This window comes from Protomyctophum parallelum (genome assembly GCF_964188405.1).
Source record: "Protomyctophum parallelum genome assembly, chromosome: 17".
NCBI classification, from domain to species: Eukaryota; Metazoa; Chordata; class Actinopteri; order Myctophiformes; family Myctophidae; genus Protomyctophum; species Protomyctophum parallelum.
In genome coordinates, this window is record NC_139719.1 from 39711538 (window position 1) to 39783626 (window position 72089).

The 72089-nt window shown below is 42.9% G+C and overlaps 4 protein-coding genes across 6 annotated transcripts; 1 reads left to right on the forward strand and 3 right to left on the reverse strand.

Annotated features, from left to right (window-relative positions):
- Positions 1–7318: 7318 nt before the first annotated feature.
- LOC310874758 (uncharacterized protein) lies at positions 7319–32010 on the reverse strand (the record flags this gene model as incomplete). Its single annotated transcript, XM_083787621.1, has 12 exons — positions 7319–11669; positions 12348–12598; positions 13810–13939; positions 15272–15472; positions 16936–17095; positions 18412–18600; positions 21300–21465; positions 26860–27023; positions 29243–29293; positions 29895–29945; positions 30734–30809; positions 31934–32010. The coding sequence occupies 12 exons, from the start codon at positions 32008–32010 to the stop codon at positions 11329–11331; spliced, it is 1857 nt and encodes a 618-aa protein (XP_083643747.1). The 3' UTR covers positions 7319–11328.
- Positions 32011–32562: 552 nt separating this feature from the next.
- LOC310874398 (OX-2 membrane glycoprotein-like) lies at positions 32563–38849 on the forward strand. The gene is made up of 6 exons (XM_083787177.1): positions 32563–32668; positions 36194–36532; positions 36714–37013; positions 37541–37579; positions 38088–38193; positions 38311–38849. The coding sequence occupies exons 1-5, from the start codon at positions 32614–32616 to the stop codon at positions 38090–38092; spliced, it is 738 nt and encodes a 245-aa protein (XP_083643303.1). The 5' UTR covers positions 32563–32613; the 3' UTR covers positions 38093–38193; positions 38311–38849.
- A 2223-nt stretch (positions 38850–41072) lies between these two features.
- LOC310874759 (butyrophilin-like protein 10) lies at positions 41073–50833 on the reverse strand (the record flags this gene model as incomplete). The annotated part of the gene is made up of 5 exons (XM_083787622.1): positions 41073–42409; positions 44815–44930; positions 45485–45769; positions 47644–48003; positions 50797–50833. The coding sequence occupies 5 exons, from the start codon at positions 50831–50833 to the stop codon at positions 42287–42289; spliced, it is 921 nt and encodes a 306-aa protein (XP_083643748.1). The 3' UTR covers positions 41073–42286.
- Positions 50834–65682: 14849 nt separating this feature from the next.
- LOC310874209 (butyrophilin-like protein 2) lies at positions 65683–71531 on the reverse strand. Of its 3 annotated transcripts, XM_083786917.1 has the most exons (6): positions 71406–71531; positions 69861–70229; positions 69469–69528; positions 68304–68363; positions 67640–67789; positions 65683–67134 (listed from the first exon to the last, which is right to left on the reverse strand). In XM_083786917.1, the coding sequence occupies exons 1-6, from the start codon at positions 71464–71466 to the stop codon at positions 67115–67117; spliced, it is 720 nt and encodes a 239-aa protein (XP_083643043.1). In that variant the 5' UTR covers positions 71467–71531; the 3' UTR covers positions 65683–67114. The 3 variants fall into 3 exon arrangements, with proteins under 3 accessions (XP_083643043.1, XP_083643045.1, XP_083643044.1); XM_083786919.1 differs by lacking the exon at positions 69469–69528; XM_083786918.1 differs by lacking the exon at positions 68304–68363.
- Between the last annotated feature and the right edge of the window lie 558 nt (positions 71532–72089).

Consider the following 72089-nt stretch of genomic DNA (forward strand, 5'->3'; position numbering starts at 1 on the left):
TAGATCTGCTATCTTTAGTCAAATGTTTGCCTCCAGAATACAGGCCCAGCCTTTTTGTTAATTCATTATCAATACAGTAACAGACTAAACAACTTAATCAATAAAGCACCTACAGATAAATCAAATAAGCAGACCCTTTTAATTTCTTTTTTATAAATGTTTCGGGGAAGAGAAAGTAATAGACGAGTATTATTATTTTCTAATTTGCTGCTTTCTTACATTTTAGCGATTTTAGGTCATTTTGACAGGCCGCGGGGGCATTCGAACATGGGGCTAAATATGTCTTTTTTTTTTTACACAATTTTATGGCGATTTCTTTATTATTATTATTTACTATTGTTCTACTAGACCTGAGTAAATTACATCTGGCCACAGTAGCTGATTTCCGTGTGTCTGAACATAGAACTGACTACTGGGCTGCCAGACTCAAAGTCACTTTGTCACCTCCTCCTTCACATTCAATAGATCCTGTGATCTTTTGTAGCCAAATGTAATTTACTCAGGTCTAGTAGGACTATAGTAAATTATCGCCTTAGCCCCATGCTCGAATGCCCACGCCCCCCTGTCAAAAATAAGCTAAAATGGCTAAAATGAAAGAAAGCAGTAAAAAAAAAAGAAATTATAGGCTACTCATCTTTTACCTTCTCTAATAACAACCTAAAACATGAACCTTGGTTGAAAAACACTGTTCACTTGTACGATAGACAACCAGAGGCGTATCTACAATAAGGCCTGTCCAAATCCATTTCTGGCCAAAATCCATACAATGAGAAAAAAAAAAAAAAAAAGAGTACAAAAACAAGACCTGAGAACTATTAGTGGACAGCTGATTGTCCGTTGCGGTAGAGTGCGACCCTCAATCACCCATTGGAATGTAAATGCCTTTCAGCCTTTGTTTCCTACTCGTCTGGCAGGTATATCTCCTTTAGTGCTTCTGATTGTGTGCGGGGAGACGACAATTAGCACATCTTGCCTGCCCAAAACGTGGACCACCGTAGACAACACCATGTGTTCAGGTGAATACAATGGGATCTTATACTTTTCTCCTGTAGCCTAAGACAGAGATATAGACAACACTGTGCTAAGGTGCATAGACTTACTTTTCTCCTGTAGCCTAAGACAGAGATATAGACAACACTGTGCTAAGGTGCATAGACTTACTTTTCTCCTGTAGCCTAAGACAGAGATATAGACAACACTGTGCTAAGGTGCATAGACTTACTTTTCTCCTGTAGCCTAAGACAGAGATAGGGGAGGATGGGGGAAGATGAACCGTCGGGTAAGTTGAACCACCCCCTGTATCTTTAAAACTACACACATGAGTTGTCATGTGACCTCAAAATCAGGACACACCCACCATTTCAACCTGACTGTGAAGATGAGAGACACATGGACAAAGTGGAAAGTACATTTATACACAAAAAAGTGTTTTTTGCTGGTCAAAGTAAAAAAATTAACTTTTCTGGAATAATCATTTTTATATTAAAGCAAAAGCACCCAGGTCTAAACTTATATATCATGCATGTTGGTGATATACCAATGTATAAAACCCATGTGAATAATTTATCTAAACATTAGCCTGGAGCATTAAGCTAGCCATGTTTTGTCAAAAAGTGGCCATGGGGCAAGTTGAACCAATTCCTTGGGGTAAATTGAACCAATTTTCTTAATGTGAATCACCATTCATATTTTTGTATTAAGTATTAGCTACTCAAATTATACTGAATGACCTTTAATTTGGATGTTTGCAAATGTTTGCAAATTTGCTATATTGTATTAACAATATTGCAAATATTATAAGGTTCTGAATAACAAACTTTATTTAATTGTCTTTATATTGTTTAAATAATAAATAAACAGATAAATAAGACTATTTGCAAAAGGGAAAACTGTTATTAAATTATTTTCAATACGTGAATACATTATCTGTTCAAGTTTAAGCTCTTTACATTAAAATATCATGTGGTTCAATTTTGGATCAACTTACCCCTTACCTGGGGCAAATTGAGCCACTTTTTTCTTTTTTTTTAAAAGGTCATATTTTCATGGCCCTTTGTCATAGCTGCTTACTCATCATTTCAATTGATAGAGGACATCCTGAAATATGTGTAGATCATTAGATTTGACTGCCATCTCATTTTGCCTTGCTTCCAGGACAACTTAAGTAAAAAGTGGTTCATCTTCCCCCATCCTCCCCTATAGACAACACTGTCGGGCGGCGGTGGCTCAGGGGTAGAGTGCCTGGATGGTAACCGTAAGGTTGTCAGTTCGAACCCGGGCTCCCCCAGAGTTACTGTCGAAGTGTCCTTGAGCAAGACACTGAACCCCTAATTGCTCCCGATGTGCTAGTTGGTGCCTTGCATGGTTTCCGCTGCCATTGGTGTATGAATGTGTGTGTGAATGGGTGAATGTAATGCACAATCTCTGTAAAGCGCCTTGGATAGCCTTGAAGGCGCTATATAAATGCACCATTTACCATTTACTGTGCTAAGGTGTATAGACTTACTTTTCTCCTGTAGCCTAAGACAGAGATATAGACAACACTGTGCTAAGGTGTATAGACTTACTTTTCTCCTGTAGCCTAAGACAGAGATATAGACAACACTGTGCTAAGGTGTATAGACTTACTTTTCTCCTGTAGCCTAAGACAGAGATATAGACAACACTGTGCTAAGGTGCATAGACTTACTTTTCTCCTGTATGATAGACAACACCGTGTTCAGGTGGGGTTTGAGTTCATGTTCGATCAGTTCGATGCTGCCCAGGACTCTGATGGAGCCTAAAGCGTTGTTCAGCTCGTCTGTGGAGGAAGAAAATAAATCACACCCATGTGAAGTGAGGGGGCGCTTTTATCATCATACATCATACATCATCTCATTCCGGCCAATCACAATTTGCGAAAATTGCGTCCTCACTTTTGTCTTCAATGTTTGTGTTTTAGAAAAACACTCAAAACGCACTATTCGTTGTCAATGGCATTCAAAGTTTGTGTTTAGGACAAATATGTTTGTGTTTACACAAAATCTCAAAGCTGAACAGCCCTCAAAAATAGGGGGAAGAAATAAGCGGTGCCCCGTGCAGGGGTCTTATAGATCGGTGCCCCGTGCAGGGGTGAGAACATGAATGAAATAAAGCACTACTTTGATAACACATTATTTTAAAGTAAACATAATCTATCTGTCATTGTTCAGATCATCTGTGCAACGGGGGAAGAGACACATTATCAGACAAACACTGGTTATACACACAAAGTCCACAAGGTGGCAGGCACACTGTACTGCACTGTGTTCACTGGTGAAGCACAGCTCATAAATCGACTTATAGATTAACAGCATTCTCCAACTTTTTATCTCCCCTCCTATATTCAGCTATTAGTGTAGATCTTCGTCTTACACAAACATTACATTCCCATTGATAATGAACGGAGAATTTACATCATACTAGTAGAGCGGTGCCCGTTGGAGCCTCTACAGCGCTGTTGGAACGATGCAAGTTGGAAATGCATGCCCCACCCAGATATTATGTCCGTGTCCCTTATATGGAATTCTTTGTCAGGCACGCCCAAATATGGAGTCTATGCAGACGTCAGAATGATGTCAGAACAGGCCAGCTCCATATATGGACCCTAAGGGGCCCGGTCCAGAGCCCGGGCAGAGGCCTTTTTGGGGGGGGGGGGGGGGGGGGGGGGGGGGGGGCGGTTCTGGACAACCGTGGGTCCGACCGACTCGACACCAGGCACTGCACTCCCTGCGGTGGGATGGAACTTGTGTGTCCAATTTGAAGTCGGTGGGGTGAACGGTTATTCTTTTTAACCCATTCTGACCTGAGATCAGATTCATACGAGGTTTCCGCCCGACACACACTGGTCCGATGAACCCATTCTGACCTGAGATCAGATTCTAAAAATGTCAGTCGCTCTTCGATTTTTCAAAAATAGCAGACCTACAAGCTCGTATCGCGCCACTCGGTGGCGCGATATGAGCTTGTAGATCTGCTATTTTTAAATAGCTAAAGCATAACATGATGCTGACACCAAAATGGGTGCCCGGTCAGAATGGGTTAATGTCAAAGACCCCCAAATTGACACTAATCAGCCCACGGACCCCCATTAGAAAAGATATGCCAGGGAACTCAATAAGAGAAGATTTTCACGGCTCTAGCAGTGATTCTCAACCCGTTTAATTTCAAGGACCCCCAGTTTGACATGCATTAGTCTACGGACCCCCCATTTAATAGCATTTCTATCTCTGGGGACCCCCAATTTATATTGTAGAATCAATGCTAATTTAACTCTGAGAGCGTACAAATGGAACCAAATGGACCCGTTAGAATAGACCCATAAGGGTCCATTTGGTTCCAAATTATCATTTAGCTGGGTCCCCCCCTGGAACTCCCTCAAGGACCCCTGGGGGTCCCCGGACCCCACTTTGGGAACCACTGATATTATATACTTTGGACCCGAGTTGTAGCACTTGCTCCCGTTTACACGTAAAGATAATGTTCTCCCCAGAATATGGATGCAGGGTGGAGTTATAATGGAGTGAATATGGATGCAGGGTGGAGTTATAATGGAGTGAATATGGATGCAGGGTGGAGTTATAATGGAGTGAATATGGATGCAGGGTGGAGTTATAATGGAGTGAATATGGATGCAGGGTGGAGTTATAATGGAGTGAATATGGATGCAGGGTGGAGTTATAATGGCGTGAATATGGATGCAGGGTGGAGTTATAATGGAGTGAATATGGATGCAGGGTGGAGTTATAATGGAGTGAATATGGATGCAGGGTGGAGTTATAATGGAGTGAATATGGATGCAGGGTGGAGTTATAATGGAGTGAATATGGATGCAGGGTGGAGTTATAATGGAGTGAATATGGATGCAGGGTGGAGTTATAATGGAGTGAATATGGATGCAGGGTGGAGTTCAGGTGTTTAGAAAACACTGACGTAAAAGTATCCCTATAGTCCAGGTGTGGGCAACTGGTGGTCCGGCGGCCACATGTGAAACATGGACTCACTCCCCACCTTCAAATCCCACCTCAAAACTCACCTATTCAGACAAGCCTACTCCCACCTTGAGCAGAAGTCTGCTGCAGGCCTTTGTGTGTATTTTAAACTTGCTGTTTTTTAAACTTGCTTTATTGTATTGTATTTCTTTTCTGTTTTGTTAGGCGACCTTGAGTGACCTGAAAGGCGCGATATAAATAAAATGTATTATTATTATTATGTGGCCCCCACCTTCACTTAATGCGGCCTGCATGTTAATATTAGAATACTGATATAGTATTGATTTCAGCTGTTACAATTCCAAACTCGCTTTCATTACTTCATGACTAGTAATAAAAATGACTAGTATTAAAATGTTAGTCTTTTTGTGTCCAATATAGTTATGTTAACAGTTCATAAAGTTAACATAACTATAACTAAATTAAATTGAAATTCATTAAAAAGGTTACTTTTCAGGATTCCAATTCAAAAATGGCAAAAACTTTGATCTACAAGCTCAAAACGCAGCGCGACGCGTTTTGAGCTTGTAGATCGGCTATTTTTGCTACGACAGTAACATGCACTGTGGCCCCTCTGGAGTGAGTGTGAAAATATCATCGTCAAAGTTGCCCAGCCTTGCTATAGTCTGACTCTACACAGTGGTATACCGTCTGGGATGTAGGGATCCAAGCGTTTGTCCACCCGCAGCGCTGTGGGGGTGACGGGGCGGTCAGGGTGGCCCATCCTGTGCGGAGCTCTGCAGCGGAAAAACAAGTGTTCACATCCATGATCCACACACTAACCAACACAGCACCTTTCACCCACTTTACAATCTGCATTATTTTGGTAGTTTAATTTAGATCATTTTGCTGATTGGATGAAATTGGTGACAGTATGGCATCCCCCTTCACATTCAGTAGATCCTGTGATCTTTTGTGGCCAGCTGTAATTCCCTGGGGTCTAGAAGGACTATAGTAAATAAAATAAAATGCTAACAAATTGTAAAAAATATAATCATATTTAGCCCCATGTTCGATTGCTCCCACACCTAATAGCTAGAATAATTTCCTGGGATCGCTAAAACGAAAGAAAGCAGCAAATGAAAAAATAATAATAATAACACTCATCTTTTACTTCCTCTAATGACAACCTAAAACATGAACATTGGTTGAAAAAAAAAAACTAAAGTTGCCCTTTAATATAATATAAATGCCGTTACCTACCTGGTCTTGTATATAGTGGTGAACACAGCAGGTCCTTTCATGGATGGAGCTGGAACACCATATTCTTGTTGTCAGTGTAAAAACTGTGCAGTGTTTTCTTTCTGTTTAGCATCAGACTGCCTGGCTGGAGGGGTGTTTACCTGCTGGTCCAGCTGGCTGCCTGGCTACTTCTGTCTAGGCTTTACGCGGATTACATCTTTTCCCAAGCTGGGAAAAGCTCTCTCTCGTGCATCTCTCATCTCTGATCCTAGACGGTGAACAACAGGTGTGTGTACGGGATTTAGGACCGACGACTCGGCCCGTGAGAACTGTCCGAAAGAAGATCCCCCACAAAGTGTTTCAGCTTTCTAGACTCCAACCTTCCAGTTGGTTTGGAAGGCCTTCCCTCTGGGCGCCATACCTGGCAGAATGGGTACCTGTTTTAACCTGAACGGGAACACCTTTTGCTGTTTCGAGGATTATGTAAATACTTTAGCTATTGGAAAATAGCAGATCTACAAGCTTGTACTGTAGGTCTTCTATTTTTGAAAATAGCAGATCCTCACTAATAATCATGAAAAACTGGCACAATTGTTTTCTACCGAGTCTGTGTCTCATAGGAGGGCTGTGGGCAGTTCAGAAACCCGTCCACCAGTGATAACATCATTAAGCAGATTTTTTTTTTTACTTATTACTTACTTTATCGTGAGAACGATGGTTTCTGAACTGCCCATATCCCTATGAGAGACTGGTTTCTGAACTGCCCACAGCCCTCCTATGAGACACACTGAGTAGAAAAAAATTGTGCAATTTTTATCATGATTATTTGTGAGGACCTCACAATATGAAGATACGTTGAAAAGTGGAAAAGTGGTATTTAATTTAATTTAGTCTACACAATTAGAGAATATAGTAGAATTGTAATTTTGATCGTTTGATCAACAAGGTCACGCTAAACAATCTACTACAAGCTTAGCTCACAACAACCCATTAATGTAGAGTTTACTTTAACCCATTCAGTCTATTTAGGCCTGATGTGGAACAACATATTTTCAGATGGGGGTCGGCTGGGGGTCCTTGACATGAAATATTTGAGCACCACTGATAATATAGAAACATGGGTTTTTCAGAAAACTGTCAGGCGTCCTCAGGTCTAAATGGGTTAAAGTGGTCCAATCTCTCTGTGCGTTTTATAAATATTGTACTAAATGAAAACAAGAGCTTAATTAATTGTGACTAAATATAAGGACTATACTGGATCCATCAGAAACATTATGTTCTTTTCCATTTCCTGAAAAATAGAGATTTTGACCTTAACTTTTCAGACATACAAGGTTGGACAAACAAGACTTCTGCCCGACATTGATACTTTACTTTTGCATTGCATTGAAGGACACCCTACTTCTTCCACAATTAATAACAGAAAATAATGACCAATTAAAACATCAAAGACAACAGTCAACTATTCAACTAAAAGAATAATTTCTCCTACTGGTATACCCTGCAGTGCCACATCAATACACCATGGAATTGTGGACACAATCCAACAATATCAAAACAATGCTTTAGTTTGGGTCCGACGTCTTGAGACTAAAAAGTCATCAAATGGTGGTCTGTGGCTCAAATAATGCAGAATAAATAATGGGCCTTGAAATGAAAAAGGTTGAAAACCACTATAGTAGGACGTTCATTTACAAAAGAAAACTCACAACAAGTGAGAATATGGAGGAGATAAGAGGTTTCTGCCCGACAGCAACGATATAGATATATAGAGCACCACGTCACTGTCAGTAGAGGGCGCCAGTCCCCAGGTTTGTGTACTTTTTATTTGCATTGAAATCCCCATAGGGGGGGGGGGGGGGGGATTTTAGAGCTCTTCATATAAGAACTGTTTGAAAAATAAACCGATCATCCCGGCCTTTTCACTCATGTGGATATGAAGCATCGACTGAAGGTGGAAATGTACCCCCCTGACAGAAAGGCCGGGATGATCGGTTTATTTTTCAAACACAGTTCTTATATGAAGCGACCTAAAATCGCTTCATATAAGAATTCCAATGGGGATTTCAATGCAAATTAAAAAAGACATGAACCTGTGTACTGGCGCCCTCTACTGACAGTGTTCGGTGCTCTATTGTCCAGCCCTAAGATCTGTAGACCTTCTTCAATACAGTACCTGAAACAGGTACATGATATGCAGGAAGCCCACCTATCGCATCCGCCGAGCATCAATATAAACGACGTGGCAGTGAGAGTCCATTCTGGACAGGAACCCCTTTTGGTGTTTTAAGCATTATGTTATACTTTAGCTGTTGAAAAATAGTGAAAATGTTATTCTTTCAGAGCGACTGTTTTCAACTCAAAATCTTTGCTTCTGGGGGAGGTCCCTGGAACTACATATTTTCAGATGGGGGTCCCTGGAACTACATATTTTCAGATGGGGGTCGGCGGGCAATTACATGGTCCTTGACATGAAAATGTTTGAGAACGACTGACATAGAAACATAGGGTTTTTCAGAAAACTGTCAAGATTTAGAAGACATTTGTAGAACCTTTGTAGACCATTTTGTAGACATTTGTAGAATATCACATCCTCCATTCACACATGGGGTTCGGAACGGGCCAACTCAACTCTTCCGTCAGTCTCTTTTTGAACACGTGGCCTCTCTATAGAACCCTAAAAGTTCCAAGAGTCTGTCATTGTAAAAGTTCCAGCGGTCACAAAGGGCTCGGCTGCGTTGAGCACACTGTAGTCTCTCCACACATTTCAAATGCTTCCTTCCTTCCTTCCTTCCGCCTAAACAATCTGTGCATTGGACGTCTGCCCCTCTCACCCACTTAACCCATTCTGACCTGAGATCAGATTCATACGAGTTTTCCACTGGACACACACTGGTCTGATTAACCCATTCTGACCTGAGATCAGATTCTAGAAATGTCAGTCGCTCTTCGATTTTTCAAAAATAGCAGACCTACAAGCTCGTATCGCGCCACTCGGTGGCGCGATATGAGCTTGTAGATCTGCTATTTTTCAATAGCTAAAGCATAACATGATGCTGACACCAAAATGGGTGCCCGGTCAGAATGGGTTAAGGGTTTCGTCTTTGCAGACACATACATGTGTCCTACGCTAAATCTAAAGCCAGATCCCGAAAATCTACCTATATCTTGGTTGCCAAATGTGCACGTGAGCACAGCTCTCACACACACAGTCACACACACACACACACACACACACACACACACACACACACACACGTTTTGCACTAAAGTATACTTCTTGTCCAATGAATAGCAATCTATCTAATATATAGCGATCTACAAGCTGCCTGGTTTGTGCCACTGTGAGCTTGTAGATCTGGCTATTTGACTTTATTTATTTTTGTTTTAACCACTTTTGGAAACTATATTGGAGTCGGGACTACTTTTGACAATACAATGAACCCCGAAAATGATGCGAGTTGATTGAAAGTAAAAAGGGTGCCAGTGCCATGTTATCATTGATGCTAGCCTGTGGCATAGCGTTCTACAGAGAGACCATGTTGTCATTAATGCTAGCCTGTGGCAGAGCGTTCTACAGAGAGACCATGTTGTCATTAATGCTAGCCTGTGGCAGAGCGTTCTACAGAGAGACCATGTTATCATCGATGCTAGCCTGTGGCAGAGCGTTCTACAGAGAGACCATGTTATCATTGATGCTAGCCTGTGGCAGAGCGTTCTACAGAGAGACCATGTTATCATCGATGCTAGCCTGTGGCAGAGCGTTCTACAGAGAGACCATGTTATCATTGATGCTAGCCTGTGGCAGAGCGTTCTACAGAGAGACCATGTTGTCATTAATGCTAGCCTGTGGCAGAGCGTTCTACAGAGAGACCATGTTGTCATTAATGCTAGCCTGTGGCAGAGCGTTCTACAGAGAGACCATGTTGTCATTAATGCTAGCCTGTGGCAGAGCGTTCTACAGAGAGACCATGTTGTCATTGATGCTAGCCTGTGGCAGAGCGTTCTACAGTGAGACAGAGGCCAGTGCTATATGTGGGACGCATACGTTGTGTCCGACGTACCAACAGTCCCGACAGGCATTAGTCCGACAGATGCGTGGCTGCGTGGTTAAGAAGACTCACCTGCGGCATCCCGACATGCGTTGCCGGTTAAGACACACGCGTGGCTTCCCTGTGAGGTTAGCATTAGGTTAGGGTTTGGGGGCAGGGCAGTGTTGTTTTTGGCAGAACATTTTGATTTGAGTTTTTAGTCATAGTCTCTTGAATTGTTTTCATTTAGTTTTAGTCGACTAATATGCGTGGGCCTTGATGCCGTCGTAATAATGACTGTTTTTACACCTGCTGAAAATGGCCGATCTACAAGCTCACAACGCGTCGCGCTGCGACACGTTGTGAGCGTGTAGATCGTCAATTTTCAGCATGCAACCGATTGTAAAATGACTGAAACTAGATCTCTTGTCCACTAGTCCCTTCCTAACATTTTAGGTTTAGGGTGTCGGAGTAATGCCTGTCGACTAGTTAGTACGTCGGAAAACCAACACATGCACTTGTGCTGTTAGTCAGGGGATATTAATACAATCTGGGAATACATTTCTTACCAAGAATTTTCTTCACCAATGTGTGCAAAACCAATGCTTGCAATGGATTCAGAATGATGAAACCCCCCCTAGGTTGACACGTCACATGCTATTTAAAGCATAATGACATTTAGAACATTTTGCCATATATTGGCTGTTGATGGTACCCCGACTTTCAGCAGCTGTCAAAACTTCCCCATGTTCGAATGCCACCGCCCGTTAAAAATAGCTAAAATCGCTAAAAACTAAAGAAAGCAGCAAATGAAAATAAAATTAAAATAACACTCATCTTTTACTTCCTCTAATGACAACCTAAAACATGAACATTGGGGTGGTTGAATATAAACCAATGTGGGATATGTTAGTACTAGACACCTTTACAAAACACACTGGTGAAGAAAATTCTTGGTAAGAAATGCATTCCCAGATTTGACATTAATACTGATAATATTCCCTGACTACCTGTATATGTGTAATTATTGACGTTGGCCTGTCTGAGGCCAGTGCTATGTATCCCCCATGGCAGCGCTCTGGGCCGCAGTGAGACCCAGGCCAGTGCTATGTACTGAGGCCGCTGGAGATGGCCTCGTAGCCGACGGACACCAGCGTCATAACGCTGTTCTCCATCGTCTCCTCCTCCTCCTCCGACTTGCTGTGCGTCACCGTCGTCATCGTCGTCATCATCTGGGACGGTCCTCCTCCTCCGGCCGCCAATTCCGCCGCGATGGCCGCGGTGGATCTGTTTCCGCCTTCTCCCGCGCCGTCCAGCCGGGCCTTCTTCTTCCAGCTCTTCCCCCCTCGGCCGCGCCCGCCCATCACCTTGGCCGTGGTCTTGGCCAAGCCGCCTCCGGAGGTCGTTCTGTGCAGCTTCATGTCACCAACGCCGCCAATGTCCAGGGCTGTCACCGTTAAAAGAATATATACGTTGGGGTTTTTTTTTACCATTAATTGTCACACAAAGTAATTTGCCCATTAACAACCCATTTAGGCCCGAGCAAAGATTTGAGTTAAAGGTTTTATGACATTCATTTTAATTTATTTTTCTTTTTTCTTTTAGGTTTTATGACCTCAATTACACCCAAAAAAACCTGAACTTTGAACATTCAGTGGATTTTCTGTGGTCTGAAGTTTTCTTTGGGGTTCTTTGGGCCTTTTGAGCTACAATGAAAACAGGCAACACAGTGAAACAGTGACATCTGCTGGCAAATCCCATTGACATATATGGGATTTGCAGTAAGTGATGTCACTTACTGCCGGCAAATCAGAGCACCTGTTTGAGCCAGAAAACCCCAGATCACAGAAAATCTACTGAATGTTAAAAGTTCATGTTTTTTGGGTGCAATTGAGATTAGAAAACCTAAAAAAAACAAGATACAATAATCATTTCTTCTTCTGTTTTCTACAGTTAAATGCTGCAATTTGTAAAACAAATGGCAAAAATATGACTATGACACGTTGCTAACCCTAACCCCCCCCCCCCCCCCCCCAAAAATAATAATAATTGTGATTAAGATTATCTCAAGTGATCGCGATTAGACTATATAGGGATTATGTAACAATAACGGAGACAGTCCTACCGCCGTTGTCGCCGCTCCCGTAGGGGCGTGGCTTGCGGTGGCGCCTGCGGACGCGCCTCATGGGCGGGCCCGAGTCGGCCGGGTCGGAGGCGGCCGCCCCCGACAGGATGCGGATCTGCCGGTCGATCACCATGCCCACCATGTCCAGGGCCACGTCCAGCATGCCCAGGCCCAGGCCGTGGGTCACGTTGTGGAACGCTCCGCCGTGCTCCGGGTCCCGGAAGCATTTCCTCATGTCCTCCAGGTGGTTCCTGGTGGGACGCACGCGCACACACACACACACAAACACACACACACACACACAGTATTTTAGACAGAGGGCCGAGACAGATTTTTTTATTTTTTTTGCCCATTCTGACCTGAGATCAGATTCTAAAAATGTCTTCTACATCCTGACCGTTTTCTGAAAAAGCTATGTTTCTATGTCAGTGGTTCTTTGATTTTTCAAAATAAATAGCAGACCTACAAGCTCGTAGCGCGCCACTCGGTGGCGTGCTATGAGCTTGTAGATCTGCTATTTTTCAATAGCTAAAGCATGACATAACACCAAAAGGGGTTCCCGCCTAAAATGGGTTAAAACAGGTGTTTTGGCCTGGGCCGTGGCTCAGCGGTCCAGGCACTTTGGCTGGTATAATCCAGTCTGGCAGTGTGCCGCGGGTTCGACTCCCGATCCCCACGGCCTTTACTGCATGTCACCCCCCCCATCTCTCTCCCCATTTCCTGTCAGCCTACTGTCTGTCCCTCCATTAAAAATATATATCAAATAAAGGTGAAAGCCACAAAAAAGCAGGTGTTTTAACCCATTTAGACCCGAGAGCAGCTTCTACAAATGTCTTCTAAATCATGACAGCTTTCTGGGGAAAGAAAGCCTATGTTTCTGTATCTATTTCATGTTAAGGTCCCCCAGAATTATATGTAATTGGCCGTGGATCCCAATCTCAAAATATGTAGTTCCAGAAGAAAAATATTTGAGTTAAAAACATTCGCTCTGAAAGAATATTATATATTCAAAGATTGTTCAGGATTGGAAGAAAAATAAATAGCAGATGTACAAGCTCGTAGCGTGGCACTCGGTGCCGCGCTACGAGCTTGTAGATCTGCCACCAGTATTTCTCAAGTATGACATAATGCCTTAAGACACCAAAAAGGGTGTCCAGAATGGATTAGCTGCATAAAAGGTGGTGAATTTGGTAGGCCAAAATATAAGACGGCAACAGGACTATATAGTGCGGCGGTTAAGCTCATATATGGAAGGTATTGTGCATTTTATGACTAAAGCATGAAACTTTCAGGATATCATATACACACCCCAAATGTTTGATTTCAGACGCGGAAACACTTTCTGACTGACGTCTGGTGACCTCAGAATTGCATTTTTTGCACGTTTTGCTCCATTATTTTCCACTATAATAATAATGTTTGTTAAATGGAATAATAACGTATAACAGACACACAGACATACTTGGTCTCTATGATCTTGGACCAGTGCTGGACCGTGTTGGTCTCTGGGATGAGATGCTTGGCCATGCTGCCGTAATCCACGTAGTCCTGAGCAAAGTCCTTCATGTCCGCACACAGCGCCTTTGTGTCTCCTATGAACACAATACAATACAAAGTCCTTCATGTCAGCACACAGCGCCTTTGTGTCTCCTATGAACACAATACAATACAAAGTCCTTCATGTCCGCACACAGCGCCTTTGTGTCTCCTATGAACACAATACAATACAAAGTCCTTCATGTCAGCACACAGCGCCTTTGTGTCTCCTATGAACACAATACAATACAAAGTCCTTCATGTCCGCACACAGCGCCTTTGTGTCTCCTATGAACACAATACAATACAAAGTCCTTCATGTCAGCACACAGCGCCTTTGTGTCTCCTATGAACACAATACAATACAAAGTCCTTCATGTCAGCACACAGCGCCTTTGTGTCTCCTATGAAAACAATATAATACAGAGTCCTTCATGTCCGCACACAGCGCCTTTGTGTCTCCTATGAACACAATGCAATACAAAGTCCTTCATGTCAGCACACAGCGCCTTTGTGTCTCCTATGAACACAATACAAAGTCCTTCATGTCAGCACACAGCGCCTTTGTGTCTCCTGCAAGAACACCAATACAATTAATAGAAGATTTGAGAACAGATTAATCTCATTAGAGAGAAAAAACATCAGTTGTGCTGATTAGTGATTAGACAGAGTTTTGTCAGAGAAAGCAGCAGCATATTATTGGCTTATATGGAACGAAAAGGGCATGTATGAATGTGCGTGTGAATCCATGTAAAGCGCCTTGGATAAAGGATAAAGGATGAAGGCGCTATATAAATGCACCATTTTAGTTATTACCTTCAGTGAGCTTGGAGAAGGAGGAGGACACAGCCGTGGTGGTGCTGGGGGTCAGGCCCTGTGTGTGTGTGTGTGTGTGTGTGTGTACCTTCAGTGAGCTTGGAGAAGGAGGAGGACACAGCCGTGGTGGTGCTGGGGGTCAGGCCCTGTGTGTGTGTGTGTGTGTGTGTGTGTGTGTGTGTACCTTCAGTGAGCTTGGAGAAGGAGGAGGACACAGCCGTGGTGGTGCTGGGGGTCAGGCCCTGTGTGTGTGTGTGTGTGTACCTTCAGTGAGCTTGGAGAAGGAGGAGGACACAGCCGTGGTGGTGCTGGGGGTCAGGCCCTGTGTGTGTGTGTGTGTGTGTGTGTGTGTGTGTGTGTGTGTGTGTACCTTCAGTGAGCTTGGAGAAGGAGGAGGACACAGCCGTGGTGGTGCTGGGGGTCAGGCCCTGTGTGTGTGTGTGTGTGTGTGTGTGTGTGTACCTTCAGTGAGCTTGGAGAAGGAGGAGGACACAGCCGTGGTGGTGCTGGGGGTCAGGCCATGTGTGTGTGTGTGTGTGTGTGTGTGTGTGTGTGTGTGTGTGTGTGTGTACCTTCAGTGAGCTTGGAGAAGGAGGAGGACACAGCCGTGGTGGTGCTGGGGGTCAGGCCCACGACGTTCAGAGACTCCAGAAGGCTCTTCTTGCTGGCCGGACCGCGGCTGACGCGCGTGTAGGCCGCCAGCGAGCGCAGGGACATCTTCTCTGGGCTCTGCAGACGCCGCTTGATCTCCTCGTACGAGATCAGGTACTTCCCTACAGGAGGGGGGGGGGGGGGAGGGGGAGGGTGGGAGGTTAAATCAATTAACCCATTTAGCATTTAGGCCTGACGTCGAAATAATTTAAAAAAAAAGTCTTCCGAAAGAATATATGGTTCAAAGATTTGTGCCGCATTTTCACGATTAAAAAAAAAATAGCAGACCTACAAGCTCGTAGCGCGCCACTCGGTGGCGCGCTATGAGCTTGTAGATCTGCTATTTTTCAATAGTTAAAACACCAAAAGGGGTTCCCGTACGCGTACAGAATGAGTTAAAATAATAATAATAAGTGTTAACACCCTGAGCGGCAAGGACGGAGTTCTCCGCCCTATCAATTAGTAACGCCCAGTGCTCAGGACGGAGATTGATCAAAAGGATACATGTGGACTACATATTGTCCCAGTAAGACAGCCCTCCGCTATCCACAAGGAGGAGCAGTGCACCAAAGCATTATGGGAATTGTAGTCCAGGGAAGGACGTGAGCCCAGTGACGATGACATCATGGATCTAAAATATCTAAAACCACATATTGCACGCATAAAGACTCCCAGGAAAGTGTTCAAAATCTTCTAAACGTCATTAACATGGTGAAGTGTCCCTTAAATGAGAGGGATTTTTTTTGGCTTTATAGTTTAAGCCCTGCATATAGCCACACAACTGACTGACTGACTGACTGACTGCCTGACTGACTGCCTGACTGACTGACTGACTGCCTGACTGACTGCCTGACTGCCTGCCTGCCTGACTGACTGACTGACTGCCTGACTGACTGACTGACTGACTGACTGCCTGACTGACTGACTGACTGACTGACTGCCTGACTGCCTGCCTGACTGCCTGACTGCCTGCCTGCCTGCCTGCCTGACTGACTGACTGACTGCCTGACTGCCTGACTGACTGCCTGACTGACTGACTGCCTGACTGCCTGCCTGACTGCCTGACTGCCTGACTGGCTGACTGACTGACTGACTGACTGACTGCCTGACTGCCTGCCTGACTGACTGACTGGCTGACTGACTGACTGACTGACTGACGGCCCTCAAACACTTACGAGCCTTGGAGCCCTTCATATTGGGGTCCAACAGTACTTACGAGCCTTGGAGCCCTTCATATTGGGGTCCAACAGTACTTACGGGCCTTGGAGCCCTTCATATTGGGGTCCAACAGTACTTACGGGCCTTGGAGCCCTTCATATTGGGGTCCAACAGTACTTACGGGCCTTGGAGCCCTTCATGTTGGGGTCCAACAGTACTTACGGGCCTTGGAGCCCTTCATGTTGGGGTCCAGCAGTACTTACGGGCCTTGGAGCCCTTCATGTTGGGGTCCAGCAGTACTTACGAGCCTTGGAGCCCTTCATATTGGGGTCCAACAGTACTTACGGGCCTTGGAGCCCTTCATATTGGGGTCCAACAGTACTTACGGGCCTTGGAGCCCTTCATGTTGGGGTCCAACAGTACTTACGAGCCTTGGAGCCCTTCATGTTGGGGTCCAACAGCGATGACACCTCAGCGAAGGGCATGACGTGCTGTGCTCCCTGTGGGCTCAGGGAGGCTGCCATCATCATGTCCCCCTCGTCCCCCATGGTGTCTGCGCTCTGCTGCACTGCCCCCGGGTCAGACACCTGCATGGAGGGAGGGGTCGGCAGCGCCATCACATGGAATAAAGCAGAAATACAAATCAATATCGAGGCTTAAAAATGTTGTTAACATGATGTTTTAGGGCAGGCCGACCGGGTGCAGTACTTAGTTCAGACTGTTCATTGGTCCGACAAAACGACAACCTACTTCAATCCCTCATGAGCTAACCATAACCGCAGGCACGGGAGCGACGCATGTCGGACTAATGCTATGTGCGGATCCCGGCCGACCAGCTGAAGAAATCGAAGATTTGAGCTTGCTTTTATGACATTTCTGAGACCATTCGTGTTCCTGGAAGACGATGCACACACAGATGAAACGCACCAATGGACAGACTTGATGCACACACAGATGAGACACACCAACGGACCGACTTGCGGAAACAACAGTCGGACATAATAATATAATAAATTAAACTTTACTAAAACAACTTTTTTAAACAAAGTTTCAAAGTGCTTGAGCAATAATGACATAATTACAACGATGGAAACATACAAAATAAGCAATAATACAAGAAATGACTTAAGGAGGTAAAAAAGACCAACCCATATAAATGTGTTTTTAAGAGAGATTTAAAACTCGACATGCGGTCGAACATGCGGCTGCTTGCGGTTATAGGGTTAGGTTAGGGTCTGAGGTAGGTTGTCGGTCTAATGACAGTCAGGACAAAGCTATGTTTCTATGTCAGTCGTTCTTTGATTTTTCAAAAATAGCAGACCTACAAGCTCATAGCGCGCCACCGAGTGGCGCGCTATGAGCTTGTAGATCTGCTATTTTTTCAATAGCTAAAGCATAACATAATGCTAAGTAACACCAAAAGTGGTTCGCGCCCCAAAATGGGTTAATTAAAGGACCACTTCACCACTTTTCAACCTATCTTCATATAATAGGTCCTCAATAATAATGAAAAAATGGCGCAATTTTCTTTTTGTGTCTCATAGGAGGGCTGTGTGGGCAGTTCAGAAACCGTCTTCCAGTGACATCATCGATGGGGAATACAAGCAATACAAACTGCATGCTTTCTAGTCCTGAAAAGTTGCAATGCGAAAATGGAAGCCATCGTTCTCACGACAATGAAAATCTAAACAACTTTGTAAAAACATCTTGTTTAAAAAATAATCTGCCTAATGATGATGTCACTGGAAGACGGTTTCTAAACTGCCCACAGCCCTCCTATGAGACACAGACTGAGTAGAAGAAAATCGTGCCATTTTATCATGATTATTAGTGAGGACCTATTATATGAAGACAGGTTGAAAAGTGGTGAAGTGGTCCTTTAAGTGATATCAGTCTCCATTACCTGCATGATGTGTGTCTCCATGTGAGGCTGCTGCATGTGGCTCTGGACATGATGGTGAGCCTGGGTCATGACCTCCGACCCCGCCATCTGATCCTGTACCTGCTGTCCGTGGTGTCCGTGTAGGTCATGTACTTGTTGCCCATGGTGTACCATGGTGTTGTCAGCCAGCCCCTGCAGCGTCATGCCCGCCTGTAGGGGGCGCAAGAGTGCCGGTTTAATCAATATGATATATTGATTGTCTCTTATCGGGTGGAAACCGCTTCGAGGATACTTTATATAATTATATTATATTATTTTATTATATTATATATTTTTATACTTTTGTGGCGTTGCAGTATGATCAAGTACTGGGCGTCAATTTACGATAAAACACAACAAGTTAAAACATGGAGATGAGGTTTCTGCCCGACGACAGCAACGATTATATGAAATACTGTAAAGGCTCATTCATAGTCTGGATTTTCGGTGGTGAGGTGACCACCCCTCCGGTGGTGAGGTGACCACCGCTCCGGTGGTGAGGTGACCACCCCTCCGGTGGTGAGGTGACCACCGCTCCGGTGGTGAGGTGACCACCGCTCCGGTGGTGAGGTGACCACCGCTCCGGTGGTGAGCCGACCACCGGAGCTGAAATAACGTTGAGCGGTGGTGAGTAAAAACAGAGAGAAGGTGGTTTGCTCTTCACCGCGGCTCGTGACGTCATGTTGTAGTTCGGTGGTCACCCCACCACCGTAAATCCAGTCTATGTATGAGCCTTAAGATGGGCCTAATTGGCTTCAGGGGTGGGTTGAAATGTTGCACGAATAATATAATAATGACAGCCGGAACGTAGATGGGCACCCGGGCCGTGAGCAGTATGGGTTGGCGTTATCATTTAGTTTTAGTCACATTTCTGTCACCTGGAATGTTTTAGGGTTATATTTTAGTCGACTAAATCACCTGTAGATTTAGTCGACTAAAATCTTATATTTAGCCGACTAAATCTACAGGTGATTTAGTCGACTAAAATGTATTTTGGCGGGCCTTGATGTCTGATGTAATGACTGTTTTGACATTTGCTGAAATTGGCAGATCTACAAGCTCAGAACTGAGAACGTTTGTAGACCTGCTATTTTCAGCATGCAACCAAGTGTAAAATGACTTATACTGGATCTCTTGTCCACTATAGTCCCTTCCTAAAAATGTTGTCTAGTTTTTATTTGTTGACGGAATTGTCAATATATTTAGTCTTAGTCATCATAGCATAGTTTTTATTTAGTTTCCATCAGTGGAAAAAGGTAGTCGACGAACATTTTTCGTAGTTTTAGTCGACAAAATCAACACTGGACTTGATCACCCCGGCTGGGTCACCTGAGTGGACTTGATCACCCCGGCTGGGTCACCTGAGTGGACTTGATCACCCCGGCTGGGTCACCTGAGTGAGGGGACATTATGTTGTTGTGTATGCTGTCCTCGCATGTCTTGTAATGTCAGTTTTGTTTAGTGTTCAATGTACTATTATGTACTAATGGACTATACGGATAAAGTTTAGCATCTTTACTAATTCCGGTGTATTTACATCGCAATTTGGTTGTAATGTTCATGAATATGCTTGTCCCGTCGAAATAAACAAATAAAGTATTATTAGTATTTATATATATATATATATAAAACAAATTAAACTAATAACATTATTGATTCCTCAATAGAAGAATGGCTAATAAAATCACATGTACATGTGTTTGCATCCGTGTGGTTTTTGGCAGCAAATTTTTATTTTAACTTTAGTCATAGTCTTTTGAATAGTTCTAATTTAGTTTTTAGTCACATTTTAGTCACCCAGAATGTTTTAGTGTTTTTTTAGTCGACTAAATGTCATGACATTTAGTCGACTAAAATGTAGTCGACTAAATGTCATGAGATTTTAGTTGACTAAATTTACGCTTGATTTAGTCGACTAAAATGGAGTTTGGCGAGCATAAATGCCGTTGTAATGCCTAATTTTACACTTGCAACCAAGCTTAAAATGACTTATACTGGATCTTTTGTCCACTAGTCCCTCCCTAACATTTTAGTCTAGTTTTTACATATTGACGAAATTGTCGATATATTTAGTTAGCTTTAGTCATCATAGCTTAGTTTTCATTTAGTTTCTATTTAGTTTTCGTCAGTGAAGAAAAAGGTACTCGACGAACATTTCTCGTCTTAGTTTTATAGTCGACGAAATCAACAGTGGTTTGCATCCCTCCCTGCGCAGTGCCCACCATGAGGCAGCGGTGGCCCAACGGTTTGCATCCCTCCCTGCGCAGTGCCCACCATGAGGCAGCGGTGGCCCAACGGTTTGCATCCCTCCCTGCGCAGTGCCCACCATGAGGCAGCGGTGGCCCAACGGTTTGCGGAGCGGTCTTGATATCGGAAGGTCGCTAGTTCGTATCCCCGGACCGGCACGTTAAAATTACCACCGCTGAAGTGCCCTTGGACAAGGCATTGAACCTCTAGCCTGGTTAATAAACCAGACCGAATCAGCCGTTGGCAAAAATAAATTGCCTGCCGGCGGATTTCGGTCTGGAGAGGCTCAATTGTACGCCCATTTCCTACACCAGAGAATGTGGGCGGCCAATCGGGACACGGTATGCAATATGGGCGGGCTTTGGTACAGTGACTTTCAATGCTTGAGACCTTTGACTGACAGTAGCTCTGACCAATTGCGTCAAAGAGAAAATGTTTCCCTGGAAATGAAATCCAAGCTGAGCCTCCCCAGACTAATATCCCGCGGTCCGTGCGATATTAGTCTGGTTTATTAACCAGGCTATTGAACCTCTACCATGAAATGTTCTATGAGCAGGCTGTAAACAAGTTCTTGAGCTTAGTCCAGTTACCCTGGGTAAACGTAGTACCTTTCCTTTCCTTACCTGTCCCATGCTGTTGCTTTGATCCTGCTGGGTGTGGTGGAAGATGCCCATGACGGGTTTGACCAGCCTGAACAGCATGTTGCCCTGGGCGTCCAGACCCAGCATCTGACCGCTCGCCTGCTCCATGTCGCTCTCTGTCCGACCCAAACGCACACGCTTGATCAACCTGCCAGGGGTGGAGAGGAAGAAACCAAGTATGTGCGTTCACTCAAGTTGTGCGGTACCGTACTTTAAAAAGGGGAAACTTCACCCTGGTGGTGGTTTTAGATATTTTTAGATTTTAGCAGTGAGCCCAGTGTCTCTGATGTCATGGACACTGGGCTCACTTACTTCAGGGACTACATTGTCTCAGTAAAGGCCTATTCATAGTCTGGATTTTCGGTGGCGAGGTGACCACCGCTCCGGTGATGAGGTGACCACCGCTCCGGTGATGAGGTGACCACCACTCCGGTGGTGAGGTGACCACCGCTCCGGTGGTGAGGTGACCACCGCTCCGGTGGTGAGGTGACCACCGCTCCGGTGGTGAGGTGACCACCGCTCCGGTGGCGAGGTGACCACCTCTCCGGTGGTGAGGTGACCACTGCTCCGGTGGTGAGGTGACGACCGGAGCTGAAATAACGTTGAGCGGTGGTGAGTAAAAACAGAGAGAAGGGCTGGAGCGGTGGCGGTGGTTTGCTCTTCACCGCGGCTCGTGACGTCATGTTGTAGTTTGGTCACCTCACCACCGAAAGTCCAGACTGTGTATGAGCCTGAAGACGGCCCTCCCTCTATCCACAAGGAGGAGCAGTGGTGTTGGGTGAAATCACCCCTCAGCTAAATCTGAGATATACTGGGCAGGGTTTTTCCTTTTCTTTTACATGAGTTGGGTGTGTTATAATGTTGACTATATAGTTGTGTATATTCGTACTTCTTTAAATGTTTTGATGAATTGAAAATGGTGGGCCCAATTGTAAACAAGTGTAATGCTTTATGGTGTCGTCCACTCGCTGTTAACATTTTTGCATTGAGTTGTACTTGAAATCTACTGTAATTCTGCAAACTGTTAATAAATCAATCAATCAATCAATTAAAAAAGATGATAGAAAATCATTCAAGCAGCCAGCTCGTAGCATGGCTCGTTAGGTGATAGACTTTCAATCCATACCTCCTGGGTTGAGTGTGTTTGAATCCTGCTAACGCCAGTTAGGAAGTGCTTTGGTCCGATGATTCTACAAATGCCTTCTAAATCCTAACAGTTTTCTGGAAAAACCCATGTTTCTGTCAGTGGTACTCAGCCTTTTTCATATTTGGCCGTGGACCCCCATCTGAAAATATGTTGTTCCAAGGACCCCCCAGAAGCAACGATTTGAGTTAAAAACGTTCCCTCTGAAAGAATATATATTCAAAGATTTGCGCCACATTTTCACCTTTATTAAAAAAATAGCTAAAGTATAACATAATTATATAACACTAAAAGTGTAAGAAATGAGAGTACCTTTAACACCACTGTTAAGTGTTAACCTGATATAATAGGCTGATATACCGAATAGTAACGGTATGTAGATTAGGCTTTAGGTGTTAAGTTTATATCTGAATCTGGAGAGGAGAAATAAAATAAAATAAAACCTTCAATTTCAGGGTTTGTGTAATTCTTCACTATTTGCACTTCTCTGTTGGCGTTCAGTCGTGACAACATTCCAGTTATTTTTCGGACAAATTCTGGAAAACATAAACAGAACAATGATAATTAATTATACCACAGATATTTATGAAGATGACATGAAACTTTCCTATCGTCCATGCCTATTATTTCATACTGCAGTGGTGTTATGTAATGTTATGTACATAATTTGGTGTCACACCGAAAATAACGGATATACAAGCTCACAGTGCGTCGCAGACTCGACAAAGTGTGAGCTTGTAGATCTGCCAGTCACACTGCCACTAAACCTGCTCCAACGAACAGAGTTTGTTTCACTACAAACTCAAAACTACGCAACTTTTTCTTCAATAAAAACGCACAAGCAAATGGTGGCCTCATTCGGTCCGTTTCTGTCCAACCTGAGCTCTTTGGAAACAGCAGAGGAAGTCACTTTGTATGAATGACAATGATAAGCTGTGTGGAGCCACTGGCATTCTAGCCTTTATGTACAGAGATAAGTCCCCCCCTGTTTGTTTGTTTATGCTTTGTATATTTATAGTTTGTTTACTTTTGTGTTTTTATGTTTTATGTGCTCCGCCCTATGGTCTCTGAGTGTCTTGAATAAAGTTTGAATTGAATTGAATTCTCTTCTTTTCTCTATTTGACTTTACTTCATTTCTTGTACTTAACTTTCTTCTGCTTTACATTTTACAGTTCACTTTACTTTGTTCACTTCACTTCAACTGCTTTCTTCCTTCTGCACAGAGCTCTCTCTCTCTCTCAGTGATCTGCACAGTGCTCTCTCCTTCAGTGTAATGAGACTTCTGCCCTCTCTCACTCACAAACAGGTGTAACCAACAAGCTTAATTATCAGAACACAGATGCAACCAAGACACATAATTGAGAACCCTCAACACATAGAACACACTTATTAGAGCGACCCCAAAAGGACACATACAGAAACATGAAAACCTTGACATGGCTGCAGTAACAATACATAAAATGAAAAAGGGTATCACATCAGACTTTTTTTCCTCCCTGGAAATAAAAACGTCTGGGTTTCCGAGGCTATCTACATCCTGACAGTTTTCCATTCTGACCTGAGATCAGATTCTAAAAATGTCTTCTACATCCTGACAATTTTCCATTCTGACCTGAGATCAGATTCTAAAAATGTCTTCTACATCCTGACAATTTTCCATTCTGACCTGAGATCAGATTCTAAAAATGTCTTCTACATCCTGACAGTTTTCCATTCTGACCTGAGATCAGATTCTAAAAATGTCTTCTACATCCTGACAGTTTTCCATTCTGACCTGAGATCAGATTCTAAAAATGTCTTCTACATCCTGACAGTTTTCCATTCTGACCTGAGATCAGATTCTAAAAATGTCTTCTACATCCTGACAGTTTTCCATTCTGACCTGAGATCAGATTCTAAAAATGTCTTCTACATCCTGACAGTTTTCCATTCTGACCTGAGATCAGATTCTAAAAATGTCTTCTACGTCAGTCGCTCTTCTATTTTTCAAAAATAGCAGATCTACAAGCTTGTAGATCTGCTATTTTTCAATAGCTAAAGCACGGCATGATGCCAACACCAAAATGGGTTCCCGCCTAAAATGGGTTAAAGTGTGCATCAGCCTTTTGCTATAATGATGCATAAAATATCATCACTTCTGGTGTAAAGTAACTATAAGTGCATTTACTCACTGTACTTAAGTACCCCAAAAGGACACATACAGAAACATGAAAACCTTGACATGGCTGCAGTAACAATACATAAAATGAAAAAGGGTATCACTTGCCAAAAAAAACATTTGCTCTTTAGTAGGTTGACGTTTTGGTCGCTTCTTAGACGATCATCAGGACAGACAATCTGTCTAAGCCCCCGAAACGACCACCTAATAAAGAGAAACATTTTGGCCAAGTGTCTGTACTGACCTCTTCTTTGTCTTTCAAAGATACCCTTTTTCATAAATATGCTCTATTGCCCTACACACCTGTCACCAGCCTTTTGCTATAATGATACATAAAATATCATCACTTCTGGTGTAAAGTAACTATAAGTGCATTTACTCACTGTACTTAACAGTACCCGTTTTGGTGTTAGCATTACGTTATGCTTTAGCTATTTTTGTAAAATCGAAGAGCGACTGACATAGAAGACATTTTTAGAATCTGATCTCAGGTCAGAATGAAAACTGTCAGGATGTAGAAGACATTTTTAGAATCTGAACTCAGGTCAGACTCAGAATGAAAACTGTCAGGATGTAGAAGACATTTTTAGAATCTGATCTCATTCTCAGGTCAGAATGAAAACTGTCAGGATGTAGAAGACATTTTTAGAATCTGATCTCAGGTCAGAATGGAAAACTGTCAGGATGTAGCTAGAAGACATTTTTAGAATCTGATCTCAGGTCAGAATGAAAACTGTCAGGATGTAGAAGACATTTTTTTAGAATCTGATCTCAGGTCAGAATGGGTTAAGTACAATATTGAGGTATTCTTAGGATGTTCAGTACGTTTCTTCTACTCCACTACATCTTAGTGGCAAATATTGTAGTTTTACTCCACTGGGCAATTATTTGAAAACATGAGTTACTATACTTCCTTTGAAGATTTTGATTATTATTATTATTATTATTACAAAACGAAAACATACACAGTGATGCAAATAGCCTGCATCCTTAGACGCAATCATGTCACCTTTCCCCTCCAGGGGTCATGGGATGCAGTACTGTACTCAGTACTGTACCCAGTACAGGGTGAGATGGGACCCTGGGACCCATCTCTATAAGACCGCCCCTATAACCCATTCTGACCTGAGATCAGATTCATACGAGGTTTCCGCCGGACACACACTGGTCTGATGAACCCATTCTGACCTGAGATCAGATTCTAAAAATGTCAGTCGCTCTTCGATTTTTCAAAAATAGCAGACCTACAAGCTCGTATCGCGCCACTCGGTGGCGCGATATGAGCTTGTAGATCTGCTATTTTTAAATAGCTAAAGCATAACATGATGCTGACACCAAAATGGGTGCCCGGTCAGAATATGATAAGCTGCCGTCCCAGCCAGGACCCATTAGGCTACATTGAAAACCTATTTACATCACTGGCCCATTACTCATTATTACTCATTAGCCACTCCAACCTTTTACAAAGCCTATACATATATCACATATTCAGCCATTTGAAAATAGCCGGGTCTAGCTAGCTCACAGTCATTTTCAAAAGATTGTAATGCATTTCGAAAAGTTGTGAAATGGGACACTCTGCATAATGAGTACTTTCTGCTTGTAGTTAGGTATAAGTACTTTTGATTGAAAAATGCATTAACAGTTTGTAGAATTACAGTACATTTCAAGCACAAACTCAATACAAAGACTGTTAACTGTGAGTGGACGACCCAATTAAGCATTACACTTGTTTACAACAGGGTCCACTTTGTTAAATTCGTCAAAACATTTAGAGACATACAAATAGACACTTCTATGTAGTTAAAGAACAGAACAGGAATTCATCATAAAGGAAGCAAAAAGGGAAAAGAATACATATACAGTGAGGGGAATTGATACCAATATACTTTTGCCACATTTACTCAAGTAAGCCTAAACTCAATGCAGATCTACATTGATACTTTTACGTGTGAGTACTTTCCCCCCACCATCCACCACCACTCACTGATACAATATCATCATCATTCACTTCTTCACGTTTATAATAAACATCATGGCGGCGGAGGTTTCTTTACAACAACAACGACAACAACCACCACGCCATGTCCACGTATAGGCCTCGAACCAAACCTCCGTGATATCATAAATAACAAAGAAAAGGGGGTTCATTCATAGAAGTTCTGGACGTGTTTTTACACGACCGAACTGGAGCGCTGTAGCTCGCTCCACCGTCCTGTCCTATGTAGAGTAGACTCACCTATTTTTCCACCCTTGCTTTATAAACGGGAGACTGATCCTGGAACAGTGCGTCTGCCGAGCTAGGACATTTTCTCCATTTTCTCCCCCTCTCCGCCGCTGCTTCGGCGGGTTGCAAATCAGCTGCTGCCCCTCGGTCTGCTCGACGGTGGGCGTGGACCTGGACTATACTAACGCGAGAGGTGTGTGATCCCCGCCGCTCATTGGTTCCTGGAGTTATTCTCGCACGTCGCGGTCTCTTTCCCTGGCGCCGCGTTTTCATTGGACAAAAATGGTGTCCGTCAAGGAAGACTCATTTGTGGAAAAAGAACATTAATGTCAAATAGTCTAGTCCCCGATTATAATAAATAGCCTTTAATAACCCCGTTTGATAGGATATTTCCATTGGATAAAAAGGTAGTCTTATATACTCAGGCCAATAATCTTATTTCAGTTTTATAGTTATATGACTGTATTAGTTAGGAATAGTTGTTTGGATTCTGTCTGGATGGAGGGTGTCCTAACAAGGTAGATAAGTATTCATGAGGGCACCTGCCTTCATGTGGGAATGAGAACTATAGCCAAACTATTGTAATCAATTTGATTACATTTCTATTGTCTAGGGTGAGTGCGAGGGTGTGATGATTGATTGAATGATTGATTGATTGGTATATGTATTAACAGTACAATTCAAGTACAACTCAATACAAAAACTGTTAACTGTGAGTGGACGACGCCATAAAGCATTAGGCCTACACTTGTTTACAATAGGGCCCTCTATTTTCAATTCATCAAAAACAATGATCAGGGTAGGGTCCAAGATACACATGCAACGTCTGGGATTCGTATCCGGGTCTATCTTTTATTTTATTTTTATATTTACAGACAGTAGGCTGACAGGAAATGGGGGAGAGAGATGGGGGGGTGACATGCAGTAAAGGCCGTTCGGGATCGGGAGTCAAACCCACGGCACACTGCCAGACTTGGGCTACCGGCCAAGGGTGCCTGGACCGCTGAGCCACGGCCCAGGCCAGAAAGCCAACATCTTAACCACCAGAGTCTAGAAGACTAAAGGGTTATCCTTATAATCCGGCCATCCGGGGGAGATATTAGACTTTTAGACTGACCATGGCTGAGGTTGTGAGACACTCTGCTACACTAAGGGGATCAGTACGTGTGCCCATGTATGTATCTCTCTCTGTCAGTAGAGTGCACTAGCAACAATTATGCTACGTCATACGTCATGCTACGTTACTTTCAAAGCTGCATGGCCTGAACAGGCATCTACCAGGAGACCACAAGGGGAGGTAAATGTAATTTCCCATAGAAAGGAGGTGTCATTCAGTTTGTCCTTTTTCTCCTTTGTACATACTGTAGGCCTAATAGGCCTATAGTGTTTTGCATTTGTTGAGGACATGAATTATTGTGATATTTGTATGCAATGTTGATTAACAATGGAAACAAGTCCACAGAACTTTTCTTTGTGTTATTTTGTAACTCTCTGAGTCTGAAACCACCTATACTGCATGCACTGGCGTGTGTGCTTTCTTGTATAACCACCATACACTTCAAAGCCTGCAGGAAACACATATAAAAACATGGACATGCAATAAATCACAGCGTTCTTATTTTAGAGATCCCCACTTCACAGCAAATCAGGCTGGAACCCAGGCTAAAGGAATGTTGTTGCAAAAAGATAAAGCCAAGGTCATTGTGATTTCACATCCCATCCCCCCACGCCCACGGCACAGCTGAGCAAATGTCATGCTGTGTAAAGTGTAAACTGCTGCATGAGGAAGAAAGAGATGCTGTTTCTTCCTCTGTTGTATAAGCCGCTGGGCTTTATTTCACCCATTATTAAACCGAAATGGATTGTCTCGCTCACACTCTTGTGTTTTTTCTTCTACTGCTGGACTTATTAGAAGGTAAGTACTAATCCTGGTCTCTAAAACTACCTCCCCCTGGCCAGCCGGGGCGCCTGATGGAGGGGAAAGGAACTGGTCGGAATAACGTGTCCCTTCCACGCGCTACGTCCGGCCGGGGAAATTCCCCTCTGTCAGGTGAAAAGAAGCAGCTTGGACTCCTCATGCATAGAAGGAGGCATGAGGTCAGTCCGCTGCCCCCCCAGGTTGGCAGAGGAAGTGTAGCGCCCAGGATTACATTAGATAATTATATAATAGTTAATAGTTAATATAATAGTATATAATAGTTTTTCATTAGTTTAACATGGCTATGTCTCTCCTCTCCAGAGCTCTGCCTAGTAGACTACCCCCCTCTCTCTCTCTCTCTCTCTCTCTCTATGGCTCTGGTGGCGTACGTGGTGACCATGGTGACGCATGACCATTGACCCATTTGACCGCATGTAACAACCCCCACTAGGCTTTGCTTTTTAATGTGTAGCCTACGTAGCTGCTGGAGGCGGCGAGGCGCTGCTCCAAGTCTTTTGGACGTTGCATCTGCCGGTGTGAACGACTTTCATTTAAAAACAAACAAATGGATCATCTCGCTCGCACAATTTTGTTTTTTCTACTAGTGGACTTCTCAGAAGGTAGGTTAATTTAATTCAAATAAATGTTAACATGGCCATAATAAGCTAATAATTAAAGCCATGAGGTCAGTCCCCCCCCCCCCCCCCCCAGGTTGGCAGAGGAAGTGTAGCGCCCAGGATTACATTAGATAATTGGCACTGGGTGAAAAGAAAACTGGGTTACAAAATCGTGGGATAAAATTTTATTTTGGAATTACAGGCTATCATTTGTTTTACTCTTATTCTTTGGAGATATTTAACTTTTAATGACAAAGAAATAATACCATTGGTGTACGCTTTTTGATACAGTAAAAGGGTGTGTGAATAGGGGAAGAGGATCTATGTCAGTGTGTGGGAACTGGGAAATGCAAACAATTAAGGTGCGTCAACAAAGAAAAAAAGTGCCACTGCTGTAGCAGTCGTAAGCCTGGGTAGTGGCCGAGTCTATAGCGCAGTCACATGATTGTGGGGGTGTCCGCATGACAATAAAGGACTTTTAAGACCTTTTTAACACCAACATTTTTTTTTACCATCACTGCATCAAAAGTAAGGCGCTGCTCCAAGTCTTTTGGACGTTGCATCTGCCGGTGTGAACGCACCATATGCCTGCTCCGAAAAACACAATGATAGGGACCCCCGACTTTCATTTAAAAACAAACAAATGGATCATCTCGCTCGCACAATTTTGTTTTTTCTACTAGTGGACTTCTCAGAAGGTAGGTTAATTTAATTCAAATAAATGTTAACATGGCCATAATAAGCTAATAATTAAAGCCATGAGGTCAGTCCGCTGCCCCCCCCCCCCCCCCCCCCCCCCCCAGGTTGGCAGAGGAAGTGTAGCGCCCAGGATTACATTAGATAATTGGCACTGGGTGAAAAGAAAACTGGGTTACAAAATCGTGGGATAAAATTTTTGACAGACAGACAGACAGACAGACAGACAGACAGAAAGACAGATTTAGCTCAAACACCATTATAATTACCCCGCCCCCCCCCCAATTCCTCCTTCAACATACACACATCAAAAGTTAAAATGTTTAGCTTATTTTGGAATTACAGGCTATCATTTGTTTTACTCTTATTCTTTGGAGATATTTAACTTTTAATGACAAAGAAATAATACCATTGGTGTACGCTTTTTGATACAGTAAAAGGGTGTGTGAATAGGGGAAGAGGATCTATGTCAGTGTGTGGGAACTGGGAAATGCAAACAATTAAGGTGCGTCAACAAAGAAAAAAAGTGCCACTGCTGTAGCAGTCGTAAGCCTGGGTAGTGGCCGAGTCTATAGCGCAGTCACATGATTGTGGGGGTGTCCGCATGACAATAAAGGACTTTTAAGACCTTTTTAACACCAACATTTTTTTTTACCATCACTGCATCAAAAGTAAGGCGCTGCTCCAAGTCTTTTGGACGTTGCATCTGCCGGTGTGAACGCACCATATGCCTGCTCCGAAAAACACAATGATAGGGACCCCCGACTTTCATTTAAAAACAAACAAATGGATCATCTCGCTCGCACAATTTTGTTTTTTCTACTAGTGGACTTCTCAGAAGGTAGGTTAATTTAATTCAAATAAATGTTAACATGGCCATAATAAGCTAATAATTAAAGCCATGAGGTCAGTCCGCTGCCCCCCCCCCCCCCCCCCCCCCCCCAGGTTGGCAGAGGAAGTGTAGCGCCCAGGATTACATTAGATAATTGGCACTGGGTGAAAAGAAAACTGGGTTACAAAATCGTGGGATAAAATTTTTGACAGACAGACAGACAGACAGACAGACAGACAGAAAGACAGATTTAGCTCAAACACCATTATAATTACCCCGCCCCCCCCCCAATTCCTCCTTCAACATACACACATCAAAAGTTAAAATGTTTAGCTTATTTTGGAATTACAGGCTATCATTTGTTTTACTCTTATTCTTTGGAGATATTTAACTTTTAATGACAAAGAAATAATACCATTGGTGTACGCTTTTTGATACAGTAAAGGGGTGTGTGAATAGGGGAAGAGGATCTATGTCAGTGTGTGGGAACTGGGAAATGCAAACAATTAAGGTGCGTCAACAAACAAAAAAAGTGCCACTGCTGTAGCAGTCGTAAGCCTGGGTAGTGGCCGAGGCTATAGCGCAGTCACATGATTGTGGGGGTGTCCGCATGACAATAAAGGACTTTTAAGACCTTTTTAACACCAACATTTTTTTTTACCATTACTGCATCAAAAGTAATCAACAAACTATACTATAAAAACTGGTCAAACATTGGCCAAGTTGTCACAGAATAGGAAAGAGAAAAAACATTTTGAAAAAAGCTGATCTACAAGCCTCGTGTTGTGCGCTATTTTCAAATCAACACCACAAACTAGACAAAGTTAGAATATTCTCTGAATCCGGACGCAGGTCATTCCATTACAAAGCTCCATTTGACTGGAACAATCTTCCTCTTTCTCTCAGATCTGTGACCTCTCCTGTGTGCTGAAACAGTGAATGTCGGATCATAAATAGCCTCGGAAACATTTTTAAACATGAAAAAGAAAATATTCAAAACCTTCTGTAGACACTAATCCTTACTTCAGGTGCCCACTCTTCCTTGTACCCACTCGTGCCCGCAAAGTGCCCACATATGTGGGCACCCAGGAGGCCCACATGTCCCTAGTACCCACTCTACCTATAGCCTACTGCAGTTTTCCCTGTGCCCTCTTCTCCCCAAAGTGCCCACTTTTCTCCTCTCCAAATTGCCTACTCTGCCAGGTGCACAGACTCATGCATGTCCACTATTCCAATGTGCCCAGTTTGCCATAGTGCCCAGAATGTTGGTACCCACCTTTCCTGTTTACCAGTAAAAATATGCCTAAACCTATAAATAACCTTAACCTCAGTAAAACTATGCCTAAACCAAATGCCTTATAGGCCTACAGTAGTTTTGCATTCGTTTTACATGGCTATGTCTCTCCTCTCCAGAGCTCTGCCTAGTAGACTACCCCCCCCCCCCCCCTCTCTCTCTCTCTATGGCTCTGGTGCAGTCTACCCCCATGCACATTTGTCGTACGTAGTGACCATGGTGACGCATGACCGCATGTAACAACCCCCACTAGGCTTTTTAATTAGTTGTAGCCTACGTAGCTGCTGGAGGCGCTGCTCCAAGTCTTTTGGACTTTGCATCTGCCCGTGTGAACTGTGAACGCACCATATGGCTGCTCCGAAAAACACAATGATATGGACCTCCCCGACTTTCATTTAAAAACAAACAAATGGATCATCTCGCTCGCATAATTTTGTTTTTTCTACTAGTGGACTTCTCAGAAGGTAGGTTAATTTAATTAAAAAATAATGTTAACATGGGCATAATAAGCTATAATTCGGGCTTCAGCAGCGGCCGGCTTCCTTTGTTGCCACTTGTCTATTGTGTGCAGCTGTTATGTTACATTATGACCGAAATAAACTAATTAAACTGTACGAACTGGAGAACATACTAACTACTAGATAGACAGACAGACAGAAAGATTTGCGCAATTTCTCAGCTACAAATAAATGTTTTGTAGCAATTGCTTAGATTGCTCCATAGTGTGTTCTTGTCCTGACTTGGACCCTAGCTGTGTGTGTGTGTGTGTGTGTGTGTGTGTGTGTGTGTGTGTCAGCTGACACACACACACACACACACACACACACACACACACACACACACACACACACACACACACACACACACACACACACACACACACACACACACACACACACTGTGTGTCAGTGTGTGTGTGTGTGTGTGTGTGTGTGTGTGTGTGTGTGTGTGTGTGTGTGTGTGTGTAATTATATGCAGGTAAACAAGAAGCCACCTGCATAGCCTACCGTTCACGTGGTAACCATGGTAATCACGGCCGACTGGCAAAACCCAAAACACTGTATCAGGTGACGGGAGGTATACTGAGGGTATAAATTATACAGACTAGTCCTTACCCGTTGTGAGATATCCCCCCCCCCCCCTTGTGGCCATGGGGGGTACTGCGCCCGGGTGCGTTTGTAATTGACTAATCAATTCATTAATAATCATTAATGTGTCAAATCGAAAAAAGGGCTTCGTATAGTATGATGATGATGATAGTATGATGATTATAGTAGCCTATGATGTAATCAAACAGACCTGAATTTCAGGTCTGTTTGGTTACATCTGTAGCCTATATACCCTCTCTGGGGTTCTATGATTTAGTAGAGTCAGCACACACTGCTGGCAGGACCGCACCAGTTACTCTAAAGTTGAACTTTTTGAGGTGGTCGCTGTCTGCCTCTCGTGTGATTTAATTATTTATTTCGTTTTTTAATTTTTTAAACAAAAATGGTTCATCTCGCTCACACCGTCACACTCACACGTAGGCCTACTTGTGTTTTTTCACAAAAGATAAAGAAGACGCTGGAGCAACTAATTGGCTGATTGTAGCCTTTTAAATTTAATAGCAGGGTTGCACGCGCGGTACAGAAAGAACAAACAAAAGAAGTTCCTATATCAGATCACGTCGCATTCATTTCTGTTTCTGGTGTCAAGCTAGAAGTCTCTGAAGGTCATGTGGAAAAAAGCAGACAGGTGCTCTTTCATGATGGTTTTAAAAGAGGATAGATAGAGAGTGGCACCTTTTGATGGCTGTCCACAATATTTGGTGACAAAAATAGTAAAATGCATGCATTCATGTTTTTCCAAATGTTGTGGGAACTCACAATTAACTCACACCCGTTTCTCACTCTTTTGAAGTAGTCTGACAGGTCTTGAACTACCGTCCACCAGGCCCATTGCAAGTCTGTCCCCATCACACCCTATAGAGGAGATCCTAGCCCCTTTCGGGACCCTCGGTGAGTCGGTTACCTTTTTTGAATTTTGGACGGCGGTCCAACAATCAGAAAAGGTAACCGAGGGTCCTGAAAGGGGCTAGAAGAGTCCAAGAGGAGATCCTGTCCAAAAAATCTTATTCTTTGGTGGACTGATTTAATCAGTTGCAAGTTTTTTCAGTCAGTGTGCAGGGTGAGCTGTTGTTATTTTACCATTTAAAAGTTCTGTTGTTGTTTAATCCTGAGGGCTGTATTGTATCTTGATGGTGTAAAGCACTTTGTAATAATATAATAATAAAACTTTATTTGTATAGCACCTTTCATGACATGAAATGCAGCTCAAAGTGCTTTACAGAACAATGGAGAATAAAAGAAAAGCAAGGCAACGACATTAAAAAAAAACAATACAGTGAGGACATGAATAACAAAAAATAAAAATAAAAGATCAATTAAAAGCAATGTTGTAGAAGTGGGTCTTGAGCTGAGCTTTAAAAATGTCTACAGAGTAAATAAAGTCGTTGCCATATTTTGCTTCCTCCAACCGAACCGTCGCTGACTCGCTGTGTAGTGACTAACCTATCATCACACGTGAGTCGGCGTGACCTACATAGATCAGCGTGACCGACAGGTCACAATGAGTCATTCGTTTTTAGGTGGAGAACTGAATAGTATGCATGATGCTATGCATCATGCATACTATTCTTGGGGCATAAACCATAGTGTGGTACAATACTACTTCCTCTCTTTAAAATAGAAGCAAACGCTGTTAATATTCAAGGACGGAAGGTCTGTCATCTCTGTCACCTTATGGAACAATAGTAAAACATTTTAAAAAGGATCCGGGCACACAAAGTTAAAAGAGGAACGCCTTTATTAAATTAAAAAGGCAACTGCCAACATGTTTCGACCTAACAGGTCTTCATCTTGCCCTGATGAAGACCTGTTAGGTCGAAACATGTTGGCTTTTACTTTGATCTCTGAGTGAGTTATGGAACCATTTTTTGCACCAGAGTGGTAAGAGCGAGGTGGTAGAGACAATTTGACTATTTTTGGGAAGGAATTGACACAGACAGACACCTCCATGTTGGCTTGTGGTGGACTTGTGGTGGAAGTATTATTTTTTTGCCAACGGAAATATACAAAATTATTATTGCCAGAAACACATGAATGACCATAATAACAGACCTGTAACTAGAAAAAGTGCCCTTCTGGGCACAGGTCTCCACCAGGATAGGAATGTAGGACATTGCAGCTTGCCTTCATCTGGTGGTTGGATAAAAGGGCAACAAAAGTAAATTATCCACAGATCCGTGCAGTTAGAGGTAAAAACACTTTTCGGCCAGTTATAGCGCCACCTTGAGGCTGAGTTGAAATTGTTCATGTGGCATTTCGTCCTCGGCCTAGTGGGAATGTGCGTGCACAATTTCACGGAAACCACGCGATGTGTTCATGATTTGCAGCATTTTGTTTGAAACTGAGCACTCCTGTGAACTTTGGAAGCCAATCTTAACCAATCAGGATGGAGTCTGAGAAATCTGAAAGACCGGTTTCGTTGGCTCTAGAGAGACTGTGTACCAATTTGCGTGATGTTTGGACAAAATCTGTAGGTGTACTGTGCAAAAACTTGTTTTGCACAAAGCGGCCTCCTGGTGGCGCTATAACAGGCCGTTCTGGAAAGTTTGGGGCAGAGGTTCATCGTTGGCATCCAGGGAGTGTGTGTGTGCAAAATTTGGCATCGACCGGGTTAACGGTGGCCGAGATTAGCTGCTCACGGACACACACACGGACACACGGAGTGCAAAACATACTCTCCCCCCATGCCTTCGGCCTGGTATTAGTGTTATAGTAAATGGAGTGCCAAACATATCCTGAAGAACACTTGGAGAGGCTTCCAAACATGGCTAATATTACCTAGGCAGGTAGCACCGCTAGCACGCGTTTATCCACGCACGCACTCTTGTTCATAATAAGTCATTGTTATGTACTTATGTCTGTCATCTGCTCCACCTCCAGGTGTATCAGAGATGATCCAAACACAGGATCCTGTGAGGACCACGGTGGGAGAGGATGCCCGTTTCACCTGCCAACTCACACAACCCAAGAACGTCCTTCAAGTTACGTGGCAGAGGATGTTACCGGGAGGGACGGAGGACGTTGCCAGCTACAGCAAACGCTTTGGCACCAAGATCAACCCTCCCTTTCTGGGCAAAGTGGACTTTGAAGACACGGGACTGCAGAACAGCACCATAGTGGTCAGGAATGTGACCCAATCAGACCGGGGCTGTTACAGGTGTTTATTTAATGCCTACCCTGAAGGAGCCATCTATAGGAAAACCTGCCTCGTTGTCGATGGTAAGGTGTGTAGGTGTGTGTGGTGCAATAGTCCGACACGGCCTATATCACGGCCTAAACCCTAACCACAGGGTGAGTCTTAACCGGCCTATGTCGGACTATGGGACCGTCGGACGTATCTTGTTCGTGCAGTAAAGGATGGTCAGTTCCATTGTTGACAAAATTACGGTTTGTCTTCCAGAGCAACCAGAGCCCACATTACTCGTCACGCGACCCAACGGCACAGAGCTGACGGTTGTGTCCTGCTCGGCGGTGTCCCGTCCAGCTCTGACAATAACTCTGAGGGTTCCGTGCACACATTTAGGCTCTTCGAGCTACAGCAGCGTCCACTCGGTCAACGCAGACGGTACCGTCGCAGTCAGCAGCACCGTCACCCTGGACGGCTTCTGTAGCAGCAACGCTACACGGGTCCACTGTGTGGTCACTCTCTCCTCTGGCCTGGTGAAGGAGGTGACCCGTGACATTGTCTCTGACAGACAAGGTGAGAGGTGGACAAAGCAGGGTTGATTTCGTCGACTAAAACCAAGACGAAAAATGTCCGTCGACTACCTTTCTTTCACTGACTAAACTAAATGAAAACTAAGCTACAATGACTAAAACTAAGACTAAATATATTGACAATTTCTTCAACAAATATAAAAACTATATAAAAGCGGTCATTACGACGCCATCAAGGCCGACCAAAATACATTTTAGTCGACTTCACTAAATCAACTGTAGATTTAGTCGACTAAAATCTTGTGATATTTATTCGACTAAAACTGAAACATTCCAGTTGACTAAAATGTGACTAAAACCAAATTGAAGCTATTCAACATACAACAAACTAAAAATCTAAATGTGCCGCCAAAAACAACAGTGAGACAAAGTCACAAACATAAATGATGATTCTTGGACAACCTTGACCTTCTTGAACATGTACTGTAGGTGGATGAATTGTTGGGTGATCGACAGATGATGTTACTAATGAATTAGAATTACTCTGTGATGCTTTGTTTAAATCCCCAGGTGTATTTGAGACGTGTGAAGCAGATCAGAGTGGTCACAGTAAGTTCTTCAAACACCCAAAAGACTGTCGCCTGTGCTTAACCGATTTGCACTTCACAGACACCCTTTTAAATGTGTTTTATTTATTTATTTGGGACTCTTTAAATGACAAGATACTGATTTTAAGTAGCATGCTAACAGCTGCTTCCTCAGGCTAGCTGTGCTCATCTTGTTTTCCATTCTCTTTACTGCCAATTATTTTATTTTTGCTCCCTGAGCTGCAAACGTGGAAGAGTTTCACCTCACTGTTACCTGAAATTGTGTTGACAATAAAGTTGATTGATTGAAAGTACCCGTTTGATGCAGAGGGATTTCATAGGGCCCACATAACAACCATTTTCCCCTCACAGTTTACGCGTACATTCGTGCTGCTGCTGTCATCACTGTCATCACAATCATCACAATCATCACAATCATCACAATCGCCGCAGTTGGATTCGTCGTCAGACTTACAAAAAAAGAAGCAAGGTAACATCCTATAATGACTGTTTTCTCTGAACATATACAGATTGATGACTGTCCTCCTCAAAGCTGACTGTTGGTGTTTTCACCTTCTCCTCTAGGCCAAACAATGGCCGTGAAATGAAGGGGATGCCCCAAACAACGATACAAGAGTAAGACAGTCAAACACCAACTGTCTGTCTGTCCATATCATTGGTGTACCTTATTAGGCATGCTCCATTTTGAATAATGAGTCGACCCTTTTGTTTTTTCTCCTCATTTTTCTATAGGACAAATGAGCATTTAGTCTCTGACAACATTGCACTTAGATGACCAGACGTGACCCGAGTTTGATTCCTGCATGGAAAGCTTTAAATGCCCAATGAAGGACTGAATGTCTCCGCAGGATGTAAGAAAAGCATGTCCATGCCTTCATCTTCACTTCAGTAGACTCGATAAATGTTTAGCAGCGTCTTTACAGATCTATTGAACGGATGAGACTGCAGGTGATTATTCTCGGGTCCTTTACCAATATGGAGAAAGTAAAGCTAGTTTTTTTTTCCTCAGATCTTTACACTTCATGGCTTCCTGTGTCAAATACTTGTTTTCAAAGTACTACTGTTGGTTTATGAAGCCTGTGTTTTGGTTTAGGGCCAAAAGGCATTGCACTGCAACATATGATACCTTCTGGGACAGGTCTGCTTTCTGCCCCTGGAATCATAACAAAAGCAGTGGAGAAGCAGTGTTCAGTTTGTAATGTAGCCTATACACTACTACATATATGGAACAAACGTGATATAATACACTTGCCTTGCAAGGCATTGACTGTCATTAACCCTGTAACACCCAGCGTTGCACTAATACAACATATTTTCATTAATTAATTAATATTTTTTATGATCTTTTCACCTAAACGTCATCATTTATGTTCATTGCAATGCCATTGGTCATGATATTTGCATATAAATACCCCCCACAGAGGCTGAAATTCACACAAATAATCTGTGCAATTTTGATTTGTTTTAACCTATGACCTTTAACGCTGATAAAAGTAAATGTGTTTTTTTGTGATCATTAGAATGTCTAGAACATGTTTTATTTATTATTGTGAAAGATATCCCCCCAAATTATTAATTTATTATTGGTTATTCAAACAGCCAAAGAGGTACATTTCAACTTCAAGCTGCAGCACAACATTTATCCAACTAATAGGATTATTTCTTTTTTTTCATAATATATTTTTTATCCCACGATTTTTGTAACCCATTTTTCACCCCTGTGTCAATCATCTAAGTGATCCTGGGCTCTACACACCCTCCGCCAACCTGGGGAGAGCAACGGACTTGAACTCATGCTTCCTTCATGCCCGAGTGTCCAAGTTGCTCCTTTACACCTGACAGGGGGGAGTTTCCCTGGTTGGACGTAGCGCGTGGAAGGAACACGTTATTCCCACCAGTTCCTTTCCCCTCCATCAGGCACCCCGGCTGGCCAGGGGGAGGCAGTTTAGAGACCAGGATTACTGCATGTTTTTTGTGAGGGTACCTACCCTAGGGGACACGGGGAGAACATGCAAACTCCACACAGAAAGGCCCTTTCGCCAACCCCGCCTTCGGGTATGGGCACTGATGATGCGGAGGAGGAAACACGCCGCCAGCACCCACAGCGCCCCGAGCGGGAATCAAACCCAGGACCTTCTAGCTGTGAGGCGACAGCACTACTAACTGTGCCACCGTGCACAGTTAGTAAATTTGCAGAAGTTGACAACTCATGAGTCATGTTGTGCTCAAGAAGTAGAAACCCCCCTTTTTATTCCTGTGAATTGTATCCATTCCTTTACTCTAAATGAGTGCTATTACAGTAATCCAGAAGATGGTGCACTTGAATTTGTTTTAAACTATACGTTAAATTATTATTATTAAACTTCATTTTGGAATTTAAAATGCTCCTCAGATCCTTAGCTCTAGTAAACAAAAATATATATATGAATCGTCATTCCGCGAACCTTGATGTCATTGTTGTATTGTTTATTACTGTAAGTTTGTCTCGTTTGTTTTTATTTTCTGTTGCTTGTGCTGTGCAATTTACCTGAATTGTCTATCATATTCTTCTCAATACGTAAAAAAGGACTGACACCTACTGTACTAGCTAATTTATCAGGTCTCAACTAAGTAAGTAAGTACAAATAAATCTAAGTGTAAATGTGATTTTACTGTGCTTTATGACATGACATATTGGGGGGAAAAGGCATATATCAACCATGCTCTCTCTCTCTCTGTGTACACACACACACACACACACACACACACACACACACACACACACACACACACACACACACACACACACACAAATGAAAGCCTGGGTATCGAGGCTAGGTAAGCCCTGCAAAATGCCGATAAGGAACAAACAGTGGTTAAAGTGCACCACCTAGTGGACAGATGTCAGAACATTAAGACTATTACTTTGCAAAGGTGCGGGCCTGTTATAAACAATAGTCATGTTGGTTAAAAACAAAACGTTTGTTCTTTTGCTTCGTAATAATTTATATACTGTTTGCTAAGTATATTACTGGGGACGGGTTCCCCTGTCTCTCCAGCTCTTTATAAATAAATAAATGTCCACGCGTCTTGACAATTTCATTCAATCTGATTTTGTCAGCTCATCACTTCCAATTTCCCTTGTTTATCCCAAATAAGATCTCTCTCCTGTTTGGATACCAGCCAAACAATTGTTCAAAAACAGCACTAACACGTTTACTTTGCACAGTTAATGCTTATATCGGTGGTTTTCAAGCCTTTAAGGTCCATTATTTATTTGTCATTTGATGATATTTAGCCTCTCGGAGTCGGACCAAAGCCTTATTTACTTATTTACTACTTAAGTAGTCGACTGGGCACAGGGAGAAATAACTGGATGTCCAAACTGAAACTGCTGTCGGATTCACATGTATTAGCAACTTAAATAATTCATAATCACAATATGTACACATTAATTATTAAAAAAAAATACATTCAACTGAAAAACATAGTCACCCTACCAACTTTGTGTTGGTAGGGTAATTATCTCTCTCTCTAGACTGTAGCTATAAAGCTGTATTTTCACGACAGCACCAGAATCTCTCCAGCAAACAAATTAGCAAAACTTGCTGGAATGGCAACAGAAGAGACCGCTTTCACACGCCATCCTTATAGTCTGGTAGATTGAGACGAGATTTCTGGTGAATCGTTCACTTTTTCATAAAAGCATGAAACTTGGTACACAGTATACAGTTTGGGGCCCTAAACCACAGCCGCCTCCTATGGCAGAGGGCATTTGAAGGCTTCAGTCTGCCTGTTTGCCTACGGGAAAGTCCTACACCATGAGAGGCTGTGGCGAACAGACAGGTGTCATCCCCAGGTTCTGCCAAGAACTCTTCTCCAGACCGTCTGCTACACAAAACCCAGAGGCGACGGATCACTTGGACATGAGCTTATTCAAGTTTTACAATGAAAAGATCAACGACCGGTTGGTGACCAGGTATGAAAGCCACAAGAGGATAACTTTGAAGGTAATATTCGGTATTATCATGTTTAGTTCAGGAGTTATGATGCAAAATACACCATTTGGTAATGGTGGAAAGTAAAATGGCCTCCAGGGCCCCAAACTGTACAAGTGTACCAAGTTGTGCTTTTATGAAAAAGTGAACGGTTTTCGTCTCAATCTACCAGACTATTAGCAGTAACAAAGTTCTGGTATTGCATGATAAGAGATGACTTTAGTCCATCAAAAGAACCATCATTATCATTCATTATCACAAGGCTTAACAAGTAGAGTTGGCATTTGGCAGTTCGGTTTGTATCCTCGTCCAAGTTAAGATGACATAATCATGAAATTGCTCGTTTTCGTTACTGCCACATCAAATCGTACATACGTGTGCTGCAGTGCAACAATTAAGACTGTTTACAACTGTATAAAACTTCAAGGCAACTTGTGAACTATTTAAAAGGAAGACAATATCTTCAAGAATTGTGTAACCGATGGGATTGAATTGCATAATTGTACATATACCATGTTGGTGGTGTTCTGTTAAAATGTGTATGATACTGTGAATCTCGTCATTAAAAAGGATGTAACATCACATTTGCTTCTATGAAATAAAACATTGCCTAAAACTTCATTATGATTCTTATCCTACAGTCTTGATGTGGCACTTTGTATTTTTTTGGAACCTATTTTGTATGAATAAAATGTCATGTTGTCCAAACAGTATGGTGGATTCTCTTAGGCTCAGAGACCAGCATCCTGGTCAGTTCTGGGGCAGGTTCTGGGGCAGTTCTGGGGCAGGTTCTGGGTCAGTTCTGGGGCAGGTTCTGGGTCACAGACTGTGTAATGGTCCTCCTGGCACCACATCTAAGAGAGATGTAAAAGAGTGTCAGCGAATCATTGTGGTCTTCACGTTCACATCGTTATTATAAATGCACGGTATTGAAATTAAGAGAGAGTCTGATTATTTTGCATATAATACCGAATCCGATACCTAAAGCCCAAACCACACCAATGATTCACCATGCAACACCTTGCAACTAAACGGTTGCAAGGAGTTGCATGAAACCATTATCCTCAATGGCAGTAGCAAGGAATTGCATTGGTGTGGTGTCCTTAAAACTGTGGCTCAGGGGGGTCCAGGTACATTGGCTGGTAATCCAGTTTGGCAGTTTGCCAGACTGGATTCTGATCCCGATTCCGATCCACGACGGTCTTTACTGCATATCAACCACCCATTTTCTGTCAGCCTATAGATTGTCCCTCCATAAAAATAAATGTTCTGTTGCAAGGAGATGCTACTAGTTGAATTGGTGTGTTTTGGGCTTTACGCATCATTATATTTATATTGAAATCATTGTTGATGTTCTTTTTAGCTGGTGAAAGTACATGGTGAGCCCTCCTTCCCCACTAACAGCCGAGAGACTAGCTGCTGCGTGGCTACAAAGCCATTGACGGTCACATTATTATTGCATCCACAGTATCTGTGAAAACTATCTGGATTTGTTTTTTTTGGCTTTTCTGCCTTTATTGATAAGTGTCATGTGAAGATAGACAACAAAGAGGGAGGGAGAGAAGGGGAGAGACGCGCAGCAAAGGTTCATGAACAGGACTTTTTTATGGCCATTATTAATAATATTTACCATTATAGATGGATAGATGTCAAATTCATTTTTTATGTTAACAGAAACCTTTTGGGGACCACATGTAATTCTTACGGAGCATTAGTCCGACTAGCGGTTATGGTTCGGTTAGGGTTTGAGGTGGGTTGTCCCTTCTTTAAAAAGGCTAAAGCTCAATAGTCTGAGTGATCATTGCGTTTCTCTTTCTCAATTAATACAGACAATACATTCTCAGGTGGGTTGCCAATTTCATCCAATCGTGAGATCCATTCATCAGCTTACATTTGATAGAATTCCAGTTCCTCTGTGTCATCAAATTTAATTTACAATGTATTTAGCAGACGCTCTTAAAGGACCACTTTTAAACCTATCTTCATATAATAGGTCCTCACTAATAATCATGATAAGGGCATGATTGTTTTCTACTCAGTCTGTGTCTCATAGGAGGGCTGTGGGCAGTTTAGAAACCCGTCCACCAGTGACATCATCATTAGGCAGATTCATTTTTTAAACAAGATTATTTTTTACAAAAATGTTGTGAGAACGTATCGTGAGAACGATGGCTTCCATTTTCGCATTGCAACGTTTTAGGACTAGAAAGCCTGCAGTTTCTATTAGCTTGTATTCCCCATCGATGATGTCACTGGAAGACGGGTTTCTGAACTGCCCAATGACCTCCTATGAGACACAGACTGAGTAGAAAACAATTGCAAGAAAATGGCGCAATTCTTTTTTAAGGTGAGGACCTATTATATGAAGATAGGTTGAAAAGTGGGGAAGTGGTCCTTTAATCCATTCTGGGCGGGAACCCCTTTTGGTGTTAGCAATATGTTATGCTTTAGCTATTGAAAAATAGCAGATCTACAAGCTCATGTACGAGCTTGTAGGTCTGCTATTTTTGAAAAATCGAAGAGTGACTGACATAGAAGACATTTTTAGAATCTGATCTCAGGTCAGAATGAAAACTGTCAGGATGTAGAAGACATTTTTTTAATCTGATCTCAGGTCAGAATGGGTTAATCCAAAGCCACGTACAGTATCCAAGAACACCACAAGGTAATGCATCAAATACATAGAAATAATCATCCAGGATCATAAAGCAAAGCAGAAAGCTATCCTCCGTCTAACAGTAGATTAAACACTATGCATCCGTCTACCGTACATAACATGCTATCCAAATGACATGTTTTAGCCTTTGCATAAGCCTGCACGGTTGTCGAGACTAGGGCAAGTGCTACGGCAATTCCACTTGTTTATGGCGCGTCCCGACAAAAAATGTTAAGTCTTAGTCATAGTCTTGGAGAGAGAGACCCCTCTTAACCCATTCTGACCTGAGATCAGATTCATACGAGGTTTCCGCCGGACACACACTGGTCTGATGAACCCATTCTGACCTGAGATCAGATTCTAAAAATGTCAGTCGCTCTTCGATTTTTCAAAAATAGCAGACCTACAAGCTCGTATCGCGCCACTCGGTGGCGCGATATGAGCTTGTAGATCTGCTATTTTTAAATAGCTAAAGCATAACATGATGCTGACACCAAAATGGGTGCCCGTTCAGAATGGGTTAAGTCTTCAGCAAGGTTTTTAATTAATATGTGAAAAGATTAAGAATATAGAACACTTTAACACACAAACAAAAAAACATACCCTTTTTCCAACTGCAACAGATCCATACTTGTATGCCAACAAGATGAGAGCGCCGACCGCGCCGACCGTGCAGAGAGCGCCAATAACAATCGCTATGATGTGTCCTGCATTCAGACCTGTAGGAATCGACACAAATCAAATCACTTTGCATGTACAGACGGCTACAGTAGCAATAAACTTATGACTGTAGACCAGTGGTTCTTAACCAGCGGTCCGGGGACCACCAGTGGTCCCTTGAGGGGGTTCCAGGTGGTCCCCAGCAAAGTTGTTAAGTACCAAATGGACCCTTATTCGATCTTTAACTCTTGAGTGTGAAATTAAACCATTTTACGCTCTCAAGAGTTACATTATTGTTAAACATCTGCATTACTTAATTTGCAAGAAGTCTACACAATTAGAGAATGTAGAACAATTGTTATTTCGATTGATGTTTGCCTGTCATCCCTCCTATGCACATAATCTTATCCAACAACAACAACATCATCATATTAGGGTCTGAGAGGCTAAATCTCACCAAATGGTGGTGCGTGGCTCAAATGCAGAATAAATAATGGACCTCGATATGAAAAAGGTTGAAAACCTACTGCCTTGTAGACAATCACAATGAACAGAAAGAAATAAACAAATATATGAATATTAGAGATGGATGTTAAAACATAACATTCAATACCTGGGATCAGTGGGATGTCATGGTGTGCCACAGCGGTGTGGTTGATGTGCGCAAGGTGAACTCTGCATGTGAACCTGCCGGTTCCCCTCGCCGTCAGGTTGCTCTGGACAGCATAGCAGTGTTCAGAAGGTGTGTATGTCACCGGGGCTTCAGCAGCGAGGACGATGCCCTCACTGTCCAGCCAAGACATCTCGGGGCGTGGATACCAGCACCCAGAATCACACGTCAAAGACAAGCCGTCGTCTTTTGGTCCAGCCGAGTAGATCTCTGGCTGAGACACATTACCTGTAAAACAAAAAATAAATCAACATTATCTACACTCGGTTATCATATTCCATGGTTGGGCGCTTGGTTGATTGCCGATATTATATTTGTGCGACAAAAGCAGTTAATGTGAGAACGGCTCTGCGACACATTGGGAGATTGTAGATCAGATTTTCAGTGTGCGACTGCGACCCCGTCGTACGACGAAGTGTACGGCTGTAACGTGTGCAGTGCCAGCGCACGGTCAATGAACAAGATGAGACGACGTGACTGGCTTTCTTTTCTACCGCCATGCACTTCTCATCACTGACCAAAACGTGTTTGTCTTGGGTATAAAATCATCTTAGCAGACCTTGTGTATCGAACTGTAGTTTCCTGTGCTTTTTTTTACAAATAGCCTGCATTCTTAGACTCACTAAATTGAGAAAGGATTGCAATCAATGTCACCTTCCAGGGGTCCTGGTATTAGTGCTGCCAGAATTGGCCAAAAATGATATTCGAATAGTCCTTTTAAAACACCACATGTATTCGAACAATTTTGAATGTCGAATGTATATGATTTTAATATGAATAGGATGTGAATATTGCAGAATAATATGCTGTAAAACTCTTTCTTTATCTATATGGTCCGGTCCTGTATGGGCCGTGGTTGGTTCTGAGAAATGCAGTCTTGAGTCATGAGAAATCTTTGAGAAATGAGAAAGAAAGAAGGAAGAAAGAGGAAGAGAGAAGAGAAAGAGGAAGAAAGAGAAAGTCTTTGAGAAATGCAGTCTTGAGTCTTGCGAGATCAAATGAAAGATTCATAATGATCTTAATAGCCTAATTTTTGTATTATGTTTTAGTTTACGTGGCACAGAGTCTCGCCATAACAATTTTAACGTTATTCAAATCTTAATTTAAAATTTTGATTATTCTATAATTTTTTTACATTTGAATATTCATTCGAATATGGAATATTTGTTGGCAGCACTACCTGGTATGCAATACTGTACTCGAACATCGTTGAAGTGGGTCTCATAAAATGTCCCTGGAAAACAGTGGTTCTCAAACTTTTTCTTGTCAAGGACCCCCAAATTGACACATTCATTAGCCTGCGGTCCCCCATTAGAAAATATATGGCAAGGACACCCATAAGATAATATTTTTATGGCACTAGCAGTGATTCTCAACCATTTTGATTTCAAGGACCCCCGGTTTGACCTGAATTAGGCTATGGCCCCCATTTCTCTCTCTGGGACCCCAATGTATATCGTAAAATCAAAGTATATTTAACTCCGAGTGTACAAATGGAACAAATGGTTTGTACACTCTGAGTTACAGACCCATTTGGTTCGTAACTATCATTTAGCTGGAGACCCCCTGGAACTCCCTTGAGGACCCCTGGGGGTCCCCAGACCCCACTTTGGGAAACGTTCCCGTTGCAGCCCTCGAGTGTGATCCATAATTCCATATAAATATCATCAAACATGTTTGTCAGATTGGACATTTGACCAGGGGAAAGAACGCACACTGTGTGCAAACTGTGTAATTTCTAACAAGAAAAAACAACAACCTCCGGGACGACGGGTCCCGAAGCCATTTCCCGGGCGGGAAATTGCGTGCCTTGTACCCGGGAGGCCCGGAATCCAGGGATTAAACCCTACCCCACACTGAGAAGCACTTGGAATTGTAGGACAGTGAGGAATTATTTAGTTTGATTGACAAGTATTGTGAAAACAGCAATATTGTCGCAATGCTAGGCATTGTGAGCGTTGTGAGGTCCAGGCGGGGTCCCAAAAAACCCCCATCTAAAAGACCACCCCTGGGTCCCGGGACCCATTACATGGAAAACCTATTTACATCACTGTGCTAATAAAGTATTCAGTCAATCAAGTGGTGATTCTGTAAACCCTTACCAACGTGGAGATTGGTCGAACAGGATCTGCTGTGCAGGTCTGGAACTTTACACCGGTACGTGCCGGCGTCAGAGAACTGCACCTCACGCAGCACCAGCGACAGATCACCGCCGGCCAGCTTCTCTTCAGACACGCTGCACCTCTGTCCTCGGTACAGCTCGTTCAGGTACCGGTCTTCAATCACGTGGCCGTTCCGGTGGATGTACACGTACTGGGGTTCGAGGTGCGACTCCGTTCTACTCCACTCCGTGGTCAGGTATGTAGCGTTGACGGGCAGCGCAATGCGACAGGGAAGGCTCACCGTGTCCCCCACTGTGGCCAGCACGGGTCGAGATGGGCAGACCACCCGACGATGCTCTCCTTAAAGACAAAGCAAAGAAATGTATAGCGATGTTGTTAATATCTGATCTTCATTTGGATGGATGCGGGCTATGCCGTTTGCTAGAGGTGTGAATGTTCACTGCATGGCCTCACAAGTTCGATTTGATTATGATTCAGCCATCCGTGATTTGATTGTACGGTGCATCTTAATTTTGTATATTGCTGCCAATGACAAAACGGTCAATACAAGCGGTGAAATTTAAATACACACTTTATGACAGTTTTATTCAAGTGCTTTAATGTGATACGTGTATAATCACACTTTAATTCAAACACAAATGACTTAACATTTAATTCATAATATTATTATTATTAACATTGAATTAAGAAAAATCAATGTGTTACATTTAAGGTTGGGCGATGGGACAAATATATCGCCAATCGAAACAAGCCCTCGAGGAGGGCTTTGAGTTATCCTTTTGGCACCATTGTATAATCGTACAGCTGTACAATTTGCAAACAGTGCAGAAAGTACTCAAATCAATCAAAATTGGCATGTAACGCAAACATCACGCCAACATAAAATTAGCCTTGTATACGTTCACTCAGTGCAGTGACAGACTGACAGTCCAGGGGACTGTAGGCAACCTCTGGGTATAGTTACTATATACAGTAGGTACAAGGCCTATTAATAGTCTGGATTTTCACCTTCATTCTGTAGCTCATCTGAGTCACTCAGATGAGCCACGTGAGTCACGTTTCAGAAAAACTGCGCTTTCCCCCGCACCAGTCCAGGAACGCTGCGACTGCTTATCCTTTTGCACATCGTATCCAAAAAGTAAAGGTCCGCTAATTAACTCAACTAATTTTACTTCAGGAGCAGACAAGAAAATCCACGTTACGGGTTGAAACGAGCGTTTAAATCGTGTGCAATTAGGTTTTCCAAGTACCCCCCCTTACCCCTCACTGTAAATGTTTCTTTTCCCTTTTTGCTTCCTTTATGATGAATTCCTGTTCTGTTTTTTAACTATATAGAAGTATAGAACTTAGAAGTGTCCATTTGTACGTCTCTAAAAGTTTTGATGAATTGAACTAAGTGGACCCTGTTGTAAACAAGTGAAATGCTTAATTGGGTCGTCCACTCACAGTTAACAGTCTTTGTATTGAGTTTGTGCTTGAAATGTACTGTAATTCTGCAAACTATAAAAGTCCCCCCGAGGGGGGGGGGGGGGGAAGAGAGAGAGAGAGAGAGAGAGAGAGAGAGAGAGAGAGAGAGAGAGAGAGAGAGAGAGAGAGAGAGAGAGAGAGAGAGAGAGAGAGAGAGAGAGAGATAGAGAGCGGGAGAGGGAGAGAGCGGGAGAGGGAGAGAGAGCGAGAGCGCGCGAGAGAGAGAGAGGGAGAGAGAGAGAGATAGAGGGCGGGAGAGAGAGAGAGAGATAGAGAGGGAGAGAGAGAGATAGAGAGGGAGAGAGAGGGGGAGAGCGAGAGCGAGAGCGAGAGAGAGAGAGAGAGAGAGGGAGATGGAGAGAGGGAGAGAGAGAGATAGAGAGCGGGAGAGAGAGCGAGAGCGCGAGAGCGAGAGAGAGAGAGAGAGGGGCAAGGCTTAACGCTGGCTAAGACTCCCTCATAGTGACATCATCGCCTCTGGGCTTATTATTTGAAATCTGCTATTTCTGCAATTGTTGAAAATTGAGAGAGGGCGACGGCGGCGACAACGACGGGATGGGCCCGGGGACGGGGGGTATCCTGGGGCAGTGTTCAAAAAATATGGACAAAGCGTTCCCTGGGTCTAACATGGACGTAAAATGAAGCCTGTTATTCCTGCACTGTAAGTCGCCATCTTTCTAGATCCGTTTTGGCCCAGCTGGCCATTGGCTGGCTCAGTTTTGGCCCAGCTGGCCATTGGCTGGCCCAGACAACGAGGCCGGACTTCCCCCCTTCTTCTCCGTGGGTTTTTATTTTGACTCGAGTGGGAGGGGAATCCCGATCATAGACTGTAACGGTAGCCACGCCCCTCAGAACATACGCGACTTTATGGTCATTATTTTAATTAATGGGATCATAATTTTCCAAAAAGAATATTATGACATTAGAAATGAGACTTTAAACTAGTGACTGGAAGCAGAAAGTATTCATGACCATGTTTATTAAGGTAATACAGTCTAGGTGAAGTTGGGCCCAAATACATGGACTTCTATGGGGATATGGGTTTTTCTGGGTCCAATGACAGCGCCACAAGTAACAGGCCATTATATGAACTACGATTTCCTTAGTGGCTTCACAAAATATCTGTCTGACTGCCCCCCTGGTTCAAACGCCTAATAGTTGTCTTTCTGTTGTTGTACATATCAAGGCAGATTGAAGTTGACCCCTGACGCCCAACCTGTCCCAGACAGTACACACAAGCGATACATACTTCTGTCCCTCAAATGAACAGTTTGGATCTAGTCACCCGGCCTACATCTTTCTAAACCATCGACTGATTCGATTTCCACCTTTTAACTCGATGGATTCTACACCTGTAGTGTTGTATATTCACATTTGAGTATTAAAAACACACCGGACACAGGGCTGCCTTGTAGTCTTTACTGAATCACTTCAATGAATCAAATCCCAGTCACATTGCATGTAATCACCACCACTTAATCACATATGACCCACCTGTCTCTAACATCCTGGTACCCTATGCAATACAAGTGGCTGGACTGTGTAAAACACCTTTACACAGAAAGGCTCCTGGCAAGTGCCTAGGCGACGTGCATTAGCCTCGATATACTCAGGCTTTCATTTAAGATATTTGGTTAACTATATACATATTAGGGTTAAAGTTACCTTTCACACACGCGACGTAGCAGATGATCCAACACATTACGCACAAAGACATTGTGAAAAAGTAGTGGGTGTGCATCATTCTGATCTGAACTGTCCTGGACGATGCTGTCAGGCTCCTCTGTCCTCTCCAGAGCTCTGCCTAGTAGACTACCCCCCTCTCTCTCTCTCTCCACTCTATGGGAGTGTCCTCCACCTGCATACCATTCACGTGCCGTGGTAACCATGGTAACCATGGTTCATGTGGTAACCATCCTGGGGCAGTGTTCAAAGTAACGCCTAATAGTTGTCTTTCTGTTGTTGTACATATCAAGGCAGATTGAAGTTGACCCCTGACGCCCAACCTGTCCCAGACAGTACACACAAGCGATACATACTTCTGTCCCTCAAATGAACAGTTTGGATCTGGTCACCCGGCCTACATCTTTCTAAACCATCGACTGATTCAATTTCCACCTTTTAACTACACCTGTAGTGTTGTATATTCACATTTAACCCATTCTGACCTGAGATCAGATTCTAAAAATGTCTATTACATCCTGACAGTTCATTATTAACCCATTCTGACCTGAGATCAGATTCTAAAAGTGTCTTCGATTTTTCAAAAATAGCAGACCTACAAGCTTGTATCGCGCCACTCGGTGGCGCGATATGAGCTTGTAGATCTGCTATTTTTCAATAGATAAAGCATAACATGATGCTAACACCAAAATGGGTGCCCGTTCAGAATGGGTTAAGTACTAAAAACACACCGGACACAGGGCTGCCTTGTAGTCTTTACTGAATCACTTCAATGAATCAAATCCCAGTCACATTGCATGTAATCACCACCACTTAATCACATATGACCCACCTGTCTCTAACATCCTGGTACCCTATGCAATACAAGTGGCTGGACTGTGTAAAACACCTTTACACAGAAAGGCTCCTGGCAAGTGCCTAGGCGACGTGCATTAGCCTTGATATACTCAGGCTTTCATTTAAGATATTTGGTTAACTATATACATATTAGGGTTAAAGTTACCTTTCACACACGCGACGTAGCAGATGATCCAACACATTACGCACAAAGACATTGTGAAAAAGTACTGGGTGTGCATCATTCTGATCTGAACTGTCCTGGACGATGCTGTCAGGCTCCTCTGTCCTCTCCAGAGCTCTGCCTAGTAGACTACCCCCCTCTCTCTCTCTCTCCACTCTATGGGAGTGTCCTCCACCGGCATACCATTCACGTGCCGTGGTAACCATGGTAACCAGAAGAAGAAGAAGAAATGTCTTGCCGTTCTGGTAAATCAAGTTTACCAAGGGTAACTGGACTAAGCATCAGATACTTGTTTACAGCCAGGCCCACATGGAGCATTTCATGGTAGTGGTTCAATGCCTTGTCCAAGGGCACTTCAACTGTGGTAATTTTAACGTGTCGGACCGCTGATTCGAACTGGCGACCTTCCGATATCTAGCCCGCTCCGCAATCCACTCGGCCACCGCTGCCACTATGGTTCATGTGGTAACCATCCTGGGGCAGTGTTCAAAGTAACGCCTAATAGTTGTCTTTCTGTTGTTGTACATATCAAGGCAGATTGAAGTTGACCCCTGACGCCCAACCTGTCCCAGACAGTACACACAAGCGATACATACTTCTGTCCCTCAAATGAACAGTTTGGATCTGGTCACCCGGCCTACATCTTTCTAAACCATCGACTGATTCAATTTCCACCTTTTAACTACACCTGTAGTGTTGTATATTCACATTTAACCCATTCTGACCTGAGATCAGATTCTAAAAATGTCTATTACATCCTGACAGTTCATTATTAACCCATTCTGACCTGAGATCAGATTCTAAAAGTGTCTTCGATTTTTCAAAAATAGCAGACCTACAAGCTCGTATCGCGCCACTCGGTGGCGCGATATGAGCTTGTAGATCTGCTATTTTTCAATAGATAAAGCATAACATGATGCTAACACCAAAATGGGTGCCCGTTCAGAATGGGTTAAGTACTAAAAATACACCGGACACAGGGCTGCCTTGCAGTCTTTACTGAATCACTTCAATGAATCAAATCCCAGTCACATTGCATGTAATCACCACCACTTAATCACATATGACCCACCTGTCTCTAACATCCTGGTACCCTATGCAATACAAGTGGCTGGACTGTGTAAAACACCTTTACACAGAAAGGCTCCTGGCAAGTGCCTAGGCGACATGCATTAGCCTCGATATACTCAGGCTTTCATTTAAGATATTTGGTTAACTATATACATATTAGGGTTAAAGTTACCTTTCACACACGCGACGTAGCAGATGATCCAACACATTACGCACAAAGACATTGTGAAAAAGTACTGGGTGTGCATCATTCTGATCTGAACTGTCCTGGACGATGCTGTCAGGCTCCTCTGTCCTCTCCAGAGCTCTGCCTAGTAGACTACCCCCCGCCTCTCTCTCTCCACTCTATGGGAGTGTCCTCCACCTGCATACCATTCACGTGGTAACCATGGTAACCATGGTTCATGTGGTAACCATCCTGGGGCAGTGTTCAAACGCCTAATAGTTGTCTTTCTGTTGTTGTACATATCAAGGGCAATCAAAAGAATAAATCAAAGAACAAGATTCTTAGGCAGAATATCCTCCTTCATTAACAAAAGGGCCCTCAGGACCTTAGCTGGAGCCCTCATACTGCCCATCTTTGACTATGCTTGTACGTCCTGGTTCCCTAACACCTCAATGGCACAGAAAACCAAGCTTCAAACTTCTCAAAACAAACTAATCCGTCTTCTTCTCCACCTAGGGGGCCCATGACCCACCTATATGCGGAACATTTTGACAGCATAGGCTGGCTCAGGGTGGAAGACAGAGTCAAGCAATTGAAGATGGGCCTGACGTTCAAAATTGTAAATGCAACTTTACCCTCCATGCCCTCAGGACCTGTCAGCAGGTCAAAGGGAGAGGAGGTGATCGCCCCAGCCTCTTTGTGCGAATAACCCCCTTCCGATTAAACCTTCGTCCCCAACCTGTGCATACTGTATATTTCATGTTTAGAGGAAATGTATATGTTGCTTTAAATTATTATTGTTATATCACTTACTATTACTGTGTTAACTTATTATTCATGTCATGTGTGAGTGGATAGGACCCGAATGGAAACAAGGCCGCAAGGTCTTTCTTCGGTGAGATCCTTTTTTGAACAAAGATGCCTGACTGTACATTGTGCCGTTTGCATTTATGTTGCCTAATAAAGTATTCAATAAAAAAAAAAAAAGGAAGATTGACGTTGACCCCTGACGCCCAACCTGTCCATGACAGTACACACAAGCAATACATACTTCTGTCCCTAAAATGAACAGTTTGGATCTGGTCACCCGGCCTACATCTTTCTAAACCATCGACTGATTCGATTTCCACCTTTTAACTACACCTGTAGTGTTGTATATTCACATTTAAAGGCCCGCTGACACGCCCCTCGGGAGATAAGAACGGCTATCAAACAATGCTATCATGATTCTGACGTCAGACTGTGACAAGCTTTCTCCAACGACTTCTATGCGGGCTCGCCGGGCTTGGTGGCCGTAATAGCATAGCAACTTATGCTACTATTTTGGTGTCACATTTAGAGTCATATTTCCTATAAATGTAATTGAAAAATATTTTTTCGCTCTAAAATATTCGTTACAATGACATTGAGTTGACGTGTAAGTTTGAGGGTAAACTGTTGCATATTCGCAATTTCGCGTGACTAGTTCCAGAGAGCTGGGATGCAGCTCTCTGTAACCCCGCTAACATGGCCTCAAATTCAGCCTTGTGCAGAGCCCTGTTCACAGGTTCACTGCCTGTCTATAGCAGCATTGCACCGGGCTAAAATGCATATCAGTCTTCAAATATCTTATGTACCACAGCATTGTTCAAGTGAACTGTGTGTTTATGCTTGTTCAATATCGCTATGATGATTTATCGCCGCGTCACTCGAGTGACGAGTCCCGTCCCGTGGCCGGGCCATCCAGCCCTCTGTCCCCGCCGTGGCGCCGTCATATAGTGCCTCTAACCCGGGGCAGTGGGGCACTGCTGCCGGCTCAAGTCTCTCTCTCTCTCTCTCTCTCTCTATCTCTCTCACACACACACACACACACACATGCGTCTTGCATCAGCGCGCCTTTACGCACCGCAATTCTCTCCCTCCGTCTCTCTCTCTCTCTCTCTCTCTCTCTCTCTAATAATAATAAAACGCATCACAGCGCGACAACTTGTGAAGATTAGATATATTCGAAGAAACTAGCATTTAGGAACCACTGGAAAAAAATAACAAGTATCCGTTGGAGCTCTCCAATAGCCACATAACATTCAGAAGGCATGTGATGTCTTGTCACCACCAGATGAAACTTTCATCTCATTAATCATTGACATATAAGCGTTATTTAGGCTATAATGATCAACTTGTATGGGTGATCATTTTATGTATATCAAATATTATATTAACTCAAGGTAATTATTAATGCTACAGCTCTGAATATAAATGTCGGAACTGGTGTAAAATGGAGAATAAGCCTGTTTCAGTGTTGCGCACTGAAAACCAGAACAGGTACGCTCGCCCCTTTTCCAACTCACCCCCACGAAAAGTGAAGCACGGTCGCCCTGGGATTTCGAAAAGTGAAGGCGGCTTGCCCCAAAGCCATGAATAGCTCGCCCCCAAAGTGTGGTTATCTCGCCCCACAGCGTGGATATCTCGCCCCAAAGCACGGATATCTCGCCCCATGTTTATTTCATGTTTATTTGCTTATTTGCTTATTTCTCATATTAGAACCTTTAGAATCAATGTTGTTTGTCAAAGGAGAACATTTAGAACCAGTTTGTTGTTGTTGGTCAAATGAAAATGGTGCATGGTACCCAGGGGGCAAACAACCCTTTTTTTAGGAAAACTGCATTTGCCATGACCTCAAAGGTTGTCCACCAGAAATAATATCTATGACCCCATAGGATCACAACCTATATGGACAACCCGGTCAATTATTTTGTGGCGGCCATATTGGATTTCATGGAAACTTGCAATACAAAAAATATCCCTCAGTTTAAAATGTTGCCCTATTCACCCCCCATTATAACTAATAGGGGCTAATATTGGGGCGGCCATATTGGATTTCCAGCAAAAAAATTGACCGGGTTGTCCATATAGGTTGTGATCCTATGGGGTCATAGATATTATTTCTGGTGGACAACCTTTGAGGTCATGGCAAATGCAGTTTTCCTAAAAAAAGGGTTGTTTGCCCCCTGGGTACCATGCACCATTTTCATTTGACCAACAACAACAAACTGGTTCTAAATGTTCTCCTTTGACAAACAACATTGATTCTAAAGGTTCTAATATGAGAAATAAGCAAATAAGCAAATAAACATGAAATAAACATGGGGCGAGATATCCGTGCTTTGGGGCGAGATATCCACGCTGTGGGGCGAGATAACCACACTTTGGGGGCGAGCTATTCATGGCTTTGGGGCAAGCCGCCTTCACTTTTCGAAATCCCAGGGCGACCGTGCTTCACTTTTCGTGGGGGTGAGTTGGAAAAGGGGCGAGCGTACCTGTTCTGGTTTTCAGTGCGCAACACTGAAACAGGCTTATTCTCCATTTTACACCAGTTCCGACATTTATATTCAGAGCTGTAGCATTAATTACCTTGAGTTAATATAATATTTGATATACATAAAATGATCACCCATACAAGTTGATCATTATAGCCTAAATAACGCTATGTCAATGATTAATGAGATGAAAGTTTCATTATACTTCTGGTGGTGACGAAGACATCCAGTCATGCCTTCTGAGTGTGGCTATTGGAGAGCTCCTGTAGCTGCGCACGGATACTTGTTATTTTTTCCAGTGGTTCCTAAATGCTAGTTTCTTCGAATATATCTAATCTTCACAAGTTGTCGCGCTGTGATGCGTTTTATTATTATTAGAGAGAGAGAGAGAGAGAGAGAGAGAGAGAGAGAGGGATACGGAGGGAGAGACTGGCGGTGCGTAAGGCAGTCCTATGCGCGCTGAAGGCTGATGCAAGACGCAGTGTGTGAGACGTGAGTGTGTGTGTGTGTGTGTGTGTGTGTGTGTGTGTGTGAGAGAGAGAGAGAGAGAGAGAGTCGAGAGAGAGAGAGAGAGAGGGAGAAGAGGGCTCAGGTTAGCCCGGCGCTGTGGCGCTAGACAGGCAGTGGTAACCTGTGAAGCTCCGCACCACGGAGCCCTGTTCAGCACTTATAGTCCAGGCATTCTAGCTCATTTTGGACCTAAAATCAAAAGTAATTGTAACAAAAGATTTTTTTTCACAGACCATTTCTATGAGGTCTCCAGAACAACATACTAAAAGTCCCAAGAAATCCCAGTTGGGGAAATATGTTTAATTGGCATCAATCCAAGATGTCCGCCGATAAGACTATTCTCAGAAACTGCATAGACAATTACCAATCTTGGAATAAATTCCTTACCAATAAGTAATTGAAACAGATTTTTTTTTCACAGACCATTTCTATGAAGTCTCCAGAACAACATATCAAAAGTCCCAAGAAATCGTAGTTGCAGAAATAGGTTAAATTGACATCAATCCAAAATAGCCACCAACTGGGACTATTATGAGAAAAATGGCCAATCTTGGTATAAATTTCGGACCAAGAGTTAATTGTAACAGATTTTTTTTCTTCACAGACCATTTCTATGAAGTCTCCTGGACAACATACTAAAAGTCCCAAGAAATACTAGTTGCGGAAATATGTTTCATTGGCATCAATACAAGATGTCCACCAATAAGATATTCTCAAAAGAATGCATGGCCAATTACCAATATTGGAATAAATTCCTTACCAATAAGTAATTGAAACTGTTTTTTTTCACAGACCATTTCTATGAAGTCTCCAGAACACAAAGTCCCAAGAAGTCGTAGTTGTAGAAATATGTTAAATTGGCATCAATCCAAAATGGCCACTAACTGGGACTATTATCAGGAAAAAATGCCATATACCAAGAGGTCATCATTTCCTTCTTCACAGACCATTTCTATGAAGTCATCAGAACACCATACTAAAAGTCCTAGGAAATCCTAGCTGTGGAAATATGTTTAATTGGCGTCAATCCATGCAGGATGTCTGCCAATTAGTGGCTCAGCAGCAGAGGCTCAGAGGTAGTGTGGCCGAATGGGAACCGCAAGTTTCCCAGTTCGAACCTGGGCTCCCCCAGAGTTAGTGACAAAGTGTCCTTGAGCAAGACGCTGAACCCCTGATTGCATCTGCAGGTTGGTGCCTTGCATGGTTCCCTCCACCATCTGTGTGTGAATTGGTGAATGTAATGCACAATCTATGTAAAACGCCTATGTAAAACGCGCTAATATTTACCCAAATTATGACGGGCACAATTTTCATTCGTCTGAGATTTCAATTGACTTCCAAATATATTTTGAGCTGAGGATATTCAGATACAATACTGTGTATTTTAGCCATTTTGAACCAATATAACTGAAGGCTGTTATTATCATGTTCTATCTAGACTATAGAACACACTGCCATCAGTAGGCCTATACACGGTCATTATTTTGTTTAGCACTTTGTTCGTTATAAGCTAACAAGCCAAATGGGCATTACATTTATAACTAACATTAATGTTAGATTAAAGGTATATTCAGTGATTTCACTCAAAAAACCTTAGGTTTCGTTTTTGGCTGTGGGACCCAGCCTTTCGTCCAATCAGGATAGAGAGTCAAAAACGAAACCTAAGGTTTTTTGACCCCCAGGGGTTAACTGGGGACAGGAAGGAACTCCTTATATGGTCAACACACTCTATAGTAGAGAGGATTATCACAACAAAACAAAAAAATAAGTGATATTTGAATTAAGTGAAATCACTGAATATACCTTTAATGTTAGATTAATAATGTTAGATTAATAATCGTTATCATTTTTCCAGAAACACAAACAATTTAGTTGCCACTCACCTATTAATTACTTTCCAAAACTGAAACTAAATAAGAATAGTTACAAATATAATGATAATAATAATAGTAATAATAGTAATAATAATAATACTCAGTTCTATTGACTTCAAAGGCATTTGACTCGAGACGACATACCAAAGTAGTCCTGACAGACTGTTGTCCGCACAGACTAGACTAGGCTATGCGGACAACATCAGCCTGCTCTCCGACAACGTGGAACAAGCACACCTTTTTTCCAACAGTACTCCTACAGATGTTGTCCAAAAAACATGCAAATGACATCAAAAACAGCCGATCTACGAGGTCATGCTGCAAAACTGTGTGCACCAAAAACAGCCGATCTACAAGATCACGCTGCTATAGGAGGTTATCACCTATAACATCTCACCAGAACATCCACCTCTGACAACAACAGGAGGCACTGTGCTGAAGGAAGTCAAGGACTTCAAGTAACTGGGCTCATGGGTCAACTGAACGGAGCAAGATCTGAAAGTGAGGAAGGCACTTGCATGGAGGTCCCTGAACGGCATGGTCAGTGTATGGATCTCCCTCCAACCTCCCCTGTGAGATCAAACTCAGCTTCTTCTATGCAACGGTGGAGTCTGTTCCTCTATGGCAGTGAATGCTGGACCCTGAAGCCAACCCTGCAGAAGTCTCTAGACGGGTGCTACACCAGAATGGACCCTGAAGCCAACCCTGCAGAAGGTTCTAGACGGGTGCTACACCAGAATGGACCCTGAAGCCAACCCTGCAGAAGGTTTTAGACGGGTGCTACACCAGAATGGACCCTGAAGCCAACCCTGCAGAAGGTTTTAGACGGGTGCTACACCAGAATGGACCCTGAAGCCAACCCTGCAGAAGGTTTTAGACGGGTGCTACACCAGAATGGACCCTGAAGCCAACCCTGCAGAAGGTTTTAGACGGGTGCTACACCAGAATGGACCCTGAAGCCAACCCTGCAGAAGGTTCTAGACGGGTGCTACACCAGAATGGACCCTGAAGCCAACCCTGCAGAAGGTTTTAGACGGGTGCTACACCAGAATGGACCCTGAAGCCAACCCTGCAGAAGGTTTTAGACGGGTGCTACACCAGAATGGACCCTGAAGCCAACCCTGCAGAAGGTTTTAGACGGGTGCTACACCAGAATGGACCCTGAAGCCAACCCTGCAGAAGGTTCTAGACGGGTGCTACACCAGAATGGACCCTGAAGCCAACCCTGTTGAAGGTTTTAGACGGGTGCTACACCAGAATGGACCCTGAAGCCAACCCTCCAGAAGGTTCTAGACGGGTGCTACACCAGAATGGACCCTGAAGCCAACCCTCCAGAAGGTTCTAGACGGGTGCTACACCAGAATGGACCCTGAAGTCAACCCTGCAGAAGTCTCTCAACATGTTACCAACAAGATTCTGTAGCCAGTCGACTAAAGAGCCATGGCCCAATGGGCGAGTAGTAACGCAGCACTGTATAGCCTACAGTTGTCCGCCCCACCTGGAAGCGCTTCCACGAGTGCCAGCCAGGAGCTAGGCTCGACTGACTGGGGGACCTCCACCCCAGGGAGACTGACAGAGCTGCCGACTACTATAAAGGTCTGTGTCGCCTGCGGGAACATACTTGTAGAGGTTAACCATACACACCGCTGCCACCAATGTAGCCACGGCCGGGGCGGGAGATGAACCCGGGTTCCCCATTCCACAGGCACATACGTTACCAGTCATGGACGAATGAGCCATGGCCCAATGGGCGAATAGTAACACAGCACTGTATAGCCTACAATTCAGTATGAGGGGATACCACCCTGAGCCAGACAATGTCAGCCAGGAGAATGAGACTATACCTGTAGCAGGACATTGGCATCAAGAACTGCCAGCCAGCAAATTGGTGCTGTGGGAACCAATACACAGGCATTGATCACAAGGACGTCCCACACTAACATATGTGGATGTACAAAATAACTACTCAGGAGACAGGAGCGCAAAGTACCAACACCGGGACAATGGAGTCTGAGGAGATGTTCCCCGGTTCCCCCGTTAGTCTAGTCTCTAGACTTGATAGCACTTTAGTTGGTAGGTGGTATAGTTGCCAGGTTCTAATTTGTTTCCAATTTTATACAGAGGATTTACTCTCGGCAGCTTGAATTCTTGTAGGACTCTGACTAATACATTTGTAATATAGTTCGTCAACCAACAATTGGTATGGTGAAAAACATTGCACAAATTCCTATGAGCTGTATCCAATTAAACTGCAACCCATTTTGTATTAACCACTCTGTCCCAAAATAAATCACTTAAAATCATTCAAATGTATGCCATTTTATAATAATGTGGTGGCTATTTTGGATTGATGCCGAGTAAATGATGTGTGGTGAAAGAAATCCTGTTACAATTAGCATTTGGCCAGGAATTTATTCTAATATTGGCAATTTTTCTTATAATAGTCTCAATTGGTGGACATCTTGGATTAATGCAATTAAACATATTTCCGCAACCGGAATTTCTTGGGACTTTTAGTATGTTGTTCTAGACACCTCTAAGAAATGATGTGTGGTGAAAAAAATCCTGTTACAATTACCTCTTGGCCAGGAATTTATTCTAAGAATGGCAATATTTCTGATAATGGTGTCAATTGGCAGACATCATGGATTGATGCCAATTAAACATATGTCTGCAACTAGGATTACTTAGGACTTTTAGTATGGTGTTCTGGAGACTTCATAGAAATGGTCTGTGCAGAAAAAAATCTGTTAAAATTACCTGATGGTCAAAAATGTATTCCAAGATTGGCCAAATAAGCCCAATTGGCGGCCATTTTGGATTAATGCAATTAAACATATTTCCCCAACTGGGATTTCTTGGGACTTTTAGTATGTTGTTCTGGAGACCTCATAGGAATGGTCTGTGAAGAAAAATCTTTTGTTACAATTACTTTTGATTGAAACGCTAGTTTGCCTGGACTATTAGCCGTGTTTGAGGCCATGTCAGCGGGGGGAGGACGGAGAAAATTACGATTATGCAACAGTACACAGTACACAGTAAAACTTACACGTCAACTCAATGTCATTGTAACGAGGATTTTCGAGCGAAAAAATATTTTTTTTTTCAATTTCATTTATAGCAAAAATGCAGCCACTTGTTGCTAGCGCGGCGCGCCGTAGCCCTGTCTCAAACAATTTCAAACTGTTTTCAGTCAGACCACGTGATGTGCTGTACCACCAATATTAATTTCGGGGCATGTCAGCGGACCTTTAAGTATTAAAAACACACCGGACACAGGGCTGCCTTGTAGTCTTTACTGAATCACTTCAATGAATCAAATCCCAGTCACATTGCATAATCACCACCACTTAATCACATATATGACCCACCTGTCTCTAACATCCTGGTACCCCATGGCATGCAATACAAGTGGCTGGACTGTGTAAAACACCTTTACACAGAAATGTTAGGCAGTCAGTTACCTGTAGCATCGCCACCCTCCTGCCAGGAGGGTAGCGATGCTAGAGGCTCAGGCGCTACAGATGCTACAGGCTCCTGTCAAGTGGCAAGGCGACGCGATATACCCAGGATTTCATTTAAGACATTTGGTTAACTATATACATATTAGGGTTAAAGTTACCTTTCACACACGCGACGTAGCAGATGATCCAACACATTACGCACGAAGACATTGTGAAAAAGTACTGGATGTGCATCATTCTGATCTGAAGGGTAGCCTAATAGTCGTCTCGCCTTTTCCTCCTAATAGTAGGGCAGTGCTAGGCTCCACCTTTTCCTCCGGGGTGGTGGGAAGCCTGGTGAGGCGAGGTTAGGCCCCACCACTAGGTGGCGTACTGGCGTTGCACAATGCACACAGCACACAGCGAGTGGAAAACCACTAAGAGCCTAACCTCGCCCACAGACCAGGCTTTCGACAATACACGCCACAATTCCGTGCTACTGAAATCATTTCGGTAAAAGCGGTAAAATAGGAGTATGAATCGGCCCTAAGACTTCACTAGACGAAGGCTAAAATAAATTAAGACTATCGTGTGTTATTCATGATAAGACTAATTAGAGAGCTGTTGAAAATGTTACCTGCTCGAGTCGAGTCTCGACTCCACAAAACATTTAAAATGTGTAGGGCACTAGGGCAGGCAGCTATAGTGATTGATGAACAGTATGTGCAGAATACAGTACATTTCAAATGTAAGCACATACAACTCAATACAACTGTTACTAGTGGACGACAGTCACACGACACCATCAAGATAAAGCATTACACTCGTTTACAAGAGGGTCGGTGGGTCCACCATCTTGCCTAGTTTTTGTCCATACCAAAACTAGATCCACTACATTTTGTGTTTGTAATGCTGTACGTTACCTGATATATTGAAGAAGCTGGTCCATGATGTTACCACTACGAGGGCAACGTTGAGATAAATTAATCCACATCATGATTTCAAAATTGAAAAATACAGGCGTTGAAACCTGATCCGAATTTAGTGAATCACTCTAACCTCTTGGAGAGAAGAGTCAGTGGGCGGGTCCGTCTGCATGACTATGGGCTATGACGTGAAATGCACTCTGCAGAGCCATGTGACTCTGCCTCGGGTATTTTCGACCCGTGTGCACCGTGCAGTGTATAGCCTCGGTCCCAGGCTTTACACATCTGCGAAGAGAAAAGCCTGGTCACAACTCACAGGTCCCCCAATATTTCAAACTGGCCAAAGTAACCCCCCTGCACAATAAAGGGAGCATGAACAGGTTGAAAAGTACCTTGCCATGAAATAAATGAATTCCAATCTTGCTTCAGAACATCCCACTCCACTGACACATGCCTCCTCTGTTTGAGCGACCACATCAAACGAGGTGGATGCTGGCAAATAGCCTACTGCACACACACACACACACACACACACACACACACACACACACACACACACACACACACACACACACACACACACACACACACACACACACACACACACACACACACACAGTATATATATATATATATATATATATATATATATATATATATAGCCTTAATGCAATAATGTTTTGTCTGATTGATTGAAGTATTTATTAACAGTTTGCATAATTACAGTACATTTCAAGCACAACTCTCTCTCTCTCTCACACACACACACACACACACACACACACACACACACACACACACACACACACACACACACACACACACACACACACACACACACACACACACACACACACACACACACACACACACACACACACACACACACACACACACGCACACGCACACGCACAAATCCAACTTGAACACACCTTTTTAGTCTGGCTTTTAATACAGTGGTGAAGTTATTGTTTATTGTTGTTCATTGTTTTTGTTGTTATTTTGTTTGCTTGGCCCGTTTTATGATTGTATTACATGTTCTACTATTGCACTGTGGATAGACTACCGTCTACCTGTTCTCTGGAAAGCACTTTGGGTCAACTGTTGTTGTTTTTAAATGTGCTATATAAATAAAATGTACTTGACAACTCAATACAAAAACTGTTAACTGTGAGTGGACGACCCAATAAAGCATTCCACTTGGAAGAATAGGCTGTCCTCATTCACTAGGTACTGGTGGCTGGTGATTCAAAATGGTCTGTTCTATAGTCTACACTACACTCTACAATCAGGTAAGCCCTGCAACATGCTGACAAGGAACAAACAGTGGTTAAAGTGCACCATCTAGTGGACAGATGTCAGAACATTAAAACTATTACTTTGCAAAGCTAGGCCGGTTAAAAACAACAATACAATAGTCATCTTACTTACTTACTTGTTACTGCCCTTTATGCCGGCTGGCATGTAGGGCAGCAACAAAGGATCTCCACTTCAGTCTGTCCTGGGCCAGCGTCTTTATAGATCCCCAGGTGTGATGTCCTACGCCAGGTATTCTTGGGTCGGCCTCTTTTGCGTTTGCCCTCTGGTGTCAGTGCAGTTTTGGTGTTGTTGCCTTGTTCTCTAGTATTACATGCCCAATCCATTTCCACCGCCTTCTCATAAGGATGGTATCCATGTTTTCTTGTTTACACAAATCAAGAAGGTGTTGGTTGGAGATGGTTTTGGGCCAGAATATTCGCTGGATTTTCCTTAAGCTTTTGGTGTGGAAGGTTGACAGTTTGTGGAGATCATTTTCTGTCGTTCTCCAACATTCAGAACCGTATAGCAGGGTAGACAGGACACAGCTCTGGTACAGTCTAAGTTTGGTGTTGGTGCTGATGCTTGATATACTGTTTGTTAAGTATATTACTGGGGACAGGTTCCCCTGTCTCTCCAGCTCTTTATAAATAAATGTCCAGGTGTCTTGACAATTTCATATACAATCTGATTTTGTCAGCTCGTGTTTGTGTGCCAATCACTTCCAATTTCAGTTGTTTGTCTCGTATAAGATCTCTCCGACCCAAGACTTATTGTGGTCATTGTATACATTTTTGTCCACAATTCCACGCTGAATTGTTGTGGTATCATAGGGGAGATAACAGGCAAACATCGATACAAAATTACAATTATTCTACATTCTCCAATTGTGTAGACTTTTAAATGATGTAATGGAGATGTTCAATAATTAACTCAAGTGTAAAAAGCTCACTAGTTATAAACATCTATAAAGGGTCCATTTGGTTACCAACTCTCCATCATTTAGCTGGAGACCATCTGGGGGAAGCTGGAACCCCCTCAAGGATCACTTGAAAACCACTGGCTTATATCATGAGGGTACAAAACACTCACACAATTATTTTACTGTAACAAAAACTAATTTAGCAAGATTAACTTCTATAATGTATTTAGCAAAAATACTGTAGCAGCGACTATACTACAAACATTTAGCCATTAGGCTGGGCACAGGGAATAATAACTGGATGTCCAAACTGAAACTGCTGTTGGATGAGGTTCACATTTATTATGTGTAACATGAACAGCATAGTTTTGTTAACTTAAATAATTCATAGTCACAAATTAATATGTACAATAGTCACAAATGGAAAAACATTTACATTCAACTGAAAAACATTTAAAGTCACCATACCAACTTTGATGGCAGTATGGTTTCCTCTAAAGTTAATATTTTGGACATTTTTCTCTTTCTTTCAATGCATTTACAAAAGTGCAACTCTCATGTAAATGTAAAAAGCGCATTATTGGCCATTTTCCCAACCATAAGCCCTCAATGAATTGCATTGAATGGGGCTATGGGGTGTCGCTATTTCCATCGCTCAAAAATCAATTATTTTTGTATACATCTTCTCTTCATAATGTAAATAGTATCCCAAGCGGCACACTACTTATTTAGATGGAAATAAGCGAATTAGCACAAAAACCCAACCCCCATTGAGGGCTTATATTGGGGGAAATAGCCAATAATGCACTTTTGCACAAAATAACACCTGGACCCCTTTGGTGGGGTATTTAACTACAAATAAAGGTAAGAAAGCCTTCTAGCATGGAATTCTAACACATTTAGTGCCGGAAGTGCCTTCAAAATAGAGGCTATAGAGTGCCAGAGTTGTCTGATCGCTTTTACTTTGAAAGCCATGAACCGGAAACACTTGCCTAAAAAAGTTGACTTTACAAAGAGACCTCAGATCTCCGATCATCTTAATATATTTTTTACGCTCCAAAAAGCATTCATATTTTGCGGGAGAGACGGATGAGGAGCAGAAATGAAGCGCCAGCATATCGATCCATTCATCACCACGGAGAGCGCCCTGGATTAGGAGATACGAGTCATTCTTTCCACCGCGCTAACATGGGAGTCAATGACAAGCTAATAGTTGCACTGAGCATTAGCATACGGCAAGCGAAAAGCGAAAAAAAAAAAAATAGGAACAATTCTGAATATTCTTATCTCGCCCCGCGTCGCTGGGACGTCGCTAGGACGTCCACAGACGTCCTAGGCACCAATATTTCGGGATCCTTATGACGTGCTCACACGTGTTTTGTCTTAATTGTGTTAAAAGCTCAACTAAAGACATGGTTTCAGTCACAAGCAAGATTTAGTTTGTATATAACTATAACTGGGTACAGTAGGCAGTGAAATATAAATATGTTAATAACGTAACAATTAAGACAGTTTACAACTGTATAAAAATGTTGAAACTTTAAGGTAACTTGTGAACCATTTAAAAATGAAGACAATATCTTCAAGTATTTTGTAACCGATGGGATTGAATTGCATAATTACACATATACCATGTTGGTTGTGCGGTAATGATGGCGTTGTGTTTGACCGAGTTAAAACGTGTGATAGTGTAAATCTCATCATGTGTGCTTGTCATCTTCGGTGAAGAACATCATCTTGGTCAAGCTGGGGAAGGTTCTGGGTCACAGACAACTCTAAAGTACTGCCTCCGCATCTAATAGAGAAGAGAGATGTAAAAGAGTGTCAGTGAATCATAGGTCGATTTCCGGTTAGGGCATCCTCGTCACGATGGAAACCAAACCACTCATGTCTTAAAAGTTATCAAAAAACAGCGAATTAAACATAAAACAAGAGACGGGTTTAGCGTGTTTAGCAGGGAAAGACAATGGGGAAAGAAGTCGGGTTTAGCGGGAAAGTGTTACAGAGACAGGCTGCTCTGTGACTACAAAGCCATTGACGGTCACATTATTATTACATTATCAGTAACGGTGAAAATAATTGTATCGGTTCAATACAGATATGCCAATGTTATGGCCAATCAACACACTACCGGTAATATTCTTCCACTTGCTTATCGTGTGTCTCGACTAAAAGTGGTATTCTGACCATAAAACTGATTTTCAGTTTACCATTTCAATTTACTAAAGACTTGGAGACAGACCCCTATAAATAAACAAACTGAATATAGAACACTTTAACACACACACACACAAACATACCCCTTTGTAGATTCTTTTCACAATTCCCCCTTTGTAGATTATTTTGCCAATTCCATCCCACGGTTGCCAAAAAGATGAGAGCGCGGACTGCGCAGAGAGACACAATAACAATGGCTGCTATGATGTGTCCTGGCAGTCCTGCATCCACACCTGTACGAATCAACACAAGGAACAAATCACACTGTTGTACAGACTACAACAGTGGTTCTCAACCAGTGGTCAGGGGACAAACAATGGTATTTGAGGTGGTTCCAGGTGGTCCCCAGCTAAATAAAATGATGAAGAGTTCTTAACCAAATGGACCCTTATTAGATCAATGTTATTTGTTAAATATCTGCATTACTTGATTTATAAGAAGTCTACACAATTAGAGAATGTAGAAGAATTGTTATTTCGCTCAACGTTTGCCTGCATCTATCCTATCGTACCAACATCAATACAGGAATTGTGGACATAATCTTATCCAACAACAACCAAATATTCTACATATTCGGTCTGAGAGACTACATCTCATCAAATGGTGGTCTGTGGCTCAAATGCTGAATAAATAATGGACCTCGAAAAAAGGTTGAAAACTAGTGCTGTGTAGACAATCACAATGAACAGAAAGAAATAAACCCAACAAATACATGAATATTAGAGACGGATGTAAAACATTCAATACCTGGGATCAGTGGGATGTCTTTTGGTCCAGCTGAATAGATCTCTGGCTGAGACACATTCCCTGTAAAACAAAAAACAACATTATCTACCCAGCTATCAGATACTATGGTTGTGTGTTCGGCAATTATTATATTTGTGCGAGAACAACTCTGCGACACATTGTGAGATTGTAGATCAGAGATTTCCAGTGTGCGACTGCGATCCCGTCGTATTATGGAAATAGTGAATTAGCACAACACCCCATAGCCCCATTCCATTCAATGCAATTCATTTTGCACAAAATGACACCTGGACCTCTTTGGTGGGGACGTAACAACTACAAATAAAGGTATGAGGAAGCCTTCTAGTATGGCATTCTCCTTTAATACATTTAATTTCAATGCTGTTTTTTTTATACATTTTATTTGTTTCCTCAAAAGGTGAGAGTTGCACTTTTGTAAATGCATTGAAAGAAAGAGAAAAAGAGAAGGAATGAATATAAAATATATATCTGCTTTCGAGCAGAAACCAGAGACCATGTCCAAAATATGAACTTTAGAGGAAACCATACTGCCTCATCAAAGTTGGTATGGTGACTTTAAATGTTTTTCAGTTGAATGTAAATGTTTTTCATTTGTACATATTAATTTGTGACTATGAATTATTTAAGTTGACAACAAAACTTTGCTGTTCATGTTACACATAATAAATGTGAACCTCATCCAACAGCAGTTACAGTTTGGACATCCAGTTATTATTCCCTGTGCCCAGCCTAATAGCTAAATGTTTGTAGTATAGTCACTGCTACAGTATTTTTGCTAAATACATTATAGAAGTTAATCTTGCTAAATTAGTTTTTGTTACAGTAAAATAATTGCGTGAGTGTTTTGTACCCTCATGATATAAGCCAGTGGTTTTCAAGTGGTCCTTGAGGGGGTTCCAGCTTCCCCCAGATGGTCTCCAGCTAAATGATGGAGAGTTGGTAACCAAATGGACCCTTTATAGATGTTTAACTCGTCAGAGAGGCTAAATATCCTGAAATGGTGGTCCGTGGCTCAAATGCTGAATAAATAATGGACCTCGAAAAAAGGTTGAAAACTAGTGCTGTGTAGACAATCACAATGAACAGAAAGAAATAAACCCAACAAATATATGAATATTAGAGACGGATGTAAAACATTCAATACCTGGGATCAGTGGGATGTCTTTTGGTCCAGCTGAATAGATCTCTGGCTGAGACACATTCCCTGTAAAACAAAAAACAACATTATCTACCCAGCTATCAGATCAGAGATTTCCAGTGTGCGACTGCAATCCCGTCGTACGATGAAATGTATGGCTGCAATGTGTGCAGTGCCAGCACAAATGCTAAAACAGTCTCGACCCTTTGGTGTGGTTTGGACTTTAGACTCACTAAATTGAGAAAGGACGCAATCGTGTCACATCGTTGAAGTGGGACTCATAAAATGTCCCTGGGATCTCCTGGGTCGTCCCATTACATTGAAAACCTAGTATTTACATCACTGACTGTGCTAATAAAGTATTCAGTCAATCAAGTGGTGATTCGGTGAACCCTTACCAATGCGGAGCTTGATCACACATGATCTGCTGTCCAGGTCTGTGTGCGGGTCTGGAACTTTACAGCGGTACGTGCCCTCGTCAGAGAGGTGCAGCCCACGCAGCTCCAGCGACAGATCACCGCCGGCCAGCTTCTCTTCAGACACGCTGCACCTCTGTCCTCGGTACAGCTCGTTCAGGTTCCGGTCTTCTTCTGCATAGCCGTTCCGGTGGATGTACACATACTGGGGTTTGAGGTGCGACTCCGTTCTACTCCACTCCGTGGTCAGGTATGTAGCGCTGACAGGCAGCTCAATGCGACAGGGAAGGACCACCGTGTCCCCCACTGTGGCCAGCACGGTTTGAGACGGGCAGACCACCCGACGCGCTCCTTAGAAACAAAGCATACAAAATGTTAATATTGCTTGCCAGAGGTGTGAATGTTCACTGGCCTCACAAGTTCGATTTGATTACGATTCAGCCGTTCGTGATGATTCTTTTTTGATGAATTGAACAATGTGGACCCTGTTGTAAACAAGTGTAATGCTTAATTGGGTCGTCCACTCACAGTTGACAGTCTTTGTATTGAGTGTGTGCTTAAAATGTACTGTAAATTCTACAAACTGTTAATAAATATTTCAATCAATCAATCAATGATTGTACAATACATTTCATTTTGTATATCACTTGGTGCCAATGACAACACTTTAACACAAATGTCTTAATGTTACAAATATTATATTGTTTATTGTATATTATTGCATGTCTATAAATGCCTCGATGAATTCAACACCCAGGTCGAGGATCACAATAGAATAGAAACAAGCCCTTGGGGCACTGATGAATTGAACAATGTGGACCCTGTTGTAAACAAGTGTAATGCTTAATTGGGTCGTCCACTCACAGTTAACAGTCTTTGTATTGAGTTTGTGCTTGAAATGTACTGTAAATTCTGCAAACTGTTAATAAATATTTCAATCAATCAAAAGTACCACTTGCAAAATGTTCAGAAAGTACTGAATCAAAACTAGCATGTATTGCAAACATGAAACATGCTAACATAAAATCAGTTCAATGCGACGCTAAACGCTTGTCTTTGATAGACTATGTGTGCTTATGTCGGTGTATCGTGTACGCTCAACCTCTGCTGCATCACATCTTAACAATAGACTAATTTGATTTCCACCATTTAAGTTACTCGGTGATTTCTTTCTACACCGTTACACAGAAATGCTACAGTAGGTAGTTAGCATAGTTGCTGCTGCTGGACCGGAAATGTCACACAACAATCGGTGACCCATCGACAAATGTTACGCGTGCCACTGCCAAACTGTCAGCAGTCAGTGTTGGTCGCGCTTTTCAATAGGTCACCACAGTCGGTGTGAATGAATGTCATCCACTGAGAAGCCGGCATCCACTGAGAAGATGCTATAGTTAGCAGCTAGTTAGCATCATGCCGTACGCTGAGCAGCGGACATGATCGCAACCATTCTTGTATTATTGTATATACGAATGGTTTTCATCATGCATTAGAAGATATATTTGGTAACTATTAGGTTAAATGTACCTTTCACACACGTGATGTAGCAGAAGATCCAACACATCAAGCACGTCAACCGCAAAGGCATTGTGGACAAGTTGTAGTGGATGTTGTTCAAACTAAGAGCCGGTCGTGTTGTGATGGTGATGCTTCTACAGCTGAGCTGATCTTAACATGGCCGTCCCTGCAGCCGGTCACTCGAGATAGTTTGTTTGTTTTTTGCACACGTTTCCGCGTTACGTCCATTACGTCAATTATTGACCCGCCCCAAACCGTTGCGTGAAGGACAGGACAGTCACGTTGCACGGTTAGGAGGCCAGTAGGTGGCGCTGTTGTCGCAGTGCAAAACTACAGCCATGATTAAATTACATAAATACATTTATAAGAGCGTAAAGAAATAACAAAATAAGGGGGTAAGAGATCAGGGGAAACCTATGTAGGCCTATGTTATGTACGATTATCTGACAAAGGTCGCATTTTTCCTTCTTTTATTATTGTGAAAACTGGGTTTCTATTCTTATCAGTGTCGCCTTCCTGCTCGAGCGCCTCAGACAAAACATGTAAGGTGTAGGGCAGGCAGATATCTGAATGATATACTAATGTATCCTACGTTACCTGATGTATTGAAGCAGCTGGTCCATGATGTTCCCACTACCACCAGATGAATTAATCCACATGATTTCAAAAGTTGACGGTTTCAGGCGTTGACGC

What these genes read in the sequence shown, in the direction of transcription:
- LOC310874398 (XM_083787177.1), top strand. Translation starts at nt 32,614, where the DNA reads ATGGATCATCTCGCTCGCATAATTTTGTTTTTTCTACTAGTGGACTTC. An exon ending in ACTAGTGGACTTCTCAGAAG is followed by an intron (nt 32,669 to 36,193) that starts GTAGGTTAATTT and finishes CTCCACCTCCAG; the next exon opens with GTGTATCAGAGATGATCCAA. An exon ending in AACCTGCCTCGTTGTCGATG is followed by an intron (nt 36,533 to 36,713) that starts GTAAGGTGTGTA and finishes TTTGTCTTCCAG; the next exon opens with AGCAACCAGAGCCCACATTA.
- LOC310874209 (XM_083786917.1), bottom strand. Translation starts at nt 71,466, where the DNA reads ATGCCTTTGCGGTTGACGTGCTTGATGTGTTGGATCTTCTGCTACATC. An exon ending in CTACATCACGTGTGTGAAAG is followed by an intron (nt 70,230 to 71,405) that starts GTACATTTAACC and finishes TTTGTTTCTAAG; the next exon opens with GAGCGCGTCGGGTGGTCTGC. An exon ending in AGACATCCCACTGATCCCAG is followed by an intron (nt 68,364 to 69,468) that starts GTATTGAATGTT and finishes TTTGTTTTACAG; the next exon opens with GGAATGTGTCTCAGCCAGAG.